This window comes from Haliotis cracherodii, unplaced genomic scaffold (genome assembly GCF_022045235.1).
Source record: "Haliotis cracherodii isolate W230 unplaced genomic scaffold, xgHalCrac1.p SCAF_9, whole genome shotgun sequence".
Taxonomy (NCBI): Eukaryota; Metazoa; Mollusca; class Gastropoda; order Lepetellida; family Haliotidae; genus Haliotis; species Haliotis cracherodii.
The window spans coordinates 22650085-22722173 of record NW_027266343.1 but is presented as its reverse complement, the minus strand read 5'-3'; the positions used below and the strand labels follow the sequence as shown (position 1 = coordinate 22722173).

General features: G+C 39.1%; 1 protein-coding gene across 1 annotated transcript; it reads left to right on the top strand.

Annotated features, from left to right (window-relative positions):
* The first annotated feature begins 25846 nt into the window (after positions 1-25846).
* LOC139452470 (dopamine receptor 2-like) lies at positions 25847-37925 on the top strand. The gene is made up of 2 exons (XM_071233960.1): positions 25847-25914; positions 34469-37925. The coding sequence occupies exon 2, from the start codon at positions 35222-35224 to the stop codon at positions 36704-36706; it is 1485 nt and encodes a 494-aa protein (XP_071090061.1). The 5' UTR covers positions 25847-25914; positions 34469-35221; the 3' UTR covers positions 36707-37925.
* Positions 37926-72089: the final 34164 nt, after the last annotated feature.

Here is a 72089-nt window from a genome sequence, read left to right as displayed (position 1 = left end):
GAGAACGCGAGAACGCGAGATTGCGAGATTGGTCAAGTGTCACGTTCTCGTGTTTTTGTGCTTATTGCCTATACAGTTATATGTAACTATTTTCAAAAACACGAGAACGTGAGAACGCGAGATTGCGACATTGGTCAAGTGTCGCGTTCTCGTGTTTTTGTGCTGATTGCCTGTACAGTCATCTTGTGGCTCAGTCGTCTGAGTTGTCGCAATTCGTTGTGTAGAGTTGCGTCCCTTGGATGTGCCAAAACCTACAATGGTAGGTTTCCTCCCATTTTAAAGGGGCACTGATCTACAGCAATGCCCCGAGACTGGTTGTTGTCTTTGTTGTTGTTTTTCCCCCGTGAGTATCCGGATGATATAGCAGATATCAAGACTAGTTCGCGACCTGTGCTGCGCCATTCGTAAGCGCATGTATCGCTTTTATTAATAGTATTTCATTGTGGGTATATTGTTTAGCCAAAATGTATAAAGTTTCACGAAGGCAATTTTTGCAACGCCTAAATATTCAGTTATTTTACAAATTGACTGGAAATCGGTCAATTTATGTTATTGTTATTACGAATTCCAAACATTTTTATGTTTTAATTTCATCACCCAGTGACTGGAAATGATAGGATTAAATTAAAGAAAACGAAATTCAAAGTACGTTTCTATAGTTTTGGCTTCTAATACTAGCGGGGCGGTCGGGTAGCCTAGTGGTTATTGCTGAAATAGTGCTAAAAGCGGGGTAAAACAAAACACACTCACTCACTCTAATACTAGGATAAATAGTCTATTTTTAAGCCCTTTTGAACCTCTTAAAAATTGGACTTGGATTCAGTCAATTTCTATATTACTGATGTATTTAGACATTTTATAAATTGCCTGAGTGAATCACATTTTACACATTGAGTGTAACAAACATGTATACACGCCTACAGGTACAAGAGGTGAGGTGAGGTGAAATTGGGTTTAACGTCGCGTCCAAGATTACTGCACTTATATAGCGACGTGCATGCACGTGTATTTGTGTGTGTGGCTGCTTGTACTAGTCCGGACTGATGCCGATTTATAGTGCTAGCTCACTGAGATACCATGCCGCAGTTTAATATGAATACCCCACTCAGACACAGTATACTGACTCCGAGCCGACCAGTCCTTGTTTTAGCCCCTTAATGCCGAGCGCCAGACAGGGTAACAACAAGTACAATCTTTTAACGTCTTTTTGTAAGACGCGACCCGGGATCGAACCCTGGACCTTCCGCTCTCCGGGCGGACGCTCTACCACTAGACCACGGAGGCGGTCGCTACAGGTACAAGAGGAACAAAAATGATTCTATCCAATGCAACAGCAAATGAATGAAAACAAAATGCGAATATCATAATAACGACCCACCTAAGTTTTATGTATACATTTGGGCAGCTTCCTTGTTAGAGGAATGAATCTGTGAATATTCACACATAGGAACAATATCCCATACGTCTGAAGTTCTACAAATAAACTTATTCGACTTCACATGGCTCTGTTACATTCAAATGTTTTAAAATATACATATAGCGTTTCTGGATATTATAACCCGTGTTCGTTTCTCAACTGATCACTAAGTTTGTTTCAGATGTTTCACAAAGGTGTCAAGTCTCATCGGTCAGCTGAGATAGCACGTGTGACAATTATGTTCATGATGTCCATGGTGCTTTAAAAATATCCATGGAGTTAGAAAGCAATGAACAATCAATAAACGTATTATCGGCTAATCCTTTGAACCAAGTATGTTGTTTTTACATCGGCATTTCACGCCATGATATGAGCGTATTCCGTCTGCTTTAGTAAACCTACACATGTGAACTCTTACAAATCCACTGTGCAAGATAAGAGTGATTAATCAATGAACGTATTTTCTGTGGAACTTTTGATGGCGAGGAATGATCCGTTTACAAAAAAGTAAATGAACTGATCCTCTTGCTGCGCTGCGACGTGAATATTACATAACATACATCTCACCTCACTTCAAACCTGGATTCAGTTCAAATAATTACCCCAGACTCAAGACATGCCAGATGGGAACCGTTGTCAGGTAATCTGAGTAGTGCTACCACTAACTACCTGTAATAGGTTCATTAACTGAGCAAAGACACAGGTGTAGGGTTGTGCCAGAAAACGTGGATTACAACAAGAGATAGCAATCGTATTATCTGCGCAATCCAAAATCCGAAAATGCTTTCACCGCTGGGATACCATTTTTTAAACTATAAAAATAAACTGACGGCCAAAAGAAACGTTACCAACGATATTTCTTGGATAAAATATGACCAACACAAATTGAAGCAGCAATAACAATAATTATTGTATTGTAGAAATTCATCATTCAGAACCGTAAAATTACTAATTCAACAACAAAGTCCTTGACCTCCAACAGGGACATTTCTTGACAAGGGGTCATTCGTCCAGTATTCGATCAACAACATTGGTTACAACTTTAATGTGACGACGGCCCAGACCGTTCAATATGGGATATGACCTCCATGAGCGGCAATGCATCTTCGAATGCCGCGTCGAACTGAGTAGACAAGCGTCCTCACATCGACCTCAGGTATCCGATTCCATTCCTCACGGAGGGCAACGATCAACGCTTGTCTCATAAAGGGAGGATGTTGACGTTTCCGAAGACGACGCCCCAGCTGGTCCCAGAGATGTTCTGTGGGTGACAGATCTGGTGATCAAGCTGGCCACGGCAGGACAGTCACGTTGTTGGCGTTGAGGAAGTCTCTAGTAATATGGGCTTTATGGGGTGTGGCGTTATCTTGTTGGAACACCGTCCGTTGTTGACGCTGGATGAAAGGAAGAACCACTGGCCGTAAGATATTGTCAATGTAGCGTTGTGCTGTCACATTGCCTTCGATGGTGAGAAGTTCCGTCTTCTCGTCCCCGCAAATGCCGCCCCAGACCATCACACTTCCGCCCCCGTAAGGTTCAATCTCCTGGACACAACAAGGAGCCGTACGTTCACAACGTCGTCGATAAACTCGCGTCCGCCCATCAGGTTTGAAGAGTTGGAACCTGCTCTCGTCACTAAACTCGCCGCCAATCCCTTTGTTGCCATCGCTGAGTTTGCCTGCACCACGTCAATCTGGCACGTCGATGTTGACGGGTCAAGGTCATGCCCTTGAAAGGGCGATAAGCCCGGAGACCATTATGTCGTAGTCGCCTGGTCACTGTTTGTCTGCTGACCGGATGTCCCAAGCTGTTGGCAGCTGATGACGTCACAGTAAGAAATCTGTTCCTCGGATGAAGTACCCGTAAAAAGCGGTCATCCTGCGGGGTCGTGACCTTTGGTCTGCCACTCCGTGGTTTGTCTGCGGTTCTGCCAGTCTGTCGGAGACGTGCGACCAGTCTATTAATGGTCATCTTGGAGCAGTTCATGTTAATGGCAACCGCTCTCTGTGTCGCTCAGATCTGCAGCATACCTATGGCTCTCTCCCTCTGGACAGCGGTCAGTCTTGGCATGTTCGTTGGTGTTAATCATCGCAACCATTGATAGGGAACAGATCCGTACGTAATTTATACCCGGGATTGCACGATAATTTGGGAAAGAATGTTTTAAAAAAATGCTGAAATACACAAATATCACCCAAAATCCGCAAAGCACGTGCAAAGAACGACAGAGAATATGAAGGCTGTATTCGTGAAACGTGTTCTTTACTGTTTTTGAACAGGTTGGCACCTTTGTTTCAAAGTGGCAAATCGGTTAATGTTGGTAACGTTTCTTTTGGCCCTCAGTTTATAACCATCTGGGGTATTTCCAAAAAACGACATCCGATGAGCTTCCATCGTTCTTTTTGTCCGTTTGTTTAGGTAAATGGTCACAGTCTGATGAGATAAGATATTGAATTGTTGACAAACATTGAAGACAGCAGGGGATACGATTCCATAGTCAATCACACTTTTCCCAGAATGATCTGAGAACGTGTAGTCACCAATACCTGCATCTAGTCCACAACGACCATTCATTATAAACAATTTTAAAGACGCACACCAATAGAGCAATTTTTAAACAAACTGGTTTAAAATTGTATCACACGAATGTCTATTTGTCATCACTGTATCGAATAAGTTTATGTCCTCGTCACCCAAGGTATCAGAGTCAGGTTCTTCTCTCCAATTAAAGTCACCCCCAATAATGCCATTGGGATTGCAATAAAAACGGCATCATTTGTAGTTTAAAAATCAACCGAACATTCTTTTTATCAGAAGTACAATACCACCAGAGGGTCTTCACGCAATTGAAGTTTTCAGAGCGTTCACACAATACTACGTGTAATCCTGGAAAAGTAATAATAACATAATGTCGATCCCACAATAACGTAACTTTAAATGAAGGAGATAAAACTCAGATCCTCACTTTTGTCATGAATATGAATTTCGATCAGTTGATATGTTGTGCAATTGTTTATGAATCCCGATTGATATTTAGACTGCAGTTTATACTAAAAGAAGTACTAATACATTCTTTTAAACATATGCCGTTCAAACAATTTTCCAAGACAAGATAACAGTGAAATGTGAGATGGGATAGTGCTTTGTTCAAGAGATAAATGTGATTACAACAGAGACGTGGCTATGGATATTGACGTATTTGTTAATAACCTGTGCTAAGGTTGTCGGGACCACTTGCTGTTATACCGGTCAGGACTTTATACGATCTGTTTTTTCTTGATTTTCGATAACGGTATGATCCAAATCATTACCACGTGGTTTTAAAATGTTTCAGGTACTGCGTTAACATCAGTGACTCTATATTTTCCAATAATTAGAACTATTTCTTTCATTTGTGTAGACAATACTCCATCCAAGTTTAAATAAAAACATCTTTGGCAGCTTTCTTATTATTTCCTTTATTTCTTTGTTTTCGATATGTAGAAAAATCGCGCTTAGTGCATGTTGGAGTAGCTTTTTTCCTCAGTCCATTCCTAATTCTTTTTTCTGTACAATACTATCAGACCATGGTTTATCTTTTGCCTTATTGTGACAGTACGGCTTGGTATACACAAGTTTTTTTAATAGTTTTTTTTTTAAATTGGGCAGAAATCACATATCAATAGACACGCAACTATACAAAAGAAACGTCACCCAAAGTAACATTGCATGAAAAGTTTTCACGTAAATATTTGGGTAATTTTTGTCAAAGTTTCTAAAATCTAACATTACCTTCCCCAGAAAAATTAAATTTGATGATACAAAAACAAAGCAGATGACAATAAAACCGATCGCCATAGTAACCCGATGTACGTGAGTTCAGTGCAAATTGAAATGCACATGCGTTACCCCACTTCTTGCCCTATAAAAATCCACCCAGATTGGATAACATTCATTCGTTAATGAATTGCTACCACATGCCAAGATTGACAAGAAATCAGCGACACCAAGCCGACAAGTAGCCAATGCATTTCAAATCCACGTAAGGCCCATATACAGGCTCCAGCAACGGTGCCAGACCACCAACACTACAGATGACCGACCACGTAGTGGAAGACCAAGGGTCACCACCAGGATCGTCAGATTGTGCGACAGCATCTTCAAAATCGCTTTGTTACTGCTGCAGAAACTGTTCGACAGACCATGGGGACACACTATCGACACATTCGTGCGGATACTGTGCGCCGACGATTGACGAGCAGACACTTCCACTGTCACAGGCCACACCGAGGACCCCTTCTGACACCACGTCATCGCCGGAACCGTCTTCAGTGGGCAACACAGCTCTATTATTGGCGCCACCAGCAGATGAGAAGAGTCTCTTCTCAGACGAAAGCCGTTACTGTATGTCAACAGCAAATGGCACAGAGGAGTCTGGCGACGCCGTGGGGAACGATATTCGGATGCTTGTGTTGAGAGAGACTCGTGGGGTGGTCCGAGCATCATGGTGTGGGTTGGAATTGGTCTTCAACAGAGGGTCGGCCCTGTGGTCTTCCAGAACATCGGTCCAGGGAGAGGCAATGGTGTCACAGCAGCTCGGTACATTGATCAAGTCTTGAGACCACACGCCATGCCTCATTTCGCATGTCGCCGCAACTACGAATTTCATCATGATAACGCCCGTGCCCACACTGCGAGAGCCACAAGAGACTTCCTCCAGCGAGAATGGCATTAGAACCATGCAGTGGCCTGCCCTCGGTCCCGATTTGAATGTCATTGAGCACCTGTGGGATGAGATTCAAAGACGGCTGAATGATGTCCGACCAAGGCCGACAACTGCAGCTGAACTGCATCAGTTCTTCATCAACCGTCTCATCCATTCCATGTATCGACGTTGCACGGCAGTCATCAATGCACATGGTGGACACACCAGATACTGACTTGTGATGCCATTTGCTCAGAGACTAGTGTTGTGTTTCACTTTAAGAACATTTGACACTTTAATTTCAACCTTGATGATCAGTTTTGCCACGTTTCACCTTTTTAATATGTCTCAAAGTATGTTTACAGTGTTTGGACAAATCAGGTTTCTCCTATCTATCCATGGTGACGTTCTTTTGCGGTTCAGTATATCAAACAAGCTGAGTGATGCTTGTCGGCTCTTTTATTACATTAAGTAAACTGTTCCTAACTAAAATATCGTGCAAACGATGAAGATTACTTTTCTTTTTTATAATCACCGTGAAGGACAATATAGGGTGTATTATCTAGTGCAATTTTATACGAATATTCTGGTTGATCCCAATATATAAAAGGGGTCCCAACGTTTAATATACAACAATGGCGGGAATATACACTTATAAATTTAGACCACCAACGGTCTAATTTGTGTAGACAGAATCATCAAGCTTTTTCTTAGCAAAACATACGATTCATATTCAGAGATTTACTCAGAAGTACGAGATAGTGGATATAGTAGACTGAAATATGTCCTTATTGAGCCAGTTCACTGAAATAGAACCAGGACGTTGCTCAACATCTCCAGCAATAATGAGAAGTAAGATAAGGATTGGTATAATGGTGGGACAAACAGAGACGTATTTGAACAAAACTACAGCTAATGGATAAATAAACGTGTTCATAACACCCTTAGAGTAACCAACTAAAGTAGACAGTGAATGACAATGTGGAATGTTCCCTTTCTTAGGTGAGTTGAATAACATGTGTTTATGCAAACCTATCGATGCACTCAAATCAGTGATGTCCTATAAAAGGAAATATTATTATCAAGGCAAGGGCACTGGCAGGTTTTATATTAATGGGTTTATGTTAATGAAAGTGAACTTGTCTTCCCAAAATCTGAATCACATACCTGATACATTGTCTCAGAGTTTCATAATCAAAACTTGTAGAAGTAGCACACAATGTTATTCCACTGAATAACTGGGAATATAACGGGTATGTTCACGTCAGGGTCACGCCTTGCGTGCATACAGAACATGGGTGAGTGGGATGATATATTAAGAAACAGAAACACTAAATGAAATAAAATGCAGTGATGAGTATAGCGTACGCAATAGGACTAAACATATACATGTATTGTTTTCCCAGCAAATCATTTGAATTTTTAGAGCCATACGGCATTAATCCCACTGAAATACTTCTGTGAACACAGAGAATGTATACAGGACTATGGTGAGGGCACGGGTTACTGTTCAAAGTGACCGCCTTCGTGATCTAGTGGTAGAGCGTCCGACCCGAGAGCGGAAGGTCAGGGTTTCGATACCCGTCCGTGTCATACAAAAAAGCGTTGAAAGAAAGTACTTGTTACCCTGCCTACCCTGGCCGATGTAGTTTTTGTATATATTTGTTTTAATTTCATTTGAGATTTTTACATACATCTATTATATATACAGTATGTTTAAAGTGTTATATGAAGTAAACTAAATGCATGTAATGTAACATAAATGTTGATTGTGTCTAAATATTTAAATCTGCATTAGATAAGCTAAACACCCATACTTTATCACTAAAATGTATTCTATCACTTCAATGAAATATGTGTGAACGTGTTTTACTTCAAGAGTGTTTTAAAAAGCTTTGTAATGTACAGATTCAAATGTGATACATGCAAATCATTGTAAATAAAATGTGTGTATTACTTTTTTCAATATATTTAATGTTAAATAGTGTTTTAGTCTATGTATTGTTTATTCAGATAATCTATGGTGTTGCTGTACGTGTGGCAGTTGGGATCCACACCCTTGTATCACCCACAGGGTATGCATTGTGTTATTTATATTTGTCTAAGACTTACAATGTAATCTAATTGTGATGACCACATTTAATGTAAGATCATATCATTAATTTCTGTCTTAAAGTATTGTATATGTTGATGCAGAATGTGTAAGCGTTATGCATTTATATTATGTATATATTATAGTCAAAAGAAAGTCAAGGAGTTATCTCCCTTGAATGTCGGTATTGTGTATCATGTATATTACTGTATATGTTCTAGTATAATCGTTTAAGGTTTAGTCTATCTAGTCTTTAATGGATGACTGAGATATGTAAATACCTACTTGTAATAAGCCTATGATGTGTATCTAGCATTAATGATAATGTTTTACTTAGTATTTATTGTGTAATTATGTGTTTCAGGGTGTATGATATCTAGATCCTTGATCACACTCATCGCAACGCAATAAAGACGTCAACCCTGTAGCATGTGTTTGTTCGCTCTAAAAAGACATTCACTAAACTGCTACACTTGCACTTGGCATTGAGGTGCTAAAACAAGGACTGGTCGGCTCGGAGTCAGTATACTGTGTCTGGGACCGCAATGGGCCAGCACGATAAAATCGGCATTAGTCCGGACTAGTAGAAGCAGACACACACACGTAAGGAATATACTTGACATCTTTGTCTGGAACTGAGCATTAGAAGTTGATCTGAAAATCAACAAGAAGTATACTTTCAAACTAACGAAAAATGGATAGTTCAGTCACAACCTACTTCAGATGGCATTGCACCTGATCCAGAGAAGATCGGGGCTTCCAAACACGGACTTTGTGCCGCATTTGTGCAGTAGTACGACAATAAAAGCGTCCAAGATCAATAGTGTCAAGAACAGTACGCGTTAACTCTTAATGTAAACAAGTGCAAAAGTGAGCGTGGCTCACTAATACCCCCGACCCGCCAAGCGTTTCAGTAGTTACAAATTAAATAGCTAGGATAGGGTTAACTTAGGGTTTAAATAGTTCATAAAAAAGGGGTAAATTAATGAAAACATTTTTTTTCTTTTGACTGCAGCCCTCCATATGACACAGATTATATGTACTAAGTTTGAGATGAATCCAGTGAATAGTTTAAGAGAAATCGCGCGGACAAACCTTTCAGACGAACGTTAGGGTTTGAAAAATTCATACAAAAATGGAAAATTAATAAAAACAATTATTTTCTTTTGACTACACCCCTCCATATGACACAGATTATATGTACTAAGTTTCAGATGAATCCAGTGAATAGTTTAAGAGAAATCACGCGGACAAAGTTTTCGGACGGACGGACCAGCCACAAAAAGGTCCCAGTTCTGGAGGTATTCGGGAGGAATACTTTTGATAAAACATTCACTGGTAGGATATGTTATTCATGTTTGATACAGAGAACATGCTATTACTATTCTGTTTGGTTTCAGTAGAGCTACATTATGTGTGTTTACATATATCCAGCCGGAAAGATCGGCCTGGTATGATAACAAAGATAGACAAAATGGGTTTGAAATTTTGCTGGAAGAGTACCCAGCTGTTTCTATCACTGTACTTGCATTTGGTTGATTGTTTGTTTGTTGTTTAACGTCGCACTCAGCAATATTCCAGCTATATGACGGCGGTCTGTAAATAATCGAGTCTGGACCAGACAATCCAGTGGCATTTCTCGTCGCTCAATACTGAACCAATGGGTATTCAGGATAATCTTGGTGAAGTGGGGGACATAGTGACATGTCAAGGTTATGTGCAAGAACTGACAATTGACATATTAGAATCCCAAATCATCAGATCCGAACTTTTTGAAAGCATCAGTGCCAAGAAACATAAAAAATCAGCTGGCCATTGTACAAACATGGTTTGAGTGCTAAACTGGGTAAAAGGTTACAATCAATGTATAGTAATGTAAAGGCTTGTCTTCCTTCAAACCAACTGAGTATCTGGTATATTTGATGTTTCATGGGTGTGAGGCTAGGGCGTATGCTTTGACCCTTTTTGTTTCAGTTTATTTATGAAATGGAACCAAATTGTCGTTTTGGTGTTAAGTTACATCCGAAATTTATTTAGATTTTTCTACTTCTATTTCCGGAAGACCTTATTGTGTTTGGCAATACTGTCAACAACGTATCTATCGAAAACGAAAATTGTTATTTTATCAAAAATAGGGGAGGTTTATCACGTTATGTAAAAATGGTATTATGATGGAAATGCGTATGAAGTAGTTACTGGATACAATTATCTTGGCTTGTATTTTAGCAATAGATTACTGAGGTCGAATGCTTAAATAATGTTCAAGGTGTTCATGGTCCTGCTAATGAGTGTACGTTCCTTGAAATTATTTACAAATACGAAAGGAATGGAGTCCTCTGAATGGTCGAAATTTGGATAGTTAACCCTATTTTAGACTATTTTACCATACTAATAAGTGCTCTTTATGAAACTAGGTGTGGATGATCAGCACAACATACAGTTGTAACATCATTCAGAAAATGGTCCCACAGTCGCCATTTTGTAATTTACAGGTCTCAAACATCTAAATGAGTAAGGGGGCACGGGTGGCCCAGTCGTCTATGGCGCCGCGAACCGCTGTGCAGTGTTGCGACCCTTGGGCCCGCCTTGGGTAACCCTATGATTGTGGGTTCGAATCGCGGTTCGTCGCCGATTATGTTTCTAGGTTTATCAGCATCATACCTGTGCTCGTGGGTTTCACCGAAATGGTAAGCCTGCATCACTTCGGGCTTTTCTCCCACATTAAGCTGACACGCCGCGATATAACTGCAATACTGTAACAGTTAAAAGCGGCGTTAAACCCAACTCACTCACTCACTCTATATGAGTAAATATCTATTTAAGAATTCCTTTTGAAAACCCTCGTGAATATCATTTCATTAGATTATAAGTTCATTGTACCCCCGCAACGAAGTTAGGGGGTATACTGGAACCAGCGTGTCAGCCCGTCTGCCGTCTGCCGCAGAATATAACTAACAATAATAATCCGAACAATTCCTTCCAAACTAATTGACTCGATTTCAATTAAAGTTTGTACACGAAGCCACATGCAAGATGTCCGAAAGGCTTATGTGACGTATTGCCTTCCGTCTCTGTGCGGCGTGCGTCATCCGTCATGCGAAATCTATTCAAAATCCAGTACAATTTCTTCATATAATATGTCGAAAGATAGCATTTACAGCTCACCTGGTACGCAGTTCCGTGGTGAGCATATGTCAGCTCCCCCAGATGATCGAATGGTCGGTACTCTACAGTTTCTATGTCTAATGTTCTTTTTCTCTATTTTCAATTAACAATGGTCTTACTACAGGATATGCTAAACTGCTATAGAAAAGGTATAGACTTTCTATCCGAAAAATATAAACTTTAAGTGCCTATATTCGACTCGGGACGGTACTTGGGAAACCTACATTTTTTTTAACCAAACATCATTGCATTGGAATTCCTGTCGTTTGTAATAGCTTATGATTCTGGAGTATGCTTAACTGTCATATCGTAATACTGCAACAAAATGTCCATTATTTTATGCCTAAAACTCTGTTAATGGACAATTCAAACAACCCACCACCATCTACAACTTGGTCTGATCTGCTTGGGCTGAGTCCTCCTTTCCGTCGTTGCGGTATTGGGATAGTAACGAGGTTACCTTGCAGAGTATCGAAAAATAACCTTTGTAAAACAGTATGTTTGATAAAAAGCGGTTAAAAGGGTTAGGGGCCATAAACCCTTTTATGAAGCCTGAATATAACAACCAGGTGGTCGTTGTAGAGAGGGTATCTAAAACTGATTAGTCATTTGCACATCTTGACGAAGTAACGATCAATTAAATCTGCGAAGTTTCATGAATCTTCGATAAGTATTATTTCAAAGTGATAACCCTTAATGTAAAAAAAATATTATCTATCACTTCAACCCTTAATGTAGAAAAAAATTACACAATGAGTTGTAGCAAGGGAGAACCCGCAACCCTTAATGTAAAATAGTTTTACATTAAGAGTACTTTTTTACATTAGCCCTCTAGTAACCAGCGTATCACCAGTGATACACAGATTCTAAATTCTTCTCAGTCAGCTTAATAAACATATGAGATGTAAACAAATCCTTCTGTAGTTTCACAAGTATATATATTTTCAGATCATATTTCATTTTGTAGTGAAGTCCTAATTTTATATCTAACTTGGCACTTCCTGTTTTGGTCTTCTTGACATGTGCTCATGTATCACCAGTGATACAATGGGACATGTTATTTTTCTTTGTATCAGCAGTGATACATTTTGGATATCTAAAGAATCTTAGATTTATTTGATTGGAAGCTACGTCCGTGGCTGGAGGCCTTGAAAGTAGAGATGTAAGGAGATCCCACAAGAAGAACATAGTGCTGTGGATGAAGTTATGATCCCGTTCAAAGGTGAAACAATACATGAGGAACAAACCTCACAAGTAGGGGTTCAAGATGTGGGGCAGAGCTGGGGCCTCAGGAATACTGTATCAATTTGAGGTGTACCAAGGAGCAGCCATGAATGTTAAGGAACGCTCCCCACTTGGCATGACAGGTGAGGTAGTCATACGTATGACATCAACAATTCCTGATGGTCTAAACTACAAGGTTTTTGCAGACAACCTTTTCACTTCTCTAGATTTGGTGGACCAGTTGACCAAGCGAGGAATCCTCTGTTCGAAAAGTGAGGATGAACAGGCTGAAAGGGTGTGAACTGAAAGACCAGAAGACCCTAAAGAAAGAAGGTCGTGGAAGTATGGACTCCAAAGTAGAGTTCAACACTGGTGTGATTGCACTGAGGTGGTATGACAACCGCACAGTTGATCTGGTTTCATCCTATGTTGGAAAGGAACCTGTGCGTGAAGTGAAGCGCTTTGACAGAAAGGAGAAGAAGAATATCATGGTCACCTGTCCCAAGATAGTACAGGAATATAACACATTCATGGGAGGAATAGACCTGCTGGATTCTCTGACATTTCTGTACAAACCTGGAGTCAAATCAAGGAGATGGTACATGTACATCTGGTTCCATACCCTCCACATTGCATTGGTTAATGCCTGGCTTCGCTACCTCATCACATGAAGCTATGTACATTTCAAGGATGCATAGCTGGCAGTTTGGTGTCCAGGAAGCAGACCGTTTGCCGTCCTCGAGCTACTGACTTCAGTCCTCCACCATCACGCACAGTAAGACGTGGTCTCTTGCCTGCAGAAGTCCGTTTGGACCAAGTGTCTCACCTTCCTGAGTGGGCTGTCAAACGTGGACGATGCAAGAACAGGAACTGCGTATCCCTCACATATGTGATGTGCTCTAAATGCAGAGAGTATGCAGGCTTTGTCAAAGAGAGGAACTGTTTTGCACACTTCCACATTTGTAAACAGACTCTTGTAATTGATCAAAGGAACCTGTTTCAGTGAGAGAAATAACCTGCATGAGTTTTGTTACTGTTTGGAGTCAGTCAGTGACTGTCTTTGTGCTTCTGCAAAGTGTTTTAGGGGTTGTCGTTAATCACTGAAAGTGATTATACAGTTTGCATTTCATTCAATTATTTCACTGTATTTATTTTTCATGTTGCTCAGGATTTCTAGAGGAAAAATGGTTGTGTTCATTCAATAGAAAATGATAGAATAATAAGCCAAAATAATCTCTTATCTATGTTTTTGTTGTTATTATTAAGATGTTTGGCATGAGTGCTGAGTTCCAGTACGTATCACAGGTGATACATGGCAAACCCAAAACACTAATACCCATTGTATCACAGGTGATACAAGCATAATTTTGTAAACAGTTGAACAAACAGTGGAAATCAACACATCTCTGTCTTAGTTTGACCACAGGTGTGTCAAATTATGATTTTAAGAATTTTTGGACAACTATAAATAGTTCTGGTTACTAGAGGGTTAAGAGTAATTTTTACATTAAGGGTTGTAACATAGCCTGTTGTTGAACAAAATAAAGTTGTCCCAGAAAATAGTTCAAAATATAGTTTTGACTCAGACCTGTCTGCCACAAAGTAATACATGGTTGCAAGATTATTTTGACAAAACAGTATTGAGGTTCATAGTTCTAGTTAAAACAAATTCTGGTTCTGAAGCTGTAGCTTAAACAATATAGAGTCTTCATGCAAAGTGAAATGACTAAAACTTTCGGTCATTTCCCCAAGCCATGTGTGAGTTGTATTATTACAGAATGGATGAGAATCTTACAGGTTGCGAGTGGTTTGATACAGCAGGTATTTTTTATTTCAAGTGAGTGGAAACCACAGGTTGTTTTCATGACAGTGGATGAAAAGATTGTTCTAATCAGACTAATTTACACTCAATAACTAAATAATTTAAGTAATTATCGAGTATTGTTTGATCTGAGAAATGGATGAAGCTATGGACTGATGGTCAGATAATGTAAAACAGACGCTCTAATTGTTGTAACTTCATGAAATGAGAGAATTCTTTTTGTGCTTACTTGTAGCATCATGTGCAGGTCATTTTAGCAAAATGAATGCATATTCATCGTCCAAACCACCCCTCCAGACCGACGACCGAGAAGGAAGGAAACAGCAAAAGAGCAATAGATTTCGTGTCTTCGGAGTTTCATTTTCAACTCGCATTTTTCCAACTGCGCCTTCTCATTTTCAGGGAACAAATCTTTTATTATTACCCATATGGGCTCAAATATGCAGTGTAATAACTTTTTGATATTTGCAATTAGTGATTCTCGAAGCTGATTGGTCAGTGGAACAAAGATCAATTTTCATTGGACAACGGAACTATTTTTTTTCTCATCCCATTCATTCACAAATGCACGCCTTTCCCTTCCGGTGTTTTACGTGCTACAATCTCACTGATTCGAGATTTTAAAGACAAAACACATAGTTTCATATTAAAAACATGATTTCACATTATCATTTTTTCATTTATTTCACATGATTTTCATTTTACAGTAAAAGCCAAAACTACGTCCCCGTTTGTAAACAAACATGGCTGGCCATTTGAGACCTGTCAAAGTAAATGACCTCGTTAAAGCAGACGGAGATCTGACTGACATGAAAAGTTATTCGTATAATTCAACCTCTGAACACATTTAATGTCTCTGTTGTCAAAACTGCATATGGCCAGATTGAAGTTCCAAGATCCAAATTGTGATGTTGCCAGAAACTGTTTCTAGGGCGCCAAGATCATCGATCACCACCAAGTCCTGGTTTGCGTTTGTGTTAGAGGGCTTGCTGTTTGATGAATTCGTCGACCACCCGAATCCCAAAACCGGACTTTGTATAGACAGGTTTGGCTTTGTGAACGATGATGACATCGATAACTGCCAATGAAAATGAAAACACACATGAAAAAGACTCAACTTGACAAGTTGCCATGAATTTAGTTCACATATGTATACAGGTAAGAAAAACACGAAAAATATGACTACTCACACTTTCAACGATGGCATGAGAATAAAAACAAATTCATTTTGCAACAACATTTAGACTTTCCGAAAGACATCCTAAAGATGCACTATTTCGTACGATTTTGTAACGTGTGAAGAAATAACGTGACATTTTTTTATACAATGTATCCGTTTTTCGTAACTGCGACGTCTGCAAAGTACGGTGCTGAGCGGTATGCAGGCTGACTGACGTCCGGGGACCATATGACTTTGAGGGTTAATGACACAGGAAAGGTGCAACTAAACATTATTATTTGCAAATGTATCATTTCGGCATGCACATCAGACAGTTGAGAATTCAGATCAAGGGTAGCATAGAGTGTTACCTTAGCGACATGATTACCAGCATCTGGTCGCGAAATCGATGCACTTGGCTGAACTCGGTGAGGTTTTGAAATCAAAACAAAAATAATTAGAAATACAAGGAAAAGAAAACTTACCCCAGCGAGCTGATCCCGTGTCCGATACTGAACTAAATAAACTCTGTGAATGCGGACAGTTTAGCACCAAGTCTCCAGATACCGTGTTTGTCTATCAACAGGTATTCGACCATTATGAATCACATCAAAATATCAACAAACTCCCGTCATCTGACTGTCCACTCCGCGTTTGACAAATCCTCCTGATATCCCACATGCACATGTTTCCCATCAGTGACACTTATCTCAAATCACACACGATGTTCATTAAACTTGTTGTCCGGATTAAACTGTAACGCCGGTTCTCTTGTCATTCCTGGTTTCGGCTGTCTCATATCTGGGTCAAGTCGGGTCATTCATTCCGACACAGTGACAGCAAACGTACTTTTCAACGTTTACCTTCTTTTCGTAACTTTTCTCTAACAAACAAGACTTCTGTACATTCCGTCTATGTTGTTGTTATAGGTTTTGGCATTTTTGTCAAATGACACATAAAAAAATTGACAGGTTTTCCGTGATTCCTCTTCTCAATGTGAAATGCATGTATCTGCCGATGCACGACGGGGGCTGTCTGTCAGTTGCGAGATCTGGTATCCTAGGTAGACGTTGGTGCTCTACCGGATATTTCTCTTATATCAACACACAAGTCCGTCTGTGGGTCCACAACGTTTATTCGTGATCTTAATATGTCTATATAACTACATAGTAGTATGGCCAAGCAGGATCTCTGAGGCGTAAGAGTGCCAACCTGCCTAGCCGCTGTCCGAGGGTCAAGTCCCCCTCACAGAAGCGTACTATCTTTAACCCTCACTGTCAGACTGCAATGTATCATGTTACGTTACATACATGGTCAGCCTGCAGTATCCCGCACCTCATCCAAGTTCAGCTTCAGTGGCCAACCGGCCATTCTCTGGCATTAATTACAACCCGCTGACCCGCACATGACTCTGTGCTGCTGGCCATGGTAATGATACCCCAGCTGCTGTTATAATTTGTATTGGCAGCACTTTATTTATTTAAATAGATATAATCAACTTACTTAATTAAGGAAAGATATAAAACGTATATATACACTCCCTGTTAGAATATATAGACTCCCTGTTAAAACCTATATACCCTGCCAAACTGCCTATGATACTTGTCAAAACAAGCTTTGATTAAAAAAACTTTTGGAAACCTGTCATCCTCATCAATGCTAGATAGTGTACGCTGTGTAAATCGGACAGAAATATAACTGCAATAATGTGATCTTTACAGTTTTGTAACAGAACTAAATTTTTTTCACACGTAACAACACGTTAATTGAGTAATGCGTTTGGAGTGAGTGTACGGTGTTTTTTTAACACGCGGATTGATACAAAACAGCTGATTCTTGATCGGCGACAGTTGATTGTTTTTTTCTTGAAACATGTCTTTAATATGAATAAGGATAATAAATAGAATAACCCACTCGGTACGAGTGATTACGGAAAATATGTCACTCGTGAAATTAATGTTTTAAGTTCCGAGTTATAACTTAAAACATTAATTTCACTCGTGACATATTTTCCGTAATCACCCGTACCTCGTGGGTTATTCTAAAAAAAGTTTGCAAATCGTTAGTTTTTTTATTCACACCTCAAGCTACCGAAAAAAATACACAGTCAATCCGCCGTCATATAGCTGGAATATTGCTGAGTGCGGCGTTAAACATCAAACTAACATCACAGTCACTCCTCAAATGTATTTCATAAATTGGTGGTAAATAATTCTTCACTGAGGTTGTCAGTGGATGTACCCTTGGGGGAATTGGAGTAGTAAAGAATATTGCCCCCCTCAGTGTTTTGTCGCAGAATATATGTGTGTTTGAATCTCCGGTTAAAACTTGTCATTTATCACCAGTGGCTCAAGAGAGATGGTGTAAATCATGCTTGGAAACCGTCTAGTAGGAGACGTACGTAAGTCCGCATGCTTTCCTAAGTATGGTGGCCTAACTTTGGTATTCTTATGAATAGTCATACTCTATGGTTACATACTACTTTTAAATACAAATGTGTGATTCTCCAGTTGTCCATTGCCGACAAGTTTTAATATAGTTCAAATCATTTATTATTAATATAAATGTTACACCCAATCTCTGCAGCTGCCCCGTTTAACAATGCGATCAACCATTATTATTATTTTTTAAATTATCGTCGGATCATAGGTTTTCGGACATCATACTTTTTCGGACGGCCATGGTTATCGCGATTACTCGCGCCGTAACGGGGGGTGTAGCATCCCACATACATTGTAAATATTGAGATCATGGCTTGTTTTGAAAAAAGTTGTCTTTTATAAGTTAATGATACGTTTTACAGTTGTTTGTGTGATAAGAGAGAAAACTATGAATGTGTCTTGAGCGTCCGAAAACTCACAAAATTGTATTTCCTGCTTACAAGCATGGGCTGGGTTATGTATAATTGACATACAATATATTGTTTTTATAAAAAAAAACACCTGAATATTTCAAACAAGTTATTCTTTTAAAAGGTGTTAATTGTAGTTTCTCCATCTTTGAGAGGTGTTTTGATAACGTAAACAAGTTCACCTTTCATCTAAATGCACTGTTTCCCTTTGATCATCCTCGAAGCATCAGTAAAGGCTTTGTGACAACTAGATATGTTTTCTCTTTTTTTCACAAACATTCTGATAGTGTATTATATTTTCAAAAGGTTAAGCCAATGCAATTTGCGACACAAATAATTCTATCTTTGATATGAAAAATATTACGTTAATCATATCTACTCAGCCGCATATATCAAGCCATGAACGAGGAAGACCTAGAAAGATTTTCTTGACAACACCTCTACAGCTGATGTTATGGCAGATGCTGTTAACGCCACTATGTATATTTCTATATATAGTTATCGTAAAATACATGGTTGAACTATTGCCGATGTGACTTAAAGTGTTTACTCACTCACCTTCCACTGAAAGGTAATCATTTCACGAAATGACTCAGTGTGAGTGTAACATATACGCATAACAGCAGAGCACATGGCTGCAATGTTAAGGAACTGTCAACATGTTGAACAAACCAAGTAGCATGTCATGTCTCTTGCCATGCATCAATAAGACATAGGACAATTTATCATATACTAGGAACAATATTTTAGGGAACCAGAGTTACTGCTCGAAACGCAGTTACTGAATGTAGATCATGCTGATTACTTGGATGTGCAAATAAACGTCACTGATCGCGTACAACTTAGACAAATGCCTCTTAAAGTGGAGGAAGGCCTAGCAAGACTATTACCAAGCCGGGTCGATATGTATGCACCATAGCGTTGAGGAACAGATTTATTTCTGCATCAGAACTAAGGGACAACTTCAGGGGTGCAACAGGAATCCCAACTCTCGACGTCAACGAAAACATGTTGAATATTTCGGGTCTCGAACCAAGACGTCCTTTCAGAGGACTGCGTCTGATTGTGGTACCCTGACGCATCAGATAACAGTGAGCAGATAACTTTAGGAGATTGTCAACAGCGGTAGTGGGGATACACTATGTTTTCTAACGAATCGAGGTTCACTTTTACAGATGGTAGACAACGTGTTTGGAGACAGCATGGAGAAATGTACCACCCGGCAGCAGTGAAAGAGCACGATAGGAACGGTGGTGTCAGTATCATGGTCTGGGCTGGCATCACCTACGACAACAGGACGTATCTGATGGTTGAGAAAGGGAACATGGCATGTCAACGTCATGTGGAGCAAATGCTAGATTGTACGTTCAGCGGTCATCCCATTTACCCATCGCCTGCAGCGATGCTCCCGGGGCCGGGGCCAGATGCTGACAGATTAAGATTGAAGTCCACAAATTTGAGGGTTCCCTTAAATATTGTTCCTAGTATATTTGAATCACGTGTGGATGTTAGCATTTCTTATTCATAATGTTGTTTTGGAGGAGAGCATAATTATAATTATATATATATATATATATATATATATATATATATATATATATATATATATATATATATATATATATATTAAAATTATATATAAAATTCTCATTCGCCATTCGACCCATGAAGATTTTGGCTAGAAGAGGCCTTCAGCAATCCATGCTTATCGTAAGAGGTGACTATATATTGTCGCAAGAGGAGTCTAACGGGATCGGATTTCAAACTCTCCGACTGGGTAATGCATAACTTGTATCTAAAGTTCGATGCTCATGATATCAATCAATTGATTGTCTGGTCCAAACTCGATTCTTTACAGTAATTGTAAATATTAATTCTGATAAATGCTTGCCATTTGGTTGCTCCATATCATGCTCAGTGTTTGAATGAAATAGCACCTGTTTGAAATGGTGTGTGATGGGGTGGTGGGGGTGGTGGGGGGGGGGTGGGGGGGTGGGGGGGGGGGGGGGGTGAGGCACTGTTAGCGGGTGTCAGTTTTTCCGAATCAAAGGTGGGCTGACAATACGTATCTGAATCTGTTCACGGATGCCATCAACACCATTGGGTACGGGGTTTACTTTAACGGGAACTGTGCAAACGGTCTCTGGTCCCGTGAGTTGGTGGAGGTCGTGACATGACCCTGCTGTTTCCGATCGTGCTGTCGGTTTGTCTGTGGGGCACAGCCTTTGTGAAAAGGGAAGTATTTTTCGTTTGTGATAACCAAGCTGTACCGTCAATCATCTTCAAAGAAACCCCAAAATCATGTAACTGATTGGGCAGTTTGTGCTGCAGTGCCTTAAAAACAACGTTTTGTTCAAGGTGAGATATATAATGACACATCACAACATTATCGCAGATGCTTTCAGTGGGAACGATTCAGTAACACAGCTCCAAAATACTTGGGTAACTTACCAGGCAGGAACCCATACCATGCAAGCATTCAGGGCATCACAGAACCTGTGAAACTCATGAACAAATGTATTTGTGTCGAACATTACGTTAACAGTCACTCGGGGGTGAAGTGGGGGTAAAAAAAATTTCTTTCCAAAACTGTTCGAAGAAAACTAGTTGGATAGTAGATGGATGTTCTGCCAAATGTTATTATCAGTATACGAAACATAGGTCAGTATGGGTGTCTTGCACACAATATGATTATAAGTGAATGCATCGGCGTTACATCAGGTTTGTCTCGCATCAAGCTTTTCTTTTAGGAGATTGTTTTCATGCAGTCACGTGGATGAGTTTATTTAAGTTATATCCAGAGGTATTTATCAAATTGCAAAAAAAAACGTCCGATGCGGCTTTGGCATCTGATATTTACATTAAACCAAAAGTGTCTTGCGTTTGAGAAATGTTGATTATGCTGTTTGACAGCATGTACAAAAAAACTCTCTTTTTGTCTTATTTGACACATGCCAGCAGTTCTAATGACAAAGAAAAACATATTGTTCAGGAAGACAGCTTAGAGAGGTAATTAACCCGATCCACATTTTGAATTGTCCGTGCAAGTGTTAACATTGCCAGGCAAGATGCCCCATTTTTACAGAATTACGTCACTGTTGAGGAGCTGTAAGGGCGATTTGTTCTTGCGAATAAAAACCCAATCATGTGGTGTTCTGAAATGTTATTTCCATTAACGTCGTCGAATATGTCAGTTTCTACCTACCTACTAAAATTAATTGGTCCTCCCATTAATTGTACATCACTAGACAGTCCACCCGTCCATTGTAGACCATGCAGCAGTCCAACCATCAATTATGGTCGGTCCAACCATCAATTTTAGACCGCTCGGCGGACCACCTATCAAATGCAGACCGCTCGGCAGTCAAAACATTAATTCTATATCGCTCGGCAGTCCAACCATCATTTGTAGACAGGGGGGATGGGGGGGGGGGGGGGGTCGGTCCAGCCATCAATTGTACACCTCTCGGAAGTCCACCCATCAACTGTAGACCGCTCGGCAGTCCTCCCATCAATTGAAGACCACTCGACAGTCCACCCATCAATTGAAGACCACTCGACAGTCCACCCATCCACAGTAGACCGATGGGCTGTCCACCCATCAACTGTAGACCGCTCGGCATTCCACCCATCAACTGAAGACCGCTCTGCAGTCCATCCATCAACAGTAGACCGCTCGGTTGTCTACCCATCAAGTGTAAACCTCAGACTGGGCCACCCATCCACCAAAGGCCACTCGACAGTACACCCATCATTTGTGAACCGCTGGTCTTTCCACCCGTTAATTGTACACCGCTCGGTTGTCCACTCATCAATTATAGACCGCTGGTCAGTTCACCCATCTTCTCTAGATCATGCAGCAGTCCACCAATCAGTCTTAGACCGCTGGTCGGTTGATCCATCAATTGCAGACCACTCGGCATTTCACCAATCAATTGTAGACAGCTCGGCAGTCCATCTATCAATTGTAGACCGCTCGACAGTCCAGCCATCAATTTAGACCGGTGGTCGGTCCAGCAATCAACTGTAGACCGCTCTGCAGTCCACGTATCAGTTGCAGAATGCTCGGCAGTCCACTCATCATCATATAATCATATCATCAGTCCACCCATCAATTGTAAAACCGCTGGTATTTCAACCCATAAATTGTAGACGACTCGCCAGTCCACCCATCAACTGAACATCACTCGGCAGTTCATCTATCATTTGTAGAACGCTCTGCAGTCATCCCATCAATTGTAGAAAGCTTGACACACCACTTATCATTTGTAGAACGTTCGACAGTCCACCCATCAATTGTAGAATGCTCAGCAGTCCACTTATCATTTGTAGAACGTTCGGCAGTCCACCCATCATTTGTAGAATGCTCAGCAGTCCACCAATCAATTGTAGACCGCTGGTCAGTTCACTCATCAATTGTACACCACTCGGAAGACCACCCATCACTTGTACACCACTTAGCAGACCACCCATCACTTGTACACCACTTGGCAGTCCACCCATCACTTGTACACCACTTGGCAGTCCACCAATCAATTGTAGAACGCTCATCAGTCAACCCATCAAGTGATGACTGCTGGTGGGTCCACCTATCAATTGTAGACCCATTCAAAGTAGAACACTCGGCAGTCTACCCATCAATTGTAGTCCGCTCGGCAGTCCACGCATCCACAGTAGACCACTCAGCAGTCCACCCATCAATTGTAAACCGCTCGGTAGTCCGCCCATAATGTTTGGACCGCTCGGCAGTCTACCCATTCACTATGAGCTACTCGGCGTTCCACCCATCAACTGTACACCACACAGCAGTCCACCCATCAGTTTTAGACCGCTCTTCAGTTCACCAATCCACTGTTGACCACTTGGCAGTCCACCCCAAAATTGTAGACGACTCGGCAGTCCACAAAGAAGACGGTTCAAAATATATCGTTTTAAAAGTTTTTTGAAATGAGACGAACCATTTGTGAAAAAATGTAACAAGAAACTGTGATGGATGATGGATTTGTTAATTATTAACCATTACTCAACATTTATTTCGCAGAGTCAGTCTACTAAAAATGTATTAATCATGTTTCCGAGGAGATATTTTTCACATTATTTAAATTTATTTCAGTTAAATACATTGTTTTACCAGGAATCATATGTGCATATTGTTTTTTGTAAGTTTGTGTCACGTCAATTAAGATGACATCGAGGACACGTTTTCACGCCAAATTGCAGAACCTACAAATATGTTTGAGTCCATATCTACAGCTAGTGTCACCTTGGCTTTCGTCCTACATTACACGACGCTCTGTTAAATGTGATGGGTTTTTTCATTGCCAATTTATTTTGGGTATACCGATTTCAATTAATGATCAGTTTCATTCACACATACATTCCATGGCTTCTTGTCCTTCTGGGAGATTAGATTTCCATTTTTCCAAATCTGTATTGATGCCTTAAGAAATTGGAGCCCCTTGTGATGTAAATGTCTACGAAACATTTAGTTAAATCATTTAGTCTTGACAAAACACGAAAATGTTATTATTGCAATATAGTATGCAACGACAACGGGACCCCGCACCACATTGCTTGTCGTATAAACTAAAATTGGAACTCCGGTTTGGAATTGGTACACACACGCACGCACGCGCTCATGCACTCACACACGCAGGCACGCACACACACGCAGATACAGACACACACACATACACACTCACACACACAAACACTACAAACTTCAGTCTCCTGATTAAGGGAGAAGTAGAGACTCTTCAAATCAACGGGCAACAGCAGCGACAAGGTTTAGGGTAGAACCTCGCAACGACAAGGCCGATAAACTAATAATGTGCGATGATTAGTTTTCTCGACCATCATCGATTCTATTATTAGCATGGGACTTCCCCGACTGCATGACTAATCGCCATGTATTTGGTATAGTGACACTTAAATTACATCAGCAATCCGGGTTTTAGAATGTTTATGCAGAGAAGTGACAACATTTTGTCCTACAGCGCAGGACGTCCTATTTTTCTTCTTTGAGATACGATTGACAAGACTGAATAATTCATCATTCTAAGACATTTGCTATTTGGAGAGAGTTTTGATTAAAGTTCATCGTTTTAATTCTATATCAGTTTTTATGTCGAAATATATCACTATATACACAATGGTAAAGTCTTTTCTCTACAATTCGTTTACATTTAATATAAAAATAGATGTTACTTCACTTCCCTTGCGATGCTATTTTCTCTCATTCCGATGTCATGCAGCTTGGAATCACAGTGTTATAGTGGTCTTCGATGCATTTTATCCCACATATTCTCATACAATAGTTCACCAGTCACCTTTATTTGGACAAATAGATTTGGATAAGAATACCATGCACGTCATGCTTTCGAATGCAGAAATTACTGAGAAGTCACGGAAACTGTACACTGGTTTCAACACGAAGGGACCTTCACCTCCACGCCATAATGTGCCATCGCCACTCCACATCAGTTTAGTGCACTCATCCAACAGTGTCCTCGGTAGTCCCATTGACGACGTGAATTTGTGCAACTTTCTTTTGTGACAAGTACTGGACATCTTTGTAGACCCAGTGTCTATCACTTTTCACTCTAGCTGACAGAACGTGTTCAAATCCATTTAACTAATCGATCGTAGCCAACAAGATAGAGTGATTTGTATTAACCCCAGCATCGACCCAGCGATCTCCATTTCCGACATCTTTCCTAATGATCAGAGGCACCAAGTGCCTGATGACTGGAGATACCAAAATATAACTGGGGGTACCAAGTTATAACGATAATGGCCAACCGTGTGTATAACAATCAGTTTCCAGTTTTGCTCATGCCTCAGATATAAGTCTTATCTGGTAGTGAAAACATTTAATGCTTGATCCATGGCTATGTGTATTCCCGTCCTATACAAGGAACACCCACCATAGCTGTACTCGCCTTGCATGTAGCGATGAAATATATTTCGGAAAGCTAATTCGTTCGTTCTAGAAAACTACCAAGAACCAATTTTGATAGAATTATTTGACTAAGGCAACGAAAACCAGAATGTTGGAGCTCTGTAAACATTTCAAGGGGGTAATTTCAATGCAAGTGCTGTGAACCTTTTCAATACTCTGCTCGGAAGCAAGATCAATTTCCAGCCACGCGTTGAATGATGGACGAATATTTCGATATTGTGGCCAGCAGTAAAATTTTAAGAGAACAATCTTCAGAGTCGATGTTTGACGAGAGCAAAGAAAAACTTTCTATCAGTCGATTTCAGTAATTGACATCATCTCGTTTATGCTCCCTCTCTTGGCGGCTGGCAACCGGCTGAGACCGGCTACAAGCCTCGCTCGCGTGGATCACGCACCGCAGCCTATTCATCCAGTCTCAATACCTTCTAATTCCATCAATTAGCTCAAAGTTACTGACGATGTAGAAGCTTCGAGGCGCATGCGTACTATGGCTGTAGCTCTTTTATCTCTGCTGTCCCACATGTGACAACAATTCAAAGGTAGGTTATGAATGAATGTTATTTGTTTGTCAGCGGATTTGCTAAACACTAGAGCTTGAGCTATGATGTCGTTGGTAAAGCACGTTTTCTATAGGACAGATAGGAAATTTAGCATAGAAGAGGAAAGACCCTTATGAATTTTGAAGAAAATACGAGCAAAACCGATTACTATAGCAATTATAAGTCACATAACCATTCTTAATTTCTTTAGACGATTATACATTAATTCTTTCACAGAAAAGACACACAAAATATGAATACTCGATAATCATAGACGTTAGACTCTTATAACTTATTAATATACATCTGGCAAAATATTGATTTTTCTCTTGTTCACGTTTCGTATTACGCAGATTTGAGAGAGAAGGAAAACCAGTTATAAAATGAAAATATAATTCAAAATAGGTTGGGATTTTGAGTGTAAATCACCTGTAACTGTACATATTACCAATAGACGTTATGTCTGAGTCGATTAAATCCTTAACCTAGCTTGCTGTTGTTTCTGTGTGTCTGGTATCTGCTGACGTACTCCTCGGTCGCCAAACTCATCTTGAATATGTGCTCAAGGGTACATTAAAAGCATCACTAGAACAATATTTCTGAAAACATTTGCACATACCAACAGCTTAACGTTCTCTGTGTAATGCTCTACAACTTTTCCATATTAAATGCAGGATTCTTATAACATTAGCACATGTGATTACCATGCACAAACATCCATACATAAACACGGATGTTTACATATGCTGGTACTGGTGTAGGCTTACCCTTGTCTGCATAAACAATCAGAGTTGTGCACCATACACAAGGCAGCATCCGAGGAATTGAAAGGTTTCGTATTTCGTACCGCTCAAGGTGTAGTCATTCATCGTACAAAAGGGCAAAAACAAAGCCAGATAATGGACAAAGCACGGTTAATAGTAATGACCGATCGTTAATTAGCTATCAAACTTGTTTTGGATAAATATTGACAATAACCAACGCATATGTAACATTTGTATCGGAAGTATAATTTAGGCAACATAACTTGATGATCGGAACATGTTTTGGCCTGTAATTGTACCAAATCCTCGAAGTCATGGTAGATTTAGTGTTCTCGTCTGTCACGTTGCAAGATACAAGCCAAACCCTAGGTATCTTTATTTATATTTATTGTATTATAACCACGAGACACATTGATGCTTCAGCTGATTCATAAAGAGTTTTGTTAAATAGCGTGCATTGTACTTGAAATATCTTAAGGCTCTTGACGCATTAATTAACACGTTTGAGGTGAGCTAACATACAGCAAGTAATATTTCGAGGCTATACTAAGAACTTTTCACGTATGTTAATTCACGTTCAAATAATCCCAATATAACGATTACGCGCTCTAACGTAAGAGACGATGGTGATATATAAAGGTAACACTATGGTCTTTTCTTTGTTGTTGGATCGGGTGTCCAAGGTCGGTGACAAGATTGATTCATGTCACTGTACCCTGACAGTGTGAAACGTTGCTCATAATATCAACCAATGGTGCGTCTGGTTATTTACACGTTCTTGTCTTTGAAAGGCATTTAGAAGTGATACACATAAGGAAGAGAATTTATGGATGTCAACTTCTTGATTATCAGAAACACAACGTTTCGGTGTATATGCTTACTCCTTCATCCTACACGTTATATAGCTGGAATATTGTTCTCTACGATATAAGATATTAATATTGTCCATTCTTTTCAAGAAGTCGCCAACTTTGCACAAACATGTACCAAGTGATAAAAGTGCATTTTTTTGTTTCGAATATGTATCCGTATTAATACGTGATGGGCTTAAATTAAAACAATATTGGACATTGCTGATTTTATTGTAAAATTTGTCTAAGAGTGGAATAGAAGGGTTTCCCAAGGTTCTCATATAAACTCTAAGAGGGGTAACCTTCTCACACTGGCAATGCTTGGTGCTGTATGTAATTTCTGGTGTTTTCAAAAGAAGGCGAACGAGGGATCTGCTGATGGATTTGCAAGGACTTACAAAAACTATTCTGGGACATTACAACAGATGCAGTATATGCTTTGTTTTACCTCCGGTCCTGCGATTAAGGAGGTGTTCTGAAAAACGTGGCTATTCCGTAACAGAATGCACAAGACAGCCATTATGCTTGACATAAACGCGGCGGCAGCAGCAACAATGGTGTGTGTTAAAAAGTTTTATTGTTGTTATCAAGTGAACTCTTGTACTGTGGATGAGAAACCTAAGCTGACCTCATATAAGTCATGATACTATTCACTGCGGGTCATGTGATATAGTCGGGTCCTGCCGCGAAAGTTGGTCTGGTAATCATTGAATGTTGCCTTCTTATTATTGTCCCAAAATGTCAAATATAAACATTAGAATCTAAAGTGTTGTAAACTACAATAGACTCCATGCATATATTATATATATGAAGTTAAACCAAAAGTTGAATAGATCGACAATGCATTTATTTCCAAATTCACTAACCCACAAGCCCCCAGGGACTTTCCAAAACACATTACAAATGTAGCATTTGCAAAAACAAGTCAGAATGAAATGTTTATTCAAGTTTCAAAAACAGGTAATATGTCAATTTGTCCGTGAACCGTTCAGAAACAAGATGTTCTTATAAAATGATAAAGAATATTCCTGTTGGAATCGAAACATTCATTGAAATAGCTTGATGTCATCCTACTACCATTCATTTTTGTTTAATTAATTGTCAAAATAATAGTAAAGTTCTTCGTATGTGTTTTCCTCATACACATTCAATACTGATTTGATGTAAATATGTAAATATATTTTCTTTGTAGAATTTTAAATGTATTTTTTTTCGTGGATATCATTTACACGTAACTCTGTAAGGTAACTTACAGATATTCTATCAAATTACTACTTATAACACCCTTGTGTTGAATTTTCGCGCCAAGCTCATAACCGCGAAGCATTACATGTAGGTCAACGCGTTGGCGTGTGGGTCACGTAGTAGGGCAAGTCCTGGAAGCTATATTTTGGGAACCACCTGCAGCAGACGAATGTTTGGTGACGTAAGAAACAGAAGGGTGGCAGCTGCGTAAAACAGATGCTCATAACTAATATAGATTATTTATTAATTGAGTGTGTTTGGACTGCCGATGTCCCGGTACTGCCTTCCTAGAACTGAATTTATCGATGGTGTCTTTAGAAACTCATACTTAATGAACTAATTTGATTTCCACGTAGATTGAGACGCGTATTTTAGAAATAAGTCAATATTCTTACCTAAATGTTCGACAGCACTAGCTGATGAATCTCTGTCAGAGTGAAAACTGAAATGAATGACTGATCGTTTAGTCCCTGCACAGGCACAGTACAGTGCTCGGGTTATCGCGATCTGATCCTGGGACTATTCACTGAAGTTAGTATGCATGTTATTTCTTTAAACTATATCATTTAAAGTCCGCAGTATTCTATATATATATCGGTATACACGGGGGTCTGTAACTAATTAATTCCGGCCATAGAAACCAGTAGTTCAAAACTTCAAATATTGAGCAAAGGTGCACGACGTCGTGGTTCAATGAAACCTTGTCACCAAGCCTCACCATCCAATCCATTTTGGTGGACTCATAGAATACAAGCAAAGGTTACAGGGATCTATTCTAAACAGGACACCACGCGGAATATATAGAAAAGGATCAATTCTAAATACTTAAAAGGATCACGAGGCGAGGTGTAAACACGTAGTGTGAAGAGATTACAACAATTTACAGTTTGTTTTGACAAAGCAAATATTGCCAACACTATCAACCGTGCTGTCCTATCTCTCCGGGTTAGACTCTGCTAGAGCTGCTCAGGAGCACTTGATGAATGTACCACCACATGCACCAACAATCAGGGCAATTATCATTTTCAATATTCATCATTCCGTCTTTTTTATACACGAAGAATATATTACCGTTATACGTTAACATACACGAATAACAGCTACATTATTGCCCATGACATTAGTCGAGGTTGGGTCAAACCAGTTGTTGACAGTCTGAACAGCTATCCACGCCGATGATTAATGATGACACAGAATACGTTGTTATGTGTCCTCGTAACATACATGCACTTCAGCTCCCATCTTGTACTAATCCGATATATATTTTATGGTCCATAGGAATTCGAGGTGCGTGTGTACGTCAATACGTCCATTTCTTATATATATATATATATATATATATATATATATATATATATATATATATATATATATATATATCTTTGATCAAGGCAGCTATATTTTCCTCTCTGACGCTTTTGGTCCCAACCTCCATACCGCCATTATGAGTTTCACACCCTTCCCTGTTATAATGATGTTTCGTCAGACACAATGACACAAGTCATTATTGGACAGATGAATCCTGATCTTCCTTATTCAGTCCTATAGTTATTTCTCCACTGTCCAACTGCTGACTGCATACTAGGAATGTATGCTTCTGTTGTAACATTGCCTGGCCTAGCTTTCTTCATACTTAAATGTTTGATGACTTTTCTCAATGCTATCATGCATTGTTAATATATTCCTAAAGGAGAAAATGGGCTCAGTTGCTATCTTGCTTCTAGTTCAATGGATTGCAATGGCTAACGTACAAGTGGTTGCAATGTAGAATTATGACTCCACTTGCCATTTTCTTCCTGCATACAGAAGACCTCTTGGGTTACAACAAGAGATATATTCTCACCAGGTTACCACCTTCTGGAAAAAAACCCATCGCCGCTGATATATTGTCAGTGATTGTATAAAAGTGTCTTTCTGCTTTTTACAACAAAATCTATTCAATACGAGTTCATGTATCAATCACTGAGTCTAAATACTTCATTTGATCAGGCCTTTGGGTTCGCAACATCAATCAAGATAAAGCTAACTCGTTGCTATTGTGGGCAAGTTTAACATTAAACTCGTATTATTTGTACAGTCTTCGACATTAAGGACGAATGGGAACTGATGATGTTCAAATGAGATTTAAAAATAGTTCAACTAACTTTTTAAGAGGCACATTTATGGCATGGATAACAATAGTATAGTACGTGCACTTACTTGCTGTATGAAAGTTGGTATTTTGGTTGAAAGCCCCAGCCATTTATAGTTTGCAGAATAACTTGGATCGGTCGTTTGGCCAGTAACCTCTTCCACAAAGATAATCACTTTCACAATTCCCCACATTTCTGGATATTCCATTCCCAACTAATAATATTTCCATGAGTCAGTGGATTTGCGGTAGACGTTCACTGTTCTTGTGACCTTATCACAACATCCAAGTAAGAAGCTTAACTATGCGTGGCATACCTAGCTCCTTTGGGTTTGAAGTTACTGTTTGTTGGAAATTCATAGACAACTGTTTTGCTTCAACAACCAAACCAAGGGTAACATCATTTCAGCATCCATATTCGTAAATACATAACGTGACAAAGCGGAAACTGATAGTAGAAAGATGTACAAACTAGTTGGGCGTGATCAGTGGCGGATCCTTTATATCGGTAAACACATTGGATAGACAGACTGCTGTATCGATAATGGAGTGTACAAACTGGCTGCACGTGATCATCAGTTGCTGTCTACATCTATATCCCGCACAAACCATGTTAATATTGACATTTCTTTCCACATCAGCATTGTTCTCGCTTCATCGGTAAACGATATCGAATTTGTTGTCTGCTAATGAGGAAAGCCTATTATAGCCGAAGTATTGACCTCGGCACAACTCAAAATATAGATAAGAAGCTTAGTGTCTTTATCTAAAGTAAATGCCACTATTCTGATAAAGAATTGCAGTAAGACCCTGGATATTCGCGTCCGTGCTCACCCTTACCCTGTACAGATTAAGACATTCGTTTTTATTTGATGACATTGTTTTTATTATTTTACTTCTTAAAAGCAGCTTTTAACAATGATCATTTGCTTATTAATACATCAATGTTTTGAATAAAAAAAACTGATATTACAATTTCAGTGAAAGGCTGTATGAGACACGAAGTAACGAAGTTCGTGTCACAGTGCGTAGATATCCTTGCGACGCACATGTACCTGACACCAATACTTACCCGACTCCTTTTGTAATGTAAGTCTACAAAAGGACGGTTAATTTTGTTATTTTAAGCACTGTATTTCACTTGCTGTGTGCAATGTATGGGTCATACATTTAGTATAGAAGCATGAGCAGTCTAAGCGATGCTGTTCGTATTTTGGCGACGTCGGCCCCTTGAACATCCGTATTTACCCGCTAATAATCATGTTTCTTGTTTGTGGCTCAATTTTATGTCTTCATCTAACTATTGGTATATAAAAAGATCTAATATTTAACATGACTTAAACGTAAACTACAGAGGGAATGGTTTCGGAAAATGTTGATAAATCTCAATGTGTTCAATCGTATCCCTAATTTGAATTTGTGAATGTGTGGAATTAACCATATAAAGGTAACCAAATCACACACATTTCATACGACTTTGAGGCATGAGAAAAATTAGGGAGAGAGACCCCAGGGTGGATCAAGATAACAGTTCTGACATACGCATACGAGCATGTCTGTGTATTAGTCAAGTCATGTGTCTCTGTTAGACACGCCATCTCGGAACGTTTGTGATAATTACGTTCAGATCACCCTTGGAGACAAGCGGGATGCTGATACTTTACGTACATGTTTCATATATGAAAACATAGCAAAATGCGTGAGCCAGAGGATTATTGTGGCCTTATCATGACTCGTGAGTATTCACGAAAATAACCACATGTACTTTAATAACTCTTATTTTCACATTAAAATTCTCAGAATGGAGATATAAACTTTTCCTTAAAATAATCAAGTAGTTGTTCCTGGGGAGGTGTTTTAATACGATGTAGTCATGTTATGACATTCAAAGTGGCTCTCTGCAAAGGATGACCTGCTAGTCATCATTCTCCTTCGTGTCTGATATCATATGACAAAGTGAGATACCTTTTCAGCCACGGAATACCACCTGAGGTAGAATTAAGTGGAATACCCGATAACAACCATTGAAGTACCTGTAATGTGGTTCACGACACTAAGCATGATAATGATTCCCCTTAAGCCAGTTTCATGGCTGAAATTTGTATATATATATATATATATATATATATATATATATATATATATATATTTATATACATAAAAGATTTGAATAGCGGATGATACCTCCCACTTGATGGATCTGTCTATCTATCTATCTATCTATCTATCTATCTACGATTGGCAGAGATAATTCTGAAGCCACGCCCACCATTACTGGAGCCTGAAAAGTTACACGGTATTTTATAAATGACACAGTCCAGATGGCACCTTTCATTGTAAACAAGGTTTTTATTTTCATATTTGTGTGAACTCACTTGGTGATCCGTCTGCAAACCCACTTGTGTCTTACCGCTGTCATTGATTGTGTTCACAGTTCTAAATACTGACAGCAAGTGTCTAGCGAATTTAATAAAAAACAGGACGTGTGACGTGTGACACGTGTGACATCATTCAGACGGTTTGGTACAAATAAACTCTTCCAATAACCGTTCATTTGCATCAGTCACTATATGGCTGAGATACTGCCGATGTGACGTAAAACTTTAACTCACTCACTCACTCATTTGCATCACCGTTTTGCCGGCCGTTGAGCGACAGGTGAAATGCTTCTCGAGCGCTAACTATTCTTCAGAGAGAGAGAGAGAGAGTGTATAAAACATATCAGACCGTAACGTCACATCTACTGCGTTACAATAGTAAGGCTAATGGTGTATAGAACGTGTATGCTTTGGTACAATAATAGAAAAGTTCATTTAATTTCCGTGTATACTTCTACTCAATGATTGTTAACAAAGTTCTTCTGCCACACTTTTTGAAAGCCTCCCATTTATTCCAATTAATGTTACTTATGGACGACCTCACAATGGTTATTATCGGGGATTCACCTTCAATCTACCTTAGTGGGTATTCCGTGGCTGAAAAGATCCTTATTATCTCACATTGTTCATTAGAGCCGACTATTAATCAGTACCACATGCGTAGTTTCTCTCCTGGCACATATCAGGCAAGTTGTGATACAACTAACGTACACGCACGCAACCACGCCCGCCCGCACGTCCGCACACATACTTTAAAGTCTTACAAGAGGTTGAACATTTGCACAAAAGATTTGAATGGGGCACAATATAAATATGTATGTTCTATTTGTGTTCTGTTGTTATATGTATGGTTCATCTTGAGATTTATGATTACGATATGTATGTGTACAACCAAACATTTGAGCTATTTTTTAACAGAAGGTTTTATTATTTGATACCAGTGTTTCCCAGAAAGCAACATATAATGTCTAGGACTCCGGCATAACGTGTATTAAATATAACGTCCCTTATGATTTACCATTACATCCATTGTTCTACCAGTATGATCACTAAATCTTTCTTTTCTCTATTGTAAGAAATAATGTTCAGCAAGTAGAAACGCTGTTAATGCCATTTCCCGCCATGAATACAGACACTCCTTAGTTAGATACAAGTGAGAGCTCTCATCGATTTCTACCGTTTCAGATCGAGCTGGAAGACCTCTGAACGAATGTGGGCATCTCAGCATGGTAACAGTTGCGTGTGTATCATGAAACAATTTCGTATTCTCCATTGTGTCAACTTCTTTTTGGAGATTGTGGTTGCAAGGACGGGACATAAACAATACTACTTCCATAGCTACAAGGAGACGTTCTACAGTTTTTCATAACGTGGCTGAAATCAGATGATGATGAAATGAAATGGCTACAGTGTGCATCGAAGTCGATACCTTCTTCTCTCACGCCCTGGCTTAATTCTTCCTTCTGCTACACTTGGGGCAGTATTACACGGACGATTTAACTGAAGGAGGTTTGGCTCCCTACATCGACGAGAGAAAACGTCTCGCACAGTCCTTGTCTGGTCTGCTATTCATGTTTTGCTGATGGGATGTATGCACAACAAAGAAGCGAGCCTCGGGGATATAAACCTATTTCACTGCGTTCCTTGTACGCAAAGTTTGGATGGACAGTATCGTGCTGAATTGGATATAAGTGATTCTTAATGATGGTCAACTATCTGGAATATCCAGCAGTTGTTTGCCTTCGAAATTTTTAGTGCATGGAGTTTGAGATTCATACCACAAGCTCCTTCTGAGTTCATCTAAATATGAGGATCGATATAATTCCCGGCGATATTACCAGTCTAATAGATGTTTTGTCATCTCCCAAAACGTGTTTTTCGGAACAAAGATTGTGATTTGGGTTATGAAATTATGACACCAGGCGAACTTTCTTTGATATGCTTTGGTTTCTCTTCACCCAAACGAAGGAACAAGCTTATTCTGCTTCGGTTTCGCCGTTGAGTACTGTTGTCTGTAATGAATTGATGATATATGTGCATTATCACTGGATACCTTCCATTCGACGTGTTGTAAAGCATTTGGTTAATGTGTATTTAGAACACTGCAAACATAAGTACATGATCTACCTGCAGCTAAATTCTACGGAATGTTCAGTTCTGGAGCATAATGCTATGGAAAATGAAACGTTCCTTAATTGCACTGATATGAGAATGAAACATCCTGCTGTTGGGGTATTTCTCTCATGCTTTTCATTCATCACTATAGCCGGAAATATTATGGTCATAGTTGCAGTTTCAAAAGAGATATATCTCCGTACTGTGACTAATTATTTTATAGTCTCTCTTGCTGTGGCTGATATGATGGTTGGCGGAGTTGTGATGCCATTCAGCATCAGCCACGAAATGACCAATCAGGTGTGGTTATATGGAGCTGAGTGGTGTGACCTGTGGCACTCCTTGGACGTTCTGGCAAGTACAGCTTCCATCCTTAATCTGTGTGTTATTTCACTAGATAGATATTGGGCTATAACAGATCCAATAGCGTACCCAAGTAAAATGTCAACGTGTAAAGTGTGTCTATTGATCACGTTTGTGTGGCTCTGTTCAGCGGGAATTTCATTCCCAGCTATTGCTTGGTGGAAAGCAGTGATGCCTGCAGACCTGTCTAAAAATGAATGTATTTTCACAGACGACAGTGCATATCTAATATTTTCTTCCATCGTTTCCTTTTACGCTCCTACAATAGTGATGATGTTCGTCTATGGCAGAATATACTTAGCTGCAGTTGAGCAATCTAAGGGACTAAAGGAAGGAAGCAAGACAACATCAAATGGACTTCGAGATGGAGAAGTGATGACCCTTCGAATGCATAGGGGAGGTGCCAGGCGTCTTCACGATGAACCAATGCAAATAGAACGTTCAACTAGTGACAGTGAGGGCGATAGTCCTTCTCACATGTTACGTCATTCGAATAACACAGAATCCCACCATGGGACGCAGAGACAACCTAAATTCATCACAAAACGACTTCGCCATTTTGCAATAAGCAAGAAATTAACAAAGTTGGCACGAGAACAAAAAGCTGCCAAAACTCTTGGAATAGTGGTTGGTGTGTTCACAATGTGTTGGCTGCCGTTTTTTGTAACTAACGTCTTATTTGGCCTTTGCCATACTGACTGTGTACAATCACCAGAGATTCTTTTCCCAGTGTTTACCTGGCTAGGATACATCAACTCCGGTATGAACCCAATTATATATGCGTTATCTATGCGAGATTTTAGGCGAGCATTTGGTAAACTCTTATTCATTTGTTGTCCAAAATACCGTTATAGAAACCGTAAACGACAATATCACCATAACAGCATGTCAACTTCAAGCTTTTCTGTCAATTGTGGGGACCGCTGTGTGGCTCTTAAAATATAACGCGTATTAATTGTGTATTTCTGTGTAAACAGATTTGAATGGTTAAAACAACGTACACTGAATAAACTAGAAGTAATTCATGACTCTATCTACATGTTACATAAAATTCAGCCCTCAGGTCATATATTTACATACTATTAGTTGTCTGTTTTTTAAGACGTATTTCGATTTCTCACTTACGAAGTACAGGGAAATCATCACTTGTCATGTAACCAGTATGTTCAACTCGAAAGAAATTATTTTTAAATTTTGAAACAGATAATAGTTTTTACCTTCAAATGCCTGATGTAAAAACGGTTTCCTAAATCATTTTAGTATTCCAAGGATTATACATATCGCCCGCACCTATCAGCATCACAATACAAATGACGTATACATTTGATTGCAGCTGATAATAGTAGTTTTACGATAGTTTATAGTAGTTTACGTATAGATAAGTATTCCCTGCGAGTAAGCACACTTCAGCGTATCTGGCAAGTGCTTACAGAGGAGCGTTGGTGTATGCTTAGGGATGAACTTCCAACAAGCACACTTCAACCAGTGGCCTCTGATTTGTAGTTAACCTATGATGACAGCCATAATAGAATGATATGAAATGAATTCTTTATCTGATCAGATTAATTATCAAGAAACGAGAAGAGTATGGATGTGTTGGGATAAATGTGAATCACGTAAGCTCATTCATCAATTATTTAAAATAACGGAATGAGTACAAACAAAGTGACCATTGACCATCACGAAATTAAAGTTGTTTGCTTTCTTGAATTAGTTTGTGGCACATAGAACTCATGTCGCGTTGTGTGTGCACTATATACACATACTTAGTTTAGTTAAATACTTTCTAAGAGGCGTATTAGCGATCATAATAATGTTATGCGAAGAGACAAACTAGAACGTATCTATTGTTGTACTGTATAAAGAAACAGGCTCTGTGCACATACTTGTGATTTGGGATAACTTCTTTACGGAAGTGGATACTGAATTCAACATTCTTTGTGATATGAGTCACCAATGCTTTTCAGACAGTCAACAATGGACTAATAAAAATGAAAAAGTGCATATAGCATTATCAATCTTCTTGAGGTTAGTAAATTATGTGGCACTGTTCACAAAGAATTCTCCTTCTTCAGTTTTCTCCAACTATCTTAATGAATCCAAACAGGACTGTACCAAATATTCTGCCCTTAATGAATCTTATGTGTATCTACTCAATACGAAAATCATTGATGTGAAAAATGAGGAACGTGTCCCAACATATAGACAGATGAGAACAAAGTATCCTCTTCAAAGAAATAGTTCCTCCATTCCTATTACACGCAACTGATAAGCAAGGTTCTCATCTACCAAAACTTACTTAAATGTTTCATTTGCATTATCAGCACGGTTAGTTTTTGTCGAGCCTTTCTGAATGCCAATCAATACTTGGTTGCCATCATTATGAAGATCATGAGAACAGATTTTAGTTGCATAGCTACAGGCACTGCGGTGGAGTCCGATCATAATATACAAAGTAATCTAATTTGTATTTCTTTGCATTAAGATATGTGATAGCACTTTCTTTTTTTTTTTTAGTCCCAAGTAATATGATGCATCTTATTTATTAAGAGCAAAATGCGTTCACTAGAATGAATAAAAAAGCTGTAGTTTATTGTAGTATTACATATTAATGAGTAAATATATTTCATCTGTATTAAGTTAATGAAAGCAATTTTTAAACATTGGATGTTCATTAATGTAAAACCTTTAATTTGTCTATTTCAAAAATCTTAGTGTTCACTTCATAAAATGTATAGCGCTTTACACGACTACTGTCTAAATGGGTTAAGTATCGGTCAGGTATATGCGGACAACTAGTGAATGGTAGTTATGAAGGCCTCGACATATTCGCAGGTAGAAGACGATACTGGAATAGGTGTTGTTACTCTCCTCCCGTTCGCTACAAGAAATAGTTGCGGTTTCCTTACTCTAGAAAAGCACGTCTACCTGTCAGTAAAGGGAAGATGATCGTACACATTAATACGTAACAATTGAAACGATGCATCAATAATGAAATATTATGCAGATTGATCTTAACCTTGGGTGTTAAAGTATTTCCCTGTGAAAAGGATTGTGTGCAAAGGTTTGACTGATCAGTGGTTTACTTTTCAATGGATAATGCCTAAGACATTTAAAAAACGAAGAGAAATACTTCGTTTACTGAAATAGAAATAACGTAGTAATATTTACGGTTGTCCTGAGACAGAAACCCTGTCATTTAAACGTCCATCCAAGACCTCGCATGCGTATTTAAAAAGACGTCCTTTAGAAAATACTGAAAGAAAATGTAGCATAAGTTTTTGTTTCTTTTGATAATAAATGACACGTATTATTTCGGTCTTATTTATTTTCGGTACTTTTATACTTAGTAGCATGGTATCCGCTCCAGTGATTGGCCATGTATTTCCGATTGAATGTAAAGGTTAGTCGTGGTGTGTGAGATACTCCATATCATCAATGTGCACATCCATTAATCAACATAGATGTTATGTTTCTCGGTTATGTTTAAGGGCATCTGTTTTTGATACTCGAAGATAGGTAATGAAACGTTTGTCAAAAAATGTTTTATTTCGCTTTCATTTGAGAGGGACCAAATACACCTCATCACGTTAAGAAATAACGATTCGGGTTTAGTGCTTTGGTCTATTGTCTGCCAACTGTTTATAACGTATTACATTTTAGTATTACGCTATCATAAGCATTACCATTCTCAATACATTACCTCTTTGTGTTACGAATTGTCTTATTGTCAGTTTCCAAACATGTTTGTTTTAATGTTCAAAATTGATTCCCAGAAGGAAAGGTATGCGACATAGTACACATTGACGCACCACTAAAAATACTGAACAAACATGACCAGATAACTATTCTATCGCTGTCACCAGGTGTAAATTTGATACGCTTACTGCTTTCTCGTGACACACAGTTTTACTGACAAATTAATCTTACATCTTAAACCTGACATATTATCTATGACAGTCACTTGGTGTGGCTTCAAATTACTGAAGTTAACCATCCTTGTAGGAATTTTAATTAATTTCTGGACTGAAACATTGTATATAGTTCAGTACTGACAGTGTGATAAACCAATCTGATAAACTTTGTATCAGGATTCGATAAGTATGCTAATGAGGTACCTTAGCAGGAACTATTTGTAATACGCTGCATGCATCTAACCTATGTTTACTTACTCAGTCAACTGTTTCGGAATATTCTCAATATGTGTAGATGTATGTTTCACGTGTGTAGATGTTATTGTACACAAACATGGATTCAAATCACTTGGCACTATGTAATAAACGGGACGGTTGACTCAATAGTTGTCTTCACACTAGTTTTTACAGTTACTTTAGTGAGTGAAATTATGTCTTAAACGTCGATTATTGTACTTATGACATGATAAATAGCGTCTAAACGCCGTTGCGTTTCCGCATCGTAAATATATATCATGAATAAAAAAATATGTATTATAAAAAAGATATTTCTGATATATGATATTACGACACTGAAACACTAATAATGATAATGATGTCTTTTGGTGACACTTGTTACTGGAGCTCGTCTCAGTTTATGAAGAAAACGATGCTGCCTTTTAGATATGATCACTGTTTTTGTGCAGTCAGTACAATTATTGTAAATTAAAGATGTAATCATAGCAACAGACGTGACTTGAATAAGGCTATGTGTAAGACTAGCAGTTGTTTATCCTCACTACTATCAGTGCGGCGTCGGTCAATCCTCACCGGCGTATTGATTACATGTACCATAATATTAAATATTAATTGGGATGTACATTATTTAATAGGCAAGGTATGCATAAGCTAAATGGAAACATAACGGTTACTGAAAAGACTTCTGGCAGAAAAAAGATAATCCGATCGCTCATAAGACATATCACAACTGTGTTAACATGACATCAACTTTCACTCGCTGCAGTTGTGTAACTAGGAGGTTAAAATACTTGTTGGGGTTTATTTGAATGAAATAAGTAGCGATCAGTTCATTAGGTATATTATCATGTATAAGTTACTGTATGTGGAAGATAGGAGGGTAAAAGTTACTTTTCAGAAATATGTACCTATATTTGATCAGAAAATTATGATTATAGATGAAGGAATAATCGAAAATATCCCTTTCTGTTTCCCTTTCAGAGAATGTTGACCAACTGTTGACAATGGCTTCACATAATTCGACGTATTAACTTATTAGATTTATTCTTTCTCTCACATAGGTCATAGGCGAGTGGCTTATGGCTTATGGTTTTGTCCTAAGTGGGAGATATCTGCTTTCCCCTAACATTAAACTGTCAAAGATACCTCTCAGCACTTGAGTACTATGCGAATATATATATATATATATATATATATATATATATATATATAAGCTCAACTGTTAAGATATTTAACTTTAGATGTTTTCATTTGAAATCAACTGAAATAAGCCTTAATTAATTCTTAATTTCGACCGAGTCTAAGAACCCGTTTTCAAGCCCACGACGGGATCGCAGAATTGGAACATAACACCCGTCTGAGTTCAAAGGTCACGGGAAAGGTACCATCTTTTAACGTCTTTTGGTATGACGTGGCCGGGGATCGAACCCTGGACCTTCCGCTCTCCGGAAGGACGCTCTACCACTAGACCACGGATGAGGTCTCACAAAATGAGAAATTGAAGCAAATCTTGTACGGTTTTGTTGAGATCACGTTACGTGTTACATACCGCAATCCTAATCGGACGGTTATACAAATAGGGGTCAGTCACAAATAGTACTGTTCAAAGAGACTTGTAGCATATTGAGTCCTGAAAACCAGGTATATATATGTAGTATTCTGATGTTGTGTTGTTGCAGGAAGTCGTGTGTAGCCCAGGCAGGATGGGTCTTGGTTGGCCTGTGGTTTCCACCACACTTTCATCAGCATACCGTTCACCGCGCCTACGCCATATTCAAACTCCCTGCCGTCAGCTTGGGATATTTAGAAACGACTTTCATACGAGAACCCGTCTCCACTGTTGATGACGCCAGTTGCGATGCAATGAAGCCCAGTGCTTACGGTTCTCTCGCGGCAGGATTGGATGGCGGGCTGTATGACGACAGTTGAACTTGATTGGCGTTGGCACTCTAGACATACGCTGAACCAGAGAAGATCCGGGTTAGAATGGTCTTCAGCAAAACATGCTTGTCGTTAGTAGTGACTGACGGGATCGGGTGGTCAGGCTCGCTGAATTTGTTGATGCATGTCATCGTATCCCAGTTGCGTAGATCGATGCTCATGATGTCAATCATTGGGTTGTCTGTCACACAGCTGGACTATTGCTGAGTGCGACGTCAAACAACATCCGGTGCACGGGAGGTCAGCAGTACTGTTGGTCGGGGCTAAAAGCTCTCGAAGACGGTATAGATGGTGATCATTGGTTCCCTGAAAACATTGGCAAAATTATCAACGCTCTGGCTCGCTTGACGGTGCTCCGTGACTTGATCCCACTGTTGTCGTGTCAATCTTGGCAGTGATGTGAACACAGGCAGTGAATTTATACCCCTCTATTTTGTGGAGAATTGCATAGTCAAAAAACAAAAAAAACTCGTAAAATGTACAACTTTTGTCAACCTAATACAATAGCAAGATAACTTTAATTTCAAATGATTTTGAAAAACTTGCGTTCCTTTTGCGTCAAAGAAATATATCATAATGTACAATGTGCCCTTCTTTCACAAGCACTGCATTAATTGTCAATGAGAGGACCCTGTCCGTTGATATACCGGTTCATATGCCAACTGTCTATTGATCTGTCTGTGGTAGATTTGGGTAGATTTAACCATGTATGGTTGATGGTGTTGCAGTCCCGGTTGCAACTTCTCTACATATACCTCGAGGGATAGCATTACTGAATTTCATTTAGTATGTGTGTCTTCGTGTTTACACTGACAGTCATACAACAACCAGCTGTAACGCGGAATAAAGTAGTTCATCAAAAGGAGTGGTTACATTAGGATATATATGCTCAACTTGCTCTCCAGGAAATCTTTTTTTGGTTGGTTACAACACATGGATACAAATAATATGATTGTGGGTAAAAAGTCTCATAAGAACTACCCCAGTAAGCCTGTCACATTGACAGCGCGTCGTAATACATTTATATCAAATACGGGACGTCAAAATGGCCGGCACGATAAACGTGACGGGAAAGATTTCCGAAATTGTTCATGAACTTGTGACGGTTGCAAATGTTAGTCATCAGTGGACAATCATTGAAAGGTGATTATACAGATAATTATATGTTATCAGAAACAATGCTTCAGTCAGTGTTTACGTCATTTCAAGAATGCAGTCTTGTAAAAAACGTATAAACGTCAGAATGTGGTCATGTCACCAACCTCTCGTCCACTTGAAAAGCCACATATCGTATACCCTCTTTATGAAACAATTATTCATCACTGACCTCCATGAGCTTCAAGATGCTTTCAATGTGATTTAGATCAAGTGAAGCGTCAGGAAAATCCACCATGCCAACGTGGGTTTTCTGTAAATAGTACTTAAACCTGCGTTTGTGAACACTTACGTACGGGGCCGGGCATGACCCCTGCGTAAGACGAATGGTGTGTTACTTTGTCCAATAGCAGATTTCAAGAGGCCTTTGTGAAGAATTTGACAATACTTTTAATAAGTTCTAAATGTTACCCGCGACAAAGATATGGGGATTAACTCCCATCAAAGAGATATCACCCCACACTGCCCGACACGATGAACACTTCGGAGCCATTTTCCTCCTCGGGACCATAATTTAACAGATGTTCTGTAGAACTGTAACACTGACTCATCCTGTAAACATCACATTATCATTGACTTTCAGTGATTTTACCAGAACACCAGGCAGAGCGTTTCTCCATATGTGCGTTCATCAGTCATTTAAGGGATAATCCGTGAAAATGATTCCCAGTCTCCAGTGTCGTGTAGAGTTCTATTAACTGTCCATTCTAATGCCAGAGAACCCACTCCTCTTCTCACAAGTTCTAAACCGAGTTATTTAGAAGACCAAATAGGATGAGCGAGGGCAAGCTTATCAAGTCGTTTGCATCATAAATGGCCCGACGTCTCTATCCAGGCTTGACGCATTCATTACTGCCTGACCCAAACTTCTTTAGATTATCGTACATAATATTGAGAGTATTAATGCTGTTCAAACTCACACATAGTTTTGTACCTATTTTGTAAAGATAATAGAGATGGGTTTTTTTGTGAAATTCTGACACGATGAAGCGTCACTGAGTGATAAGCGCTTACTCTAGTCTAACTTTGCCAAATAGCTTCTGGGTTTTATTATTTTCAAAGCATGTGGCAAATCCATGGAGTCTTGTACATTATTCTTTCTGCTTCTCTATTAAGTCCCAAAACCGAAATGCTGATAATGATTCCCTGTAAATACCGATTTCACCTCCATATGATTCGAATAAGCTAATTTAAACCAACATTTTACCCCCTCTCCTTGTGTTGCAAGTCTACAGTTGTTGCTGTAGCACAAATCCTAATTAAAGTTTCTGCAAATCTTGTCACTCACACCTAAACGAACCACGCTTGCTGAAAACAACGTTCGACAGTCCAAGATGAGTTTGCATTCGTCAGAGTGATCTGACAGTGTTAGGTTTAGGCTTTGGTATGACCTGAAGATCTCTGATCACTTGTGAAGGCGTGCCCCAGCAAAATTCTTCTTTGGCGAATAGACCGATCCAGTCTGTCAATCAAAATTGGCGCATGCGTCATTTTCAGCCAATCAGAAGGCCGGGCGCGCTTTTGTGGATTTGTAAGACTTTCTTCCGGGTTTAAAACACAGGAACTCGATGATAGTGTGTATAGCATAATATATCGGTATAGAAAAAAAATTCACACCCCTCTCTATATATATAGACAAGGTGTGACACCCGCCATCTTGTTTCTTATTCATGATTTCGCACGCGGTTCGAATCACAGCTCGATATAACATGAAATATATTGGGGCTGAGTTATTGTGGGTCAAACGACACCCGAGAAGCGACATGGCTAAGGTGTGTGCTATTTTAACTCGCGATATCCATTACGTGTCCCAGGGATTAGATGTATACCTTTACCCAAACCCACAGGGTCGGGAGAATTTTTTTTAGGCTGATCAAGATGTGCGGTAGGCCTCACCATCAGTTAAATGTCGCCACCATCTTCCACAGGACCCACGTCAGCTCGAAGGTGAGTATTTGCACGAATTTCCGCACTTTTGCACATATGCATACTCAAATCGCAGGAACTCGATGATATTGTGTATAGCATGATATATCCGTATAGAAAAAAAAATTCACACCCCTCTATATATATAGACAAGGTGTGACACCCGCCATATTGGTTCTTTTTCAAGATTTCGCACTCGGTTCGAATCACAGTGCCCTGTGCAAACAGATTGGGGTAAAAACTAATAAGGTATAATTTCCTTACATTCTGCATTATTTTAGGATTGCATGGATATGTTAAAACCTTTAAAGAGGGACAGTTTACTGACATCTGCTACAGATTTGGGGCTGAATATCAGCCTCTGAGCAGGTCCAGATTTATCCCTCGTGAAATGCCCGACCCCATGTTCCAGATGCCTAAATAAAATATGTTATGATTAATTTATTACATAATAAAACCAATGTAGCAGTGGGGGGAAATAAGGTACTGCTTTAATTTAATCCTATTCTTTTATGTTTATTCATTAAAAGGACCCACTAACTCTATGCCTTTCAGGTTATATTGGTTTTACTTAGAGCACCAGCCAAAAAACGTGGGCAATGTAACTGTTGACAATCTATTTATATCATCCACATGATTTGTAACTTGTGCTTTTGTTTACGGTTTCCAGTACTTTCCATACAATTAAATTACGATGGAATGTAAAAACAAAATTTAGTTAATCCACCCTTTGATGAATGATATATTATTAACATGCTGTAAATTGACAATATAGTATGCTCTACCTGACATGAGTGCTTCGAAGTAGTGCACGCTTTTAACTTTCAGGCATGGTGAATTCCACATTGACCGATATACACCATTACATCGGACTTATGACTCATTCTCACCCCCGATATGCAATTTGACAAATAAAATAGAACCCAAAACAGATCATGTATAACTCTCTTTAGATATTTTTGACACACGCCTGGTAACAAAACATCCTGAGCCAAATTCATCGGCCGCTCATTCAAGTTTCGCCGGCTGTGACGCCTCAACGAATAGCCAGTGGTTCCCCCTAACGCCTTCAACGAGGACGGCAGCTTGTGGGCGGGGCTTATCGGTCGGGACTGGACCGGTCTATTGGGAACTAAGATCAGCAAGAAGCACACTCCCCCATGGAAACTTAGATATGCGCCGCGCTACATCCTGCATACATCACGCCATCACCAAAATCAACTGTCTTTCTCAAAGATTCCATACTGTCAAAAGAATCAGTCCACATATTGTCCAGTATCTCTCCCAGATTTTGTGGTTTTCCTACCTAGATCTACGGGTGTAGGTCTACTAGTGGGCACTCGTTCTACGAGTTCAACATGGCCGTCATCTTGTTGACCGCCTTTTCGTGCCATTTGGCTTTGAACACTTTGAACATTGCCATGACCGCTAGTCTGTATCCATTTAGGCCCTGTTTTAGCTTACAGACCTCCCTCAACAGATTTGCCCGCTTTGTCAAGCTTCTATAATTCACATTTCTTCTCCAACACCTCTGTTTGATCTATCAAAGATTAATGCGTGTTATTTTTCTGTTTCGGAACTGTTGTCGGCGAGGCCGCCGCGCCTGGTACGACTTCTGACAGATTCCGTGATAATGGCCTCTTCGTTAACACCCACCTTGCCTCTTTTAGGCTTTACATCACGCGATGTTGCCATAATTTAGCGGCAATATGCAATCTAGCGACAACACCATAAAAAAAATACATCCGCCGTGCAAGCGTGGATAGAGTAAAGGGCGATAATTCTACGATCCCGACTCCAACTTAAACACACAAGTGGTCAAGGGGAGGTAATTTGTAACTGACAAATATCAAAATACACGATGTCCAAATAACTAGTATCGTTGGCACTTCGGTAGGATATAAGTTTAGGGAGTTTATACATGTTTTGTATGTTCCCTGAGTAAAGTAAGTTAAATACAGTATGAGTCATAATCATTGAGAATTGAAAAATCTTTAAAATTGTAACTATGAAAATTACCCCGACTCCGTCATGAGTCCCCACACATTTTCTTTAGGATTTAAGTCCGGACAGTAGCTAGGCCAGTCCAAAACGGCCACATTGTTGTCCACAAACCACTGCCGCGCATGTCTTGCGGTGTGTTTGGGGTCATTATCCTGTTGCAAAATCCAAGTATTTCCATAAAAAAACCATCTGCATTTGGGATCAGGTGAGCTTCCAAAATGTCTGTATACCTTTCACTGGTTAAATTACCCTCAAAGACACACATGGGCGTCGTTCCAAGTGAAGATATCCCTCCCCAAACATGAAACTTCGGACCGTCTGGTCTCTGGTACAATGGAACGGAATGACATTTTGTCCACATTTTAACATTGTTAGGATACACCCAAACAGAGCTCTCATCTGTGAAAATAACACTGTTCCAGTCAAAGTTTTCATGCGCCAAACACCACTCTACACATCTATTCTTGTGTTCTCGTTTCAAGAGCGGAGAGGCAGTTCTTTTCTTTTTTCCCCATCCAGGATCAATCCAATTTCTTCTTACTGTAGATTTGGATACATTTACTGTCCCTCTATTTACCATTTTATGTTGGATATTTGAGATACTTGCCCTTCTGTTTTTAGAAGCCAAAATACCCAGTCTCACACGATCACCAAACACCAGTTTTCGAGGTCTCCCAGCTCCTTTTCTGTGCTCAATTCCTGAACCATTCTCAATATTCTTCTTAACTCTATACACTGTAGAAAGAGGATTATCTGTGCTCTTTGCTAACGTAGCAGCATCAGTGATGACTTCATCATGGAGCTGTAGAATCAACCTTCTTTTCTCCTATGCACTCATTTCTGACATATTTCAGGAAAAGTCGTCTGCTCCATATTTAAGGGAGATAACTCTAACTTGCAACTTCTAAAATTGAAGGAGTGTTGCTTCCCTTTGACCATACCTCAATTTTAAACACTTGTCAATATTGATATTTTATGTATGCTTCCTTAAATATGACATTAAAATTCACAATAATTTTGAACCAGACTATATATCTATCTAAATATCCACCAAGTATCCCAGGGATATCCTAGGGATATCTGTATCTTCAAACACAGGAGTCCATCAGTGGGTCGTTTTATAACAAATACAGCAGCTACATCATCATGATAATTATTGATAACAGGACTGCAATAGTTTTTAGGCATCTTGGAGGCGTCTGAGAACCACCCTGCCGCTGTACTAACCTGTCAAATCACTGACAACCAGCCACGTACCGAATACGATAACTCGCTGGTCAATCTGCAGTATCCCGCACCTCATCCATAAATTTAAGCTTCAGTGGCCAATCGGCCATTCTCAAGTGTTAATTAGAAGCCACTGACCCGCACATGACTCCGTACTGTGAATATTTAGATAGATATTTTTTAACTTACTTAACTCAGGGAATATATAAAACATGTATAAACTCCCTGATAAAACCTTTATCCTACCAAAGTGTCGATATACGCCCTTTCTGTAAAGAAGGACGTGCCCCACGTACTTGTCAAGCATTGTGAATGAGGTAGCGATTAAATTACACTATACATGAAACAAGTTAAATACTAAAACATGAAACATGTTATATAGAGAATCTCACCCGAGTGTCTTTTGATATCAAATATATCAACACGAGTTGATAAAAGTGGAAAAATTCCGAGGCTTGCCGAGGATTTTTGCCACTTTTATCAACGAGTGTTGATATATTTGATATCAAAAGACACGAGGGTGAGATTATATTTATCGTCCAACATCATTCTTCCAACTTTTTCAATTTGTAGACAGTAATTAGCAGTGTCTTCAGTGTATAAAGTACTGCTAACAGCTTCAGTAGCAGAGCCATTAGTGATGTCATTTGATTGTGACGTCATGGTAACCAGTGATGTCACAATGGTCTGCAAAGCATTGTGATGTAATTTCATTGCAGCGATATCTACGGTGTAGATATCGCTTGATCTAATCCAAGCGATATCTCCTGTGGGAGCCAGTTTTGGATGATACCAAAAAATGGATACAACAAGTTCGGGATGGTATAGCGACACCATTAAGATTGTACTGATGTAACACATTATACAGTAATGTGCATCAACCATGGTTGAATCATGAAGATTAAATGTTGAATTGATTTTAAATTTAACGCCCGCTGTAAGCGGTACATTATTAATCCATGAATCAGAAAAGTAACAACCATAGTTTCACAATAGTAATGCAGAATGTGATATATGTCGTGGAACCCGATTTTTTGGCTATACTAACTACAGCACATTACAATGTGTTAATTAATACCTGATTTTGTCAAGTACATGAATTAAGACAAAAAATAAAATACATCAGGTATATATAACATCTATTCTCGTCACACCATACAAGTAATAAATATGCTGAACCGCAAAAAAAAACGTCACCCCAAGTAACATTGCATGAAAAGTTGTCATTTAAATATCTGGGTAATTTTTGTCAAAGTTTCTTTAACATAACCTCGTCCGGAAAAATGAAATTTGATGATAAAAAAACAAAGCAGATGACAATAAAACAGATCGCCCAAACGCATCACGGCAACGGCCATGGTACCCCGATGCACGTGAGTTCCGAGCAAATTGAAATGTACATGCGTTCCCCCATTTCTTGCCCTTAAAATTCACCCAGATCGAATAACATTCATTCGTTATTGAATTGCTACCACATGCAAAGACTGAGAAGAAATCAGCGACACCGCTTCCTTGGACGATTGCAAGCTGGATAAACCGCCCGGCAAGTCGCCAATGCATTTCAAGTCCACGTAAGGACCATATACAGGCTCCAGAAACGGTACCAGACCACCAACGCTACAGATAGCCCACACTCTGAGGAACGCCCGACGCAGTTCAGCTGCAGTTGTCGGCCTTGGTCAGACGTCATTCAGCCGTCTTTGAATCTCGTCCTACAGGTCCTGAATGGGATTTAAATCGGGCCTGAGGCAGGCCACAGCATGGTTCTGATGCCATTCTGCTGGAGAAGTCTCTTGTTGCTCTCGCAATGTGGGCACGGGCGTTATCATGCTGAAACTCGTGGTTGCGGCGACGTGCCAAATGAGGTATGGCGTGTGGTCTCAAGATTTGATCAATGTACCGACACCATTGCCTCTCCCTGGACCGATGTTCTGGTAGACCATAGGGCCGACCCACTGTGCAAGACCAATTCCAACCCACACCATTATGCTCGGACCACTCCACGGATCTCTCTTAACAACACAAGCATCCGAATAACGTTCCCCACGGCGTCGCCAGACTCTCTCTTGTCTGAAAAGAGGACTCTTCTCCACTGCTGGTGGCGCCAATGCTGGTGCTGTGTTGCCCACTGAAGACGGTCCCGGTGATGACGTGGTGTCAGTGGAGGGGTCTGCTCGTCAATCGTCGACGCACGGTGTCCGCACTAATGTGTCACTGGTGTGTCACAAATGTGCCCATTGTCTGTCGAGCAGTTTCCGCAGCAACGATTTTGAAGATCGCACAATCTGACGACCCTGACGTCGGGTGGTGACCATTAGTCTTCCACTACGTGGTGGGTCATCTGTAGTGTTGGTGGTCTGGTACCGTTGCTGGAGCCTGTATATGGGCCTTACATGGATTTGAAATGCATTGGCTACTTGTCGGCTTGGTGTCGCTGATTTCTTGTCAATCTTGGCGTGTGGTAGCAATTCAATAACTAATGAATGTTATCCGATCTGGGTGAATTTTTATAAGGCAGGAAATGGGGGAACACATGTGCATTTCAATTTGCACGGAAGTCACGCGCATCGGGTTACCATGGCCGTTGCCGTGATGAGTTTGGGCGATCTGTTTTATTGTCATCTGCTTTGTTTTTTCATCATCAAATTTCATTTTTCCGGACAAGGTAATGTTGAATTTTAGAAAATTTGACAAAATTTACCCAGATATTTAAATGACAACTTTTCACAAAATGTTACTTGGGGTGACGTTTCTTTTGTGGTTCAGTATAGATTTGTCTTCACTATAAATAAATCAGTTGTTGAAATACTTGCAAATATAAGTATCTGGGAATAATACTATCACAAAATAACAAATTTGTCACACGTAAGAAATAACTTGCTAATGAAGCTGCAAAAGTCATGTTTTTGGTACTGAAACAAAGTCGTTTACTCAAAGCCAAATTAGATTATTTGAATGTATGGTTAAACCAATATTACTTTGCTCGGAAATTTGGAACGTTTGCAACAGTGAAAAACTCGAAAATCTGCAATCACGCTTCTTAAAAATGTTGTTTCAAGTCGCAAAATGCACACCACTTACTATGTTATTTGAGGAAACTGGAACTTGCCCGTTATCTGTATACATTAAATTTAGTGTTCTTTGTTATTGGTCAAAATTAGTGCAATCCAAATCTGAGACGTTGTCACATATAGTCTATAGATTATTACTAAATGATGTGAATTCTGGTATCTGTAACCGTGAATGGGTTACTAACGTAAAAGATTCAAATTAATACTAGATGATCTGGGATTTGGTAATGTTTGGCTGTCACAATGCGGATTCGATATAAGCAGCCAGAGATTCTTAATATCCTAAAGACTTAAAAGACCAATATTTACAGGTCTGGAACAACAGAACTGCAAACTCATTAAAAACATCATCTTATAAGATTATGCAAGACTGTATATCATTTGAGCATATTGTTACGAGTGGAAGTGGAACGAAGGGATACACTCCAAATCCATTCGCACAATTAAAGGATCGCACAACAATTAAGACAGATATTTATTAACAATGCATGAAAGATTACCAATACGGTTAAGTTTACTATGGGAGAATTAGGCTTGGGCTACCATGTACAATAATATCACCATCAAAGGGCTACAGCAACTTGTATATTTATATAGTCACCCTGATTTCCATGTTTGATTGTTCACTCCATTCCTTGTTCCATGAAAACACATATATCCATAGTTCCACATAGACTCACAATGCACGGTCTCCAAGGCACACATTTGTAAATATCAGCATGATTTCTAGTTCAGTTTCACAAGCCCCGACATGGGATACAATCTCTCACACAGTGTTCTGAACTTTAACATTAAAAATGAGGAGGTTAAAATACAGGTCTGGCCAACACCCAAGAAACAGAAAAAGCTAACTATTTTTGAATCACCCCAAACTTATACTATAATGCTGATTAGCTACAAGCTTCACTTATTACATAATTACTTAACCCGCTCAGTTAGCCAGCTCCACAGGTGTACTATTCAAGCAAAATTACGCAACCCAAACCTTCTTATTTCAATTCAAGTCTAAATGCATCTGATATACTAACAAACATATAAAAGCATACACCCATACACATAACAATATACCTTAATATTTTGGATGTAAAATAAAGAATGCCACTATTGTACTTACGATTATCAAACCATCGGCTCCCAGTAGAAACTGGCAGATGGAAAAGGGTACTATTGTATGAAAGAAGCTGTCCACTCTGTAATCAAAGGGACATTGGAGATGATTTTCACTATATTTATGTCTGTACTTTCAATAAGGAACGCATTGTAAATCTGTCAGCTTACTTTACACATCATCCAAAAGTTCTGAAGATCCGTTCTCTCTCTCTTAAGCCAAAACGTTAGTACAGTTAAAAATCTCCGTAATTTTTTTAAATGATTTAAAAAAAATTAAGTCCTCCCTGCAATTTCAATATCTCTGTAGTTCTGTAACTATTGTACCCAATGTCTATCCCGTCCGCAGTCTTGTATATACACATAATTTACACGTATTGCAACCCTCGTATGCAGTGGTTCACGGTCAGAGTGTAAAGAACAGAACAGAGCTTTATTAGCTATGAACATAGCATAATGAGGAGTTTACAGAGGTCTAAAAAAACTAAAATAATGACATGGCGGCCATTATACACTAATTCTTTTGAAATGTACACAGAATGTGGCGACAGAAATGAGACAGTTTCATCAGAGTAGATATGTTTTAACATTGAAATAACTAGGTCATTTTGAAAACTGATGGTCGATTAATGTGATATGGAGATAAAAAACCTTCTTCTTGAATAATTAAAATAGACACAATTAAACATATAATGGTATTCATCTACAGTATCATTTGATGGACAAAATGTACATTTTCTTTCCATGATAGGAATGTTCTGCCATCTACCTGTTTCAGCAGGCCGAAGGTGACAAAAAAGTCTGAATTTAACTAAACTAGTTTTACATTTGTTAGATAAATATTGTAGATAAAATCAGTATTTTCTTTAATTGTCGTGTAGAATCTGCTATAACTCGATGTTTCTCTGTCAGAGTTTAATTTTTGAATACATAGGTCTGTAAGAGTATTCTTTATTTTATGTTGAAGCCAATTACTGTCCGGATAGACTTGGCCAATCCAGATGTTATTATGGCCTGTCGTAATTAGAGTGTCATAAATGCAAGACATCCATTTGTTTGGCTGACTTTTTATGTTATCTTTAGAAATGCTACGAAGAGAATTATAGATAAAACCAGATAGCTTCGAATTTTTCTCTGTTGTCAATTTTTACCCAAAAAGAGATCATTGTAGTATAAATATCTATGTATAGAGGCTTTTTTTTCCTATTTCACTGTATAGCATATGTATGGTGGTACTTTTCCTAACAGATAATATTTTTCTTATGAACGTTAAATGGATGTTTTCAATCATATTTAAGTTTTCAAAACCCCATATTTCTGATCCGTAAGTTAAGAGTGGCAGAACTATAGCGTCGAATAGCTTGAGCTGGAAATCATCTGACAAATTATAATACCTAGCTCTTGACAAAATAAAATTCATGGCTTTTGTATCCTTTTCACACAAAGATTTTCTTGAAGAAATAAACGTACATTTCTTATTAAATACAACTCCAAGGTATTCATACCCATTTATATTTTGTAAGCAAAAGTCTGATAATACAAATGTATAAACATAAACTTGTTTGCTACCAGTATATACGAGGACTATATTAATTTTAAGTTTCCATTGATGACAATAGTCGCTAAATACATCCAGTTATTTCTGCAGATTATCCTTAAAAGTAGCTAACATGACTGTGGCGTCAGCACAGAGCAAAGCGAATAACTTTACGTAGATATTTATGTGGTCATCTTCGAGTACAATCCATCCCGTCACAGTTTTTGAAAGTGAAATATTGTTCAGAGTCATTAAGAAATGGTGAGAATAGTAGTGGAGAAAGGTTTCACCTTGCCTTACACCTTTAACACTGTCAAAGTTTTCTGTGGTATGTCCTTTGAACGACAGACAAGACTTAATACTGATGTACATGGATTGAATAATTCTGAAACATTTACCTGTAATTTCAAATTTAATCAACTGATTCCATAAACCAATTCTCTAAACACAACCAAACGCCTAAAGTACAAAAAGCGCAAAACGGTGTTTTCTTTGGTTCTTCAACACATTTACAATACTATATAATGTAAATATGTGGTCGGATGTTAAATAACCCTTTCTAAATCCCGTTTGAATTTCTTACAAGGTATGAGATGAATCTAGGTATGTAGTTAATCTGTTATTAAGACACACTTATGTAATAGGTATGTAATTCATCTGAGCAGTGTAGTCACCTTTGTATTTATAGATGGGTCTTACAATCCCTTTCAAACAAGTAGCAGGATAATATCCTGTATCAAGTATTCTACTAAACAATGTTATGTACACATAGATTATTTTGTCTAAAGAACATTTAATATATTCATTGATGACGCTAGCTATACCACTCGCTTTATTAGTATTTAAATGCTTCACAGCAAGAAATATTTCGTCTGATGTGATAGGTCTATCCAGCGTGTCATTGGGTTCGTTTATATCTATATGTACAATTTTATCAAAATCATCATCGTCTTCATTCATTTCCTTATAATGATCATAGAGCTTTTCAAAAGGAATTAACTTATCATCCGAATATCCTTGTTTTAACAGTTTCCAAAACGATTTCGAATCATTCTTGCTTAAAGAGCCAAATTTGTGTTGTAGTTTACACCTAAAGGCATTGTTGTATTTCACTAAAGTTTTCCTATACAATTTACCTTCATTCTGGAGGGCCATCTTGTTCGCCATTGTTCTATTTGTATAAAATGCTCTCTTAGCTGAAACATATTTTTCTCCGAGATATTTTACACTCAAGTCCAAAACATGGTTTACATGGGTTTTTTTTCGCTTTTTACCTGTTTGTGGTTTGTCAATACTATATTCACCAAAGGTACTTTAGCAGTTGTACAAAAAATATGATTGATACTGTCAACAATATCTGAATGTGTTTACCCATATCTGAGTCATTAGTTATGTTGTCAAGTTTTTCGTGGATCTTATCTATAGCAATTGCCTTATTAGCGTTGACAAAGTTCTGAGTGTGAGTTTTATTCTACTTCCTGGTTTTGACCTGCACCTTTTCTGTGACTGTGTCATCACGAGACTCAGTGTGGGTAATGAGGGGTGACAAATCGGTGGTTAGTGTTAGGGCTGAGTGACCATCTGAAAAGAGTGGACCATGTGTGATATAAGGCAAAGTATTGTAAGAAGCAATAGCATAATCAGTTACGCACTTACAAGTAACTTGCCCAACGTTTCTATCTGAACCCACCCTTCCATTGATAATGCATAACCCATGATGTCTGCATATTTCAATTAGCTTGTAACCATGATTATTGAATTGACCTTTGTCAATACTGTTCTAATCTGGCGATCTCAGTGGTGTTCCAAAGGAATAGAAGTGGTGATATACAAGCTTGTATATGCATTGTGAATATCGTGGAAAGACTTTGAATATGAAAAACGAATATATACGTTTGTATTTTACTATGTGTATTACAGAAAGACTACTAGGGCATTTTGGGATATAAACAATACTATTTTTCTTGAGCACATAATTTATTTATTTGAGCACTCAATTTAATTTGTGTGCGAATCTGTAAAAATAGGATATTATTTGCTCAAGAAAGAGCTTGTGCCTACATTGAGCATCGAGTGTTCAAAGCTTATGATTGAACGCGTGTGCTTCTACTGAACAACATTCTTAAACTTTGAGCTACAAGGTTAGGTTCAGGGTGTTAGTAGGTTTTAGTGTATTTTCAGTAGTTTGTATTTTGTCGTCTGTATGTATGCTATGGTGTTTATTGTGTCTTATTTGGCTGCGTGTGCATGAGCGGTTTATGTTTTTTTTGTCGTGGTTGCTTTTGTTTGGTGCAGTGTTGTTTCATCTGTTTCCGAAAGGGTTTGACAAAAATAATAGATGGTGCCACTCTGCGATTACACTATTTAGAGGACTATTTGTTAATCGATCTGACACAAAAAACGCGAGGCGGTATGTTGTGCATGAGAGATAACCGTTTCACCGATTGGATACTTACAGTGGTTATGGGGTCGTCCATGCCACAGGTAATACGATAATAAATTATCATGACCACATCGGGTGTATTTGGGTAATAATAAGATAACCTGCTCTAATATCGGATTATAAACGTTTATTGCACTCGGGATATATTATCCGGGATTCCTCGAAGCTCGTAAGCTATCCTGTAAATGTTTGCGTGCTTGCTTCTATTTAGTAGAATGAATGAGAAGGTGTGTCAGATTTCTGAATGTTGTGTGGTCTGTTTGGTGTAGTTACATTGTAATAAGGGCAGTCCACTTCGGGCAACAATAGATTCAGATCTCTCGAGCTACATGTCCGTTCATGTCACTAAATTGGTTAGGAGAGTTATCTGCCTTTAAAGATGGATCATGAATGACTGCATACACCGCAGTTTAACGCGTATGTGATTTTACATGATTTTATGACGCTACAGTCAAGTTTTGGCTTTCTTGCTTCTATAAAGAAAAGGGAGATTGCTTTCACTGATTTATTGAAAGTCTTTCGCTGTCATTGACGGAGCAAGTAAAAATATGTTCTATGTGTCTAGGCATTTGAAACCCATGTGTATGACGAGCGATGATTGTTGGGCCTATAAGAAGTCAACAAGTTTGCCATGTTTGTAATAAACCCCTGAATGAGGATTCTGTAAAAGATCATTGTCACGTCACGGGTAATTGCAGAGGAGCCGCGCATAACGATTGTAACTCGAAACTTAAAATGAATTCTCAAACAATACTCATCCCCGTTGTGTTTCATAATCTTAGAGGATATGATTCTCATCAGAACTCATCATGCAAGCTATCTCAAAGACTGATGGCGGGTTAACGTGTATTCCTTATAATATAGAAACATTTATATCATTCTTTTGACTAAAATATACTTTATACATACAAGGATGGGAAAGCGAGAACAAAACAAAGTAATGGCCAGGTCATACCGTGATAATATTCAGAAAGTGAAACTGAATCGGAATCAAGTTGGTTGTCTGAGAAATACCCACAGCAACTCGTTATTGGTCAGTAACTAAACATATATACCCCCTATATATAAGTAGACATATCACTTTCTTTCGTTTCTAGCAAAGACTCCGACCAGTTCGATCAAGACTTTAACGATGGTATTGACTATGAAATTGAGAAATTAGCCTTCAGTAATGAATCTAACTCATGTGTTGATAATGTACTTTGTGCTGAAATATCGATTCAGGAATTGACTAGATATGTACAGACACTGAGGAGGAACAAATCACCTGGCCCTGACAATATTATTAATGAACATGTGATGTTTGGTGGTAAGCTGCTAGTAGAGAAGTTAGCACTATTATGTAATGCTATTCTTAAACTTCAGTACACATTTGCAGCCTATAGACACGGTGTAATTATACTTATTTATAAGGGTAAAAAAGATAAATCAAACCCTGTCAATTATAGAAGTATTACGCTAACATCTTGTCTTAGTAAGCTTTTTGAGAAATTTCTCCTGGAAAGATTAGAAACGTGGACTTCCCGAAATGCCTGTAATTTTACCGATATATTACAGTTTGGCTTCAGGAAGGAGCAGGGTGCTGTTATGTCGCTATTTACCCTCATCGAATGTGTACAAAGTTATGTTAACAGGGGATCAAGTATCTACACAGCATTTCTAGATAACGAGAAAGCTTTTGATCGAATATGGCACTCGGGTCTCTTTGTAAAACTCTATCATCTTGGTATTAGAGGTAAAATGTGGTCTCTGTTACATCACTGTTATACTTCCATGAATGAGTGTGTTCAGTTTTAGGGCGAACAATCTGATGCATTTGCTATTAGACAAGGTATAGGTCAGGGTTGAGTTATCTCTGCTTGGCTCCTTCTTGTGTACATAAATGACCTCATATCTGAGCTTCGACAGTTTGATACAGAAATACGTGTATATATTCACACGCAAAAGAAACGCAAGTGGTTTTAATCAAATAGGTAACAAAAACGGAACCATAAATTGATACGAGTTTTAGCATGTAGTGAAGCCTGATGGTGTTATCAATATTTCTGGTTGCATTTTGGAAGCCCCGGAAAAAAAACGCAACAGGAAAGGCGAATCGCCAAAACGCATCATTTCAATGAATATGTGTTATCATGCACCCATTTCCCGCGAAATCGAAAATGCACGAACTGTCACGAACTGAAGTGGGTTTAAAACTGTAGCCGATTCTTGGACCTACCACTCCTTGGTCAACAATGCCACGCCTAACTCAAATTCAGAGAAACCAGGCTATCGGACGTTTGAAGCTGGAGAGTCTGTCCAAGATGTTGGCCGTCATTTCAACGTTAACATAACCACAATTTACCGTCTCCTGCATCGATACAATGCTATTCCTCGAAGCGATCGTCCTAGGGTCACCACACATCGACAAGATCGGCAGATTACCCGTCAACACCAACGACATCCGTTCCTAACTGCAAGTGAAAGTGCTCGACAGACCACAGGAACACATAATCGACACATTAGCCGGGACACTGTCATCTGACGTCTCAGTTCCAACAACCTCAGATGTCGCCAACCAGCACGTCGTCCTGTTCTCCAACCACGGCATCGACAAGCACGACTTAAGTGGGCACAGGGTCATCGCAACTGGCGTCATCGTGAGTGGAGGCGTGTCATCTTCTCTGGTGAAAGTCGCTTTTGTGTCTACCATGCAGACGAAAGAGTCAGAATTTGGCGTCGTCGAGGTGATCGTTTCGCTGACAGAAACGTTGTGGAAAGGGATCCCTGGGATGGACCTAGCGTCATGATATGGACAGGGATTGGACTTAATGCGAGACTTGGACCCATGTGCTTTCTGAATGTTGGTCAAGGTCGGGGACACGGCGTCACTGCTCAGTGGTATATCGACCAAGTGATCAGACCCCACGTTGTTCTATTTTTTGCACAACATCAACAACACATTTTCCAGCAGGACAACGCTCGTCCCCATGTTGTACCATGGCCTTTCTGCAACAACACAACATCTGTGTTCTACCGTGGCCAGCCCTCATCCCTGATCTGAACCCTATCGAACACTTGTGGGATGAGGTTCAAAGGCGTCTGCACAATGTGCGCCCAGTCCCTACAACTGCCGATGAACTACGCACAGCTGCTCTGGATGTGTGCAGGAGGATCCCTAGGGCCTTCACAAATCGTCTGATCCACTCAATGTACAGGAGATGTGTGGCAGTGATCAATGCTAATGGTGGTCACACCAGGTATTGACTGACATTTTGGGTATTGACCCGAAACTGTGTTAGCCCTTAACATTTGAAAAAAAAACAATTATGTCATCTGCTTTTTAATCCATTAAACTGTCTTCAGTCAAACTTTTGTCAATCTTGCCCTATTAGTATTTCTTGTCTTTACAGTTGAAAATAAATAACATGTATACTGCATACTCGACTTGCGTTTCTTTTGCGTGTGAGTATATAATGTTAGTTTACCATGCGTGTTACTTGCTGATGATACTACTCTTATCAGTTACAGCCCTAAAGGTCTGCAAACAGCCTTAGATACAGTTGTTAATTACGCATCCAAATGGCGATTAACTTTCCATCGAAAAGTAAAATTGTTGTGTTTCATAAAAAAAGAAGCAATTACTGTGTACGCATGCTTATCACTTTGGGGATTATGACATACGTATGTTTGATAATGTAAAATATGCGGGTGTTGTTCTACAAAGTAATCTTTCTTTCAAATTATATATTGAAGAGAGTTGCACAAAAACCAGGCGTACTATTAATTCTCTCCTCTCTGTTGGTCTAAATAGTAGTGACTTACATCAGTATGCAAGTATTGAGATATGGAAAAGAATGATCTTAACAACATGTTTTTATTGATGTTAATTACTACCTCCTCTGCATGGTAAATATCTTGAATTAGCTGAAAGCACCCAGCGTTACTTTGCAAGGATTGTACAAGGTTTTGACAAACGTTCCCCCACTGATGCCACTATTGCTAATCTAGGACTCTGGAGCATGGTTGGCTATATAGATAAATGTAGACTACAGCTGCTGTGGCGTCACTGCAACAACTCATGTGTCTTAATTTGTAAAACTTTTTTCCGCGCATCAACTTCACTCCATTTCTTTCATAAAAATAATTTACACAGTTTATGTGGTGTGTTGCTTTCAACAGCCAAGAAATATAAGCTACTTCAATATGTATTTCACTACGTTCGCACAGGGGAATTCCCCGCGAAGACTCAATGGAGAAAGATTGTGTTAAATGAAATAACTACCCGCGAGGAAGAAGTATGGAAATATAAACTATGATGTAGAGCTGGCCTATCTCGATATCCTAAAATTCACACAACACTTACTCCTCATGTGCTATACAGCATTGTAATGTTATATCCAGAATTGAAAGAAGAAATACAGTATGTAATAAGGATTGGATCCAGAAGCAAAATATCAAAAGAATGTACAAAATGTAATACTTTTGCTCATGATTATTATCACCATGTCGTCTTAAACTGTGAATATCTACTTTCAGAGAGAGTGATGTATTCTTTTCCACTCTAATTGAATAATCTTGATGTTGAAATGTATGTTAAAATAGAGATGATGGAAGACCATGATATGTTAGCGTTCTTTCTTAGTGCAGATTACAATGATGTTGATGAAATAACGTGGCATTTCACTAATAGTAAATTCTCAAAATATTTATATCAAATTAAACATATCCTAATATTTCTCACTGTTTAATGACTGTAAATATGCGGGACATTGATCTGTATATGTATAGCTGTTTTCTGCGCATCAACTTCACTCTCTCTATATATGTATATAGGTTTGATTATTGTAACTTAATCATTTAATTACATAATCTTGATGTTTTGAGAATCTTCGGATTTATCTGGAGGAAATAAAGAAGTCAACATGTTTGTCATGTTTGTAATAAACCCCATTGTCACGTCACGGGTAATTGCAGAGGAGCCGCGCATAACGATTGTAACTTGAAACTTAAAATGAATTCTCAAACAATACTCATCCCCGTTGTGTTACATAATCTTAGAGGATATGATTCTCATCAGAACTCATCATGCAAGCTATCTCAAAGACTGATGGCGGGTAAACGTGTATTCCTAATAATATAGAAACATTTATATCATTCTTTTGACTAAAATATACTTTATACATACGAGGATGGGAAAGCGAGAATAAAACAAAGTAATGGCCAGGTCATACCGTGATAATATTCAGAAAGTGAAACTGAATCGGAATCAAGTTGGTTGTCTGAGAAATACCCACAGCAACTCGTTATTGGTCAATAACTAAAAATATATACCCCCTATATATGAGTAGAGACACCACTTGACATTGACATATCACTTTCTTTCGTTTCATCGAACAATTTTGAAGATGATGAATTCTTCACTAAGACTGTTTAGCCGACGATGAGCATAGAGGGGTTAATTGTAGATGGGTTAAATAAATCTACAGGTAGCCTGGTCAGGTGTCTTGAGCATAGCAAGTTCTTATGGTAACGCAATGGTGACAACTGATCAACAAAGACTTCTCTTCATAAAGATGGTTAAAAATATGCGTGTTCCCATACATGCAATCGCTTCAAATATAAATCTCTATGCTCATCATCGGCGGAACAGGCTTCGTGAAGAACAAACGAAGAAGAAGAATTAATCATTTTCGAAATTGTTCGATGAATACGATAGAAAGTGATGTGTCCGTAGGTACCGGAAGTACAGATGATCTATATAAATTCGGAAAGTTTCTCTGTGACTTTAATTACCCCCTATTTTATCGCAACGTTGCGGTGCCGATTCATTATCATTGGCCTTTGTCTAGAGTGTCCCAATTGTCCCACAGAAGGGAACGCTACACCGAAATATGGTCACTATACTGATATGTGATCTCTGGTAGTTTCTAGTGCTTTCATCTAAACTAGCCAACTTTTCTGAAGCCAAACCATAATCATCACTAAATGAAATATTCCCTGTTTTCACCTGTGATGCGCATGTAGAATCACTCTATCTTTGCCAGTGAACTACCGAACTTGTCCATGAGCCTGGTGTCAGTCAGCGCGCGCCACAAAATAATCTATTTTCTAAATTCATAATTGGGGTTCCAAGCCAGAAACGCTAATTCTAAACCCTATTGTACTTTATTCGATTTTTTATTGGTATCAATATTCCGTGCCGTTTTTTTAAATGAAACCAAGAACCAGTTGTCTGAATGTGACCAAATATAAATCCCCTACTCAGGATCAGTGCATATAATACATCAAAATTCATAGGTGTCGGGACAAAGGGCAGATAATTCAAAATCAATCCTTACAAAACGACACTCTTTATCAAACTACCCCATAACAGCTCTTCCAAAAACTGCCAAACGTGGCACGTTTTAGCAGCATCAGATGCCAGTCTTTTTGTTCTTTGACGTAACAGTGTCACAACACGGAGTAATAACACAAACTAAATATGGATTAAGAATATATTTATTAAATAAAATTAAGAATTATGTTTGCAATGATGTATCCAACGCACTCACATCCATTCAGCTACCTTCCACTATCACCCTTCACACCCTTCACAATCTTCACATCCTTCACAAACACTTCACATACTTCACACACTTCACATCCTTCACACACACCCTCTGTCCCTCTAACATACACTTTCCCAATAGTTAAGGTTAACCCTACTTACACATACTCTAATTTTGCACTAATAATTTATGTCTAAATCTCTACTAATACATCAATTTATCATCGCAACAATGACAGAACATCAATACATCAATACATCAATATCAGAACACATTAATACATCTCAACATAAACACCTCAATACATTAACATCTTTAAGCCATTAGTTCTTCTAACACTTCAATACATGCATGTCAACAATTAATATTCTCTCATTATGTACACAATATGTACAAAGTCATTTGCCACGCATCCTTCCACGTGATTGCATAATACACTGAACATTGTGTCGAGCCTCACACAGGTCTCCTATTCAGATGTAAACATTCCATGTACTTCATGGCCATTTGTCGCCCTGGGGTCAGGTTTCATAAAGTGAACGGCCCTGCCTCCTCATCCTCAGTACAGGTGCCCCTCTGGGTCCCCGGACACTATACAACAAACGTTCATACGTAAGTTTAATTACAAGTGACCATTCACATTACATAGAGTAGTAAATACTCAGAATGGTACACACATAGTTATTCACCATACAAATGAACATGGGAGCATGCTCAGAATAACTATACACGGTTATTCAACATACATCAAGCCTGGACAATACTCAGAATAACTAAAAGCATAGAGTTATTCAACATACATTGAGCAAGCACAACTTTGAATAACCAATGTCAATATCAAAAGTAAATATACATGGTGATATTACTATGGTGGTTGTTTTCAACACAACGACGACTGCCAAATCAAGACTGTGTGTGAGATCTCAAAATATATATTGACGTAATTCACGATGAAAAGACATGTTCCTACATCCGTTAACTTTTATATCATTACATATATATATATATACACTATACAGATAAACACACCAAAACCAAAACCGTCTAACCAAGGTTAGAATTCTCATAGACTGCACTGAAGTTTAGTTGACAGTCTTTTTAAATACCCATTCAATCACATCACACTATACAACAAAAGACGTTCACGCCTGACCCAAGCAATCTTACATAACACCTCTAAAGCTCACAGCTTACATACAGTCCAACCACTCTCTAACACATACGATCAAACCAACTTCAGAGAAATATATACATTGTGATCTTGACATTACCTCCCTTCCCTGATAACTGTTGCCTGAACAGTTACATTACAGTTAAAAGATCACATGGAATTTTGACTCATATACTAAACCCACTTAAGGTGGACAACGGCTCAGGAGGTCTGCCCCAACATTCTCAACACCTCTAACTGCCCGTATGCCAACTTAGCCTTCGTCATCCACATTAGTGGTTGATGATCTGTCTCCAGGAAAAACTCTCTTCCATACAAAAATCTACTTAACTTTTGTATGCTCCACACAATAGCCAAACACTCCTTTTCAATGGTCGAATATGCCTTTTCCCTGTCAAGTAATTTTCTGCTGACATACATAATGGGAAACTTCTCACCACTCTGTTCCTGCAGAAGGACTGCTCCAATACCTACATCTGAGGCGTCTGTCCTCAGTAGAAATGGCTTATCCAAGTCAGGTAAATGTAGTATAGGTGCACTGGCCATCAGATCCTTAAGAGTTTTAAATGACTTTTCATGACTCTCTGTCCACTCAACTATATTGGACTTCTTGGTTAAATCCGTGAGGGGTGCCACAATAGCTGAAAAATTGGGGATAAATCGGCGATAATACCCAGTTAGACCAATCAAAGCTCTTACTTGTTTCTTTGTGGTCGGCCTCGACAGTTCTAGGATTTTGTCTAATTTTTTCCTGTCTGGAGAAATCTTACCTTCACCGACAGTATGGCCTAAAAACTGCAGTGTATGATACACAATTACCACTTTGGAGGGTCGAGCTGTGAGATGGTACTGCCTTAAATGACTGAAAACGGCTCTTAAGCTGTCCATATGTTCAGACCATTCTTCTGTCCCCTCTAAAATATCGTCAATGTAGCTATCCACATGAGCTATCCCTCTAAGCACCTTCCTCATTAACCTCGTGAACACTGCAGGGGCGTTCACAACTCCAAATGGCATTACAGTCCATTGATACAACCCATCTGGCATAACAAAAGCTGTACATGCTTTACTTGCTTCTTCCATGGGAATCTGCCAATAAGCCTTGCTTATGTCAATTTTAGAATAGAACTTACATTTGCTAAGACGAGTGAATAAACTTTCTGTCAAAGTTATTGGCTCTGAGTAAAAAACTGTGATCTGGTTAATCATGTTTGACCTCAACCGTAGCCTCAGGCACATCGATCAACCCCGTACATACATATTGCGGAAGACTGACTCTTACATCACAAATAACAGTACTACCTACTGTCTCCCTTTGCACATATTCCTTCAACAGATTTGCGTGATAAGTCTTTAACTTATCCCCAACTCTGACACGATAATTGCCTATACCAAACTTCTCCTCTATAACAAATGGACCTTTCCACTGCAACAGTAACTTGTTCTGATTGGTAGGCAACAACACTAACACTTTATCACCTGGCTTCATCTGTCTAACCTTTGTCTTTACATTATAGTACTTCCTATACCTGTCTGATGCCTTCTTTAGTGTTTGATGGGCTACTTCTATCGTCTCCTCCAATCTGTTCTGTAAATCCAGCACATACTGATAAGTAGTCCTAGTCTCTTCATTTTGGATATCCTTTGTCCATAATTCTCTTAAAACCGGAACTTGACCTCTCACCTTCCTACCATACAGTAAATCAAATGGAGCAAATCCCAAACTTTCCTGAGGGACCTCACGATAAGCAGATAACAGGGCTGGTAAGTAACGATCCCAGTCTTGGGATTGCTCTGCACTCAACCGCTTCAGCATGGTTTTCAAGGTGCCATTAAACCTTTCAACTAGTCCATTGCACATAGGATGATACGGAGTTGTGGTGAGCTGTTTTGAGTGATAGTAACCTACTTACCTCTTTCATAACAGCAGACGTGAACTGTGAACCCATATCTGACTGCATCTCCTTTGGAACACCTACCCTGCTAAAAATCTCCAACAATGCCTCAGCAACATACTCTGTTTCTATCCTTGGAAGAGCCACTGCCTCAGTGTACCTTGTAGCATAATCTACCACTGTGAGGATGTATCTGTTACCCCTTTCAGTTACTGGATACAAAGGACCAATCAAGTCTACAGCTATTCTTTCAAATGGTGTAGAAATCAAAGGCATCTGTCCTAACGGGACTCTTCCAACCTTGCCCTTCGGGATTGTCAGTTGGCACACGTCACATGATAAACAATGACGCCTCACATCACCCTGAACTCCAGGCCAATAGAACTGAGAAGTAACTCTATCCAGTGTTCTCTTTACTCCCATATGACCAGCCATCAATGACTCATGACACACCTTCATGACCTCTGACCTTAACTCTAAAGGTACTACAGCCTGAATAACGGGATCTTCCTTGCCAACATACTTGCGATATAGCATACCCTCATCAGCAAAATACTTTGACACACCTTTAGCTGTTTGTCTTTCTGTCCCTTCTTCTATCAACTTCCTGACCTTATCCAAACTACTGTCATTCCTCTGCTTCTCAATGAACTCTGACCTGCTAAGTGACATACCAACAGATTTCAAAGTTTTCATAGGCCTCATTCCGTCTACTCTCTTTCGCCTTTGCCTCCTAGTCTCTACAGCTGCTACAGACTCTCCTCCATCAACATCAACTTCCTCCACCATCGACAATGGATCATCAGAAGCCCTAACACCTGGGATGTTCCCTAGGATTACGTCAAATAGGGGTGTCTCCATACATGCTGCCCTAACAGTACCTCTATAGAAGGGAGAATCAGTTGTAACCCAAGCAACTGGAACAATAGTAGCTCTGCCGTCAGCCATGACACACTTCTGATACTCATCGGTCAAACAATCCTTATTTACAAGAGAGCTTCTGACAATGACGCCACTACAACCAGTGTCTCTCAAGACATTCACCTTTTTCCCACACAACTTCCCTGGCCAAACTGGCATAGTACCACACATACCATACATTGTACCTGACGTCATCTCTGCTTCACTCTCAATTGGACTTGCTGCAACATCCCCACTGTTCTTCATTTTACCATGAGAGTTTGACTCACTATCTGCTCCTCCAGGACCAATGTCAACGTCTATCCCCTTGGCAATAGTACTGACTGCTTCTTCATATCATTACACTGGCTATGCCCACCTTACCTTTTTCCTTAGACTTGACTGCATTGCATGACGTAGATATGTGACCTAATTCCCCACAGCTATAGCAACGTCGTTGCGTAATAGGAACAAACCCCTTCAACTCCTTCTGTTCTCCTGTTTGTGGTCTGTTTTGAATACTCGAGCCCTTATCTCTATACTTATCATTACTCGATGGGAAAGACTTATTAGGTTTTCCTGAAATGGTACCACGAGCCTCCACAAAATGCTCTGCCAACTTAGCCATCTCGTCTGCAGTTTTTGGCTTTCTCTCCTTTAAGAAAATACTAAGATTCGGTCCAACAGTATTCAAAATCTGTTCCCTCAACAATAAATCCCTAACACCTGAATATGTCTTTGCTGTCCCACTCAACTCAATCCACCTGGTAAAGTAATTTCCAATCCTAACTATGAACTGGGTAAAGCTCTCACCTGTCTCTGTTTTTGAAGTTCTGAATTTCTGGTGAAATCCTTCTTCCGTCATTTCATATCTTTTCAATAAAGCGTCCTTCACCTGATTGTACTCTTCTGCCTGATCTGGGTCAAGCCGGGAATATACTTCTAATGCCTTACCTTTTAGCAAAGTACTGAGATACGCAGCCCACTGGTTTTCTGGCCAAGATTGAGCTTTAGCTATTCACTCAAACCGCTGCAAATAAGCATCTATGTTGTCCTTCTGATCTTCAAAAGGTGGCATCTTAGGCATCTTGGGTACGCCCACTTGCTTAGTTCCAATCTCTACATCTGGCTTACCTTTCTCTAACTTAGTCTTTGCAAGCTCCATATCTAACCTAGCCTTTTCAAATTCCATAATCTTCTCTTTTTCCAGCCTAACCGATTCTAGCTCTGCATCTCTCATCTTCTCCTCATTATCAAATTTAGCTATTTCTAACTCTATAACCTTATCTTTCTCCAACTTAGCTATTTCCAACTCTATAGCCTTCTCCTTCTCTTCCTTCTCTATCCTTCTCATCTCCCGATTATGCTCCCGCATATCTCTCTCTAAATTCGCTATCTCTCTAGCTCGCTCTATAGCTCCCTAATCCTGAACAAACTTCTGCAGATTTTCCCCGGTGTATCCTTACTCCTTTCTTTATGTACAAATCTTATCCAAATCCATGATTGGCAGACTACACCAGAATTCGAAGCTAGCAATAACCACCCCAAGTAAACCAATGAAACCCTTCATCAAAGGTATTTGGGTCAAAGGGACTCGTCACACCTCAGCAAATCAACAGATTAAATACAGTCACTTGAAGGCACTATGGAATAGCTGGGAAACATCCTACTAGGCCACATACCCTTTCTACGCCTATCAGTTATTCTAAGCAGTTTTGGGGCGGTCGGGTAGCCTAGTGGTTAAAGCGTTCGCTCGTCACGCTGAAGACCCGGGTTCGATTCTCGACATGGGTACAATATGTGAAGCCCATTTCTGGTGTCCCCCGCCGTGATATTGCTGGAATATTGCTAAAAGCGGCGTAAAACCATACTCACTCACTCACTCTAAGCAGTTTTAGATAATCAAGCCAAAAATCCAACCTATCACTCCGTGTATGACAAAAAAATCTTTTATCCCACCGCTGCCACCAAAAATGTCACAACACGGAGTAATTACACAAACCAAATATGGATTAAGAATATATTTATCAAATAAAATTAAGAATTATGTTGGCAATGATGTATCCAACGCACTCACATCCATTCAGCTACCTTCCACTATCACCCTTCACAATCTTCACATCCTTCACAAACACTTCACATACTTCATACACTTCACATCCTTCACACACACCCTCTGTCCCTCTAACATACACTTTCCCAATAGTTAAGGTTAACCCTACTTACACATACTCTAATTTTGCACTAATAATTTATGTCTAAGTCTCTGAGATTATGTACACAATATGTACAGTACAAAGTCATTTGCCACGCCTCCTTCCACGTGATTGCATAATACACTGAACATTGTGTCGAGCCTCACACAGGTCTCCTATTCAGGTGTAAACATTCCATGTACTTTATGGCCATTTGTCGCCCTGGGGTCAGGTTTCATAAAGTGAACGGCCCTGCCTCCTCATCCTCAGTACAGGTGCCCCTCTAGGTCCCCGGACACTATACAACAAACGTTCATACGTAAGTTTAATTACAAGTGACCATTCACCTTACATAGAGTAGTAAATACTCAGAATGGTACACACATAGTTATTCACCATACAAATGAACATGGGAGCATGCTCAGAATAACTATACACGGTTATTCAACATACATCAAGCCTGGACAATACTCAGAATAACTAAAAGCATAGAGTTATTCAACATACATTGAGCAAGCACAACTTTGAATAACCAATGTCAATATCAAAAGTAAATATACATGATGATATTACTATGGTAGTTGTTTTCAACACAACGACGACTGCCAAATCAAGACTGTGTGTGAGATCTCAAAATATATATTGACGTAATTCACGATGAAAAGACATGTTCCTACATCCGTTAACTTTTATATCATTACATATATATATATATATAAACTATACAGATAATACATACATTATCAAGCTACAAGAATATAAGCATAAACAATATTCAAATAAAATGTAACTTACGCCACAAGATTGGGACAACACACCAAAACCAAAACCGTCTAACCAAGGTTAGAATTCTCATAGACTGCACTGAAGTTTAGTTGACAGTCTTTTTAAATACCCATTCAATCACATCACACTATACAACAAAAGACGTTCACGCCTGACCCAAGCAATCTTACATAACACCTCTAAAGCTCACAGCTTACATACAGTCCAACCACTCTCTAACACATACAATCAAACCAACTTCAGAGAAATATATACATTGTGATCTTGACAAACAGGTCATGCACTTTGGCAGCCATATCGTCTTTAAGCTGTGTACATATATTACAACATATTCTTCTCTGAAACGAACAGACGATAAAGTTTCGAAATCTCCGTTCATCACAATTATCATTAGACATGTTCGAAAATGTCCCTTTTTGTGAACAATATTGGATTCGACTTTTGATCTTTCATTCTGAAACTTCTTATGTTAGGTTATGCAAAGGTTCAGCTCTGTACACCCTTACAGGTTTTATAAAATGTCGCAATAAGAGCTGGGCAAACCCCTAGAGGGAAGATTTACTTGCATTTCGGTAATTGTAGCCATGTAGCCCCTGTCATGGCAATGCCAAACCACCAATCGCTTTGACAGCAGTGACAGGGACAAGGGAGCTACAGCTCACCAAAAGAGTAAACATTTTCTCGGGACAGACGACTTGAAAAGGTTACATGACCCGCTACACCGCTGACATTTCACCCTGGAAGGATGGTTTGTTTCTGCTCAAAAACGTCGAGGGGCGGTCGGGTAGCCCAGTGGTTAAAGCGTTCGCTCGCCACGCCAAAGACCCGGGTTCGATTCCTGACATGGGATAAATGTGTGAAGCCCATTTCTGGTGTCCCCCGCCGTGATGTTGCTGGAATATTGCTAAAAGCGGCGTAAAACCATACTCACTCACTCACTCAAAAACGTCGAATGTAGGCATTAAGGCTCAAAGCCAATATCTGAAGCTTCTTTGCGGAAATACTTTAAGATTTTGGACAATTTGATTCCAAGGACGTTGGGAAAAGTTTCACGGGTCCCTTGAAGGAGTTTCAACAGTTATATTACGAAAAAATAGTGTTATTTTATCAATATAACCAAATAACATAACAGTTTTGCTTTACTGGGTGATACATTAATAACGTTGAAATTACTTACGTAGCAAGTTTGTAAGTATTATCGTCTATAAGGGCGCCTTCGACCATTTATGGGGTCGGTCGGGTAGCCTAGTCGATGCTCATGATGTCAGTGTTACAGCTGTTTGTACGCCAAGACATGACTCGCTGTGGGGTTGTGATCGGTTTTTATTCAGATGAATAAACGTAGAAATGACGAAATGGAGAAAGGGAGAAATTTGGCCCTGAAACAATTACAACAGAATAGAAACGGCCATACATTATATCAGTTATACATACATATCGCACGTAGCTTATAGAAAGAATATATTGATACTATGGTATCTCATAACACATTGTAAATTGTTACAAATTGATCCATTAGTGATGACACATGTTGTCATGCCAAGGGAGACAATTTCCCGCCAAATACACGTTCATTTTTATCTGAATGGTTGTGACGTCAGAGTTATGTAAAGTATCATGCTGGATCAAGAGTATTGCCTCATTCTGGATCCAGGAGGAAAGTTGTTTATCACCTGACCCTAATTCTTAACTTCTCATTGGCTAATTTAAAAAAAAACTAAGATAGTCTTCTTTGCACCAATCTAACCAACTCACAATCACAGCACCGCACAGGCAACAGCAAGGTGGCAGTAGGATTTAACAGGTCAATTAAATACTTAAACACTAAATTATGTTTAGATTTATTATGTCTTTTACATGTTCATTAAGTATGTTGTTTCTTAGAAATTAATGTCATTTTGTATCTTATTAAAAATGATAAGGTTAAAAAATTTATTTAAGTATCTAAAGTATCTGATGTTTTGTCAACTAAGCTAAGTCAAACCTAAAGTCCATGTGGTTGTGTAGAAAGTTGCAACTAATGTTCTGATTAGAGTTTAAAATAGTAATTAAACGTCAGCTTTTGTCAGTTGGCTGTGTGTATATATATAAAATGGTTTAGTTTGAATAGTGTGAGCGGAGACCCTGAGTGATGGTGAATGCATTGTCACAATGTTGTATGATTGTGTTTGTGAATTACAGGCAATCTATGGTCATCGAGCGTGAGTCACCACGTTCAATTACATGGCTTAATTTTACAAATAGGTAAGGCTCATTAGCATGTTTAAATATATTTTATCTTCATGTTAC

Excerpts from the sequence above, each read along its gene's own strand:
- LOC139452470 (XM_071233960.1), top strand. The coding sequence starts at position 35,222 with ATGCTTTGGTTTCTCTTCACCCAAACGAAGGAACAAGCTTATTCTGCT.